Raw genomic sequence first — 65,710 nt, forward strand, 5'->3', positions numbered from 1 at the left:
AAATCCGGCAGCACCTCCCCTAAGGGTAGGACTTACCAAAAATTACCTGCACTGAAAAACACACTTCTAAAAATACATCCCCTTATTCCTCCCACAAACTACAAATTGATTCCCACAAATTTCAGCACTTCAAAATAAATACAGTAATCTAGTGCATAATAAATACATAAGTGTCCCATACAGTATACAGAGTTTTATGAAGTACTACAAAGTATAGAATACAGCAAGAGTGAAAGAAATATTACAACTGCAATAAAAGAAGAAACGGATACTGCCGAACTAAAACAGCGAGGAAGATCAAGTCCGCTCCGAATGAACACTGACAACCTGGTACCTAGAGGAACGGAAGTTAAGAGTGTGAGATGCTAATCATCTCAGTGAGTGACCCTATCTACTATACAATATAATACCACGATAATACAGTAGATAGATAATAATTAATTGGAAAATAATAATTTCTCTCAAAACCCTTACAAGTCTCTCAGTTGGAAAAGTTCCCTTTTTAAAACCTTTTCACAAAACCCTTGTTCGTAATCCCTGAAAACCAAGACATCAGATAAATACCAGAACAGTAATAATTATATTTTAAATTCCAATACAGCTTTAAAACATTTTATTTTTAAAACCCAGTTCTGAAAATCATTTTATGCACCCACTATATACTAGTGGCGCCAATAGTACCCAGCGTCCCGAGGTACCGCCAGACAGGAGGTTATAGAAAGAAACTGGCATACGGTCGCGTGGCGTCCCACTGCGCCGCTGCTAACCTGGTGTCCCGGCCATGGGGGGTGGCCTACCCTCATCCGATGGCAACCACAGGACAACCTCATAATATCAACCGCGCGCTACTCACACCCACCTGCGCGCTAATCACAACTGTGTGCACACTAACCATATCACATATAAACAGAACACCAGTACGTGCACGGTGCATCTAAAAATCATAAAACTCACAAATTTAAATTATATAACAATTTCACATTTTGCATAAACATAGTGGGCATAGTCCATCCGCTTGAACCGAGAAATTTTCCACAATTTCTTTATAATCAATACCATAAATTCCATGATTTTCAAATCCACCAACTCCCAAATCCATCAATCCAAATATCCACATTTTCCCAATAGCATAAATAATTCTCGAAATATCATAATCAAATCTCATAATATTCCGTGGGCATATTTTATAAAAATTAAAATCACCAACATAACCAAATATTTTCTTTGAAATATTTGAAAATCAAATCATGCCCAATTTAATATTAAAACCACACCAATTTCAAAATCCTCAAAACCATAAAATAATTTCATATGGCATAATTTTGTAAAATGCATATTTTCTTAAATCCAATAATTTCACAAATAATTCCACAATAAATCCAATAAATATTTGGCATAGAAATTAAATTCCAAATATTTAAATCACACATGATATATTCACCAATTAAATTCCCAAAATTAATTTGAAGGTGGGTCACTCACCTGGAGCACGCAATTAAACCATGATCCACCATGGGATTAATTCCATGACTCACCGGTGCTCCTAGAACAAATTTCACAGACAGTCAAATAAATTAATATTTTAATCGGGTAAATAATACCCGGTACCCGGGGGGTCAAACACAATCGTTAACCAAAATAGGCAAATAATATACCGAATCGAAGCTTGAGCGACGAAGATTACCAATCCGGTCTCCATCGACCCCAATTCGGCCGTAGGTGGCCGAAATTTGGCCGGAAAGTTTCGGCCGGTTTTCAATTCCTCGTATCTCGCAAACCACTTCGAATTTTTGAGATTGGAGGCCATTTTTGAACTCAGAGGACCCAAAATAGGGAGAGAGGGGTGGCAATTCGGACTGGGCTGGCCGGAATACGGCGAAATCGCCGAAAATATTTCCACCCGCCGCAGCGACTTCGCCGGCCCGATCTGGGCGCGTCCGGCGGCGGCTGACCGGGAAATTTGGTGGCTGAGGTCGCCTCCTCCTTCCGCTCGTCACTAGATGGCGCGTGAGGACTATGGGTGGCCGGAATTTAAAAACACGGGAGAGAGAGACGACGGGAGAGAAAGAAAGAAAGAAAGAAAGAAAGAAAGAAAGAAAGAAAGAAAGAAGAAGAAGAAGAAGAAGGAGAGGAACAGGATCGGGCCCCCTGGCCCTTTTTTTCCCACGTGGGGAAAGAAAAAGAAAAAGAAAAAAAAAGAAAAAATAAAATAAAATAATACAAATAATTAAATAATTAAATGATATTAATAATAATATTATTATTTAAAATAATAATAAAATAATTTGATATTTCACATGGTTGACATGTGGCTTCTCAACATGGTGACACATGGTCACCTTCAGTAAGTCACACGTGGCACATCGTTACGCGTTTAAAAAAATAATATTAAAATAATACGGTATTTGAAGAATTTTACAGGTCCATAACTTTCAAACCACATGTCCAAATCGGACGTGCCGCTAGTCTACGGACTCGTATCGATGAGCACTTCACAACCATGCATGAGTCAAAGCTCAAACTTGCATGAATAAAAAGTCAACTCCGGCACCCCTTGGACAGTTTGGACCTCAACTTGTTTTGCTCATAACTTTCAAACCGTAGCTCCGTTTTGAACATGCTACCAGTCTACAAACTCGTGCCAACGTGTACTCTGTAACGGTACCTTAGTCAACCTAGAATTCCAACCAGGTCAAAAAGTCAACTTTTGACCCATTCGGTCAACGGTCAACAGTCAACCTCGGTCAACGTGCAAAAATTTCCGACATGGTTCGGGACGGGGTGTTACATATATATATATATATTTTTCCCGTTTCTGTAATCTAAAGTCGTATGAATAATAGCAATGCATACTATTCTAGCTTTCTTTAATTATTTATTTATACAATATTTAACATCTCTTAAAATGTGTATATATATATATATGTACGTTTACAGTTTGTCTATGGTGCGGACGGTCCTCATGCGGAACACAGTATTGGTGACGGGTTTTCATAATATCGGTGACGATTTTCTAAAAAACCATCTTAATACTATGAAAAATTGTCATTAATACTGTGGTTCTCATACGGACCGTCCTCACCATAGAATTTCCGTATATGTTTATATATATATATATATATATATTGGAAAATAGACTAGGATTTTTCTGTGTTAGAACTGCGTCAGTTTAACAACACCACTATAACCTAAATTCCATAAATAAAAAAAGCATATACAAAATCTTTTGAAGCAAGACCAACAACGTTCAGGAAATTAAAAAGGAAAGAAAAGTAATGGACTTTTGTTATATATATATATATATTGATAAATTAATTGGCCTCTCTAAATAATCTCTATGTTTCTTAGATTTTTTTTGCCTTTTATATTTATATTTATATTTTTTTTCCAATTTTGTAATCGAAAGTCGTATGAATGATAGCAATCTGTACTATCTCTAGCTCTCCTTATTTATTTATAGAATATTTAATTAACATATCTTAAAATATATAAATATCTTAAAATATATATATATATATATATATGTATATATATTTAAAAAATACACTAGGGTTTTCTATGTTAGCACTCTCAGTCTCCCTGCGCCACTATAACCTAAATTCCATAAATAAAAAAGGCATATATAAAATAGGAAAGAAAATAAAATAATGGACTTTCTTGTTATACGTATATATAAACGGGATTGTTACCATGGAAGAAGTTGTCCACCACTTGATGGATACCCATAGCCGTTCGATCAAGTGTAAAAGGTGTCGTCTTCGTCCATCATAGAACTCTTATATGTATATATTGGTCAATTAATTGACCTTCCCAAATAATTTCTATGTTTTTCCTTTTATAGTTATATTTAGATTTTTTTTTTCCTTTTTTGTAATCTAAATTCGTATGTCAGCACTCTCTCAGTTTAAAATAAATAAACGCTTTACGTATTGATCTGTTTGTGTACTCTGTCAGTTTCAATGCATGCAAAGAATATTGGCTTTAATTAGCTTCCCTCGGTCTCTCTGATTTCGATTCCATTACACTCCCATGTTCTAAACTGTGTACTCGTTCAGTTTAATTACATCTCATAAGTCACAATGTCTTGGTATCATAACAGACCTAATATTAATTGGAGGAATGCAGATTGGATGACTAGAGTAAAATAATTTTGATTTTTCTGGTGTTTAATTTGCTATTCGGTAAAAATGTAAAAGCTGTAATAATTGCATGATGAGTGACAAGAAAAGGTACAGAAATATTTTAATCTTTTATTTTCTCTAAAATAAAGGTGGCCAAAGTGATTTTGACAGGAGCAATTATAAATAGATTCAAGTTATATCACATGATATCCAATAGGATAATTAATGAAATGCTGAAATGTACAAAAGTGGATAATCTACTTTTGCTGGCCACTAATATTGTTTATTATGTAATATTAATCTAAAGACATGCACTATTCCCATTCCCAGATTGCTTTTATAACTCCGTGCTACTTGAAGTTAAAACGAAAAAAAAAAAAATGTTCCAAACTTCAATAAAAGATTTTATTCCCAATTTTCATTATCTTTATTGCTTTTACTTTTTACTTCTATAAAGCTTCTTTAAACAGTTGATTCCAATTTTTACTGCTTATTGACTCATATTTCAGTGTAGTCAACTTATACCGGATAAATGTGCAGCTCAAATGGATTTCATTGTTATGTTCAGTCTAATAAATATGCTCTATAACGTGCAGCAGCTCAAATGAATTTTATTTTTATGATCATCCAATAAATATATACTCTTATTGTACAAAAACATTTAATTTCAAGAAAAGTAAGACGACAAAATAATTTACTTTTACAAGACCAATTATTTCAAAATTAAAACCCAAAAAAAAAAAAAAATCATTATGAAAAAAGCAGGTGACATGTAGGTTTGTCAAAAAAGCAAAGATAAACGAAATTATTAAAATTAAGAGGATCAAGGCAACACTAATAAGTTATTATTACATTACTGCTTTGCTTTTATTTTTTTATTTTTTAATAATTAATTTATTTTTCCATATAACATATGTATATATATTGACAATATAGACGCATGTTGGGCTGTTGCTGTTTGCGATCTTGTGGAGATGTTGCACAATAAGCAGAATCCTGATAATCCTATGCATTCCCCTTTATCGGCCCAAGAGCTGATAGACAACTATCCAGGCAGTGGTCATGTTAATGGGCATTTGATTATAAAAACAAATGGGATTGCATATGAAGATGATTATCCTTGGAGAGGAGCAACCTCTGAGAAAAAGGAGGTCTTATATAATAAATTTTTTTTATTATTATTATTTAAATGTCTCAAATGTTTACTGCTTCAATGCTAATTTATTCTAATTTATTTGGTGCAGCGGACTGAAGATCAGGAAATATATTGGGGCGTATCAGGTTTTAAAAGGGTAGATGAGCTTGAAAAAAATTGAAAATGTAGTAGAAGATCACCCTGTTGTAGGTTGTTTCTATTTGACAGATGATTTTAAGTACTGTCGAAATTCGGTAAGATTTTACTTTTATTTTAATTTAATTATTTTATTGGTGTTTTTTTATATATTTAAGTTATAATTTTATCTTATAAAATTTGATTTTCAGGACATTCAGCCTCTATTTCCCGTAGTAACATATGATGATGGTAGTACTAATCAACGTGGTCATGCAATGGTGATAGTTGGTCAAGGAAATGAGGAGTACGATCAGTACTGGCACGTCAAAAATAGTTCGGGTGAAGGTTGGGGTGATGAGGGTTACGCAAGACTGTTAAAGAGTGACACAACGCCTGAGAGTGCCTTCTTTCCCGTCTACTATCCCTTGATCCATGAAGAATACTGAAACAATACCTAACGAAGTTACTATTTTTGGATATGGCTTTTTTTTTTCTTTTTTCTTTTGTTCATTAATCCCTGGATATGTTATTACACTATTTTCTTTTCTTTTTCTTTTTTTTAAAGCTATCTACCAACTTCTTTCACAAGGGTAATATTATGAAGGTTTGTCTCTTTTTTCAAAACCATGTTTTGACCAACTTCAAATACTTGCCCCCTTTGGCAAGTGTCAAAATTTGTGGGAACGTGAAATTTTATGGATTTTTTTTTTTTTTTTTTTTTTAAGTTTGTTTGGGTGATTTTTAATGTGGAAAAATAGGGTGGGTAAATTTAATCCGAAAAACAAAAACTTGGCTTCAACTTCTTCTTGTGTGATCCTTGATGGATTTACTTTTAGATGAGCTACAACATACATGTGCATGCAGGCACATGCCCACACGGATCCGCTATGCTCCGCTCTTAGTTCCCTCCATAACAAATTAACAACTCATTAGCTACTCGTAAGGGAGTACACCTAGCCTTTGGCTGGGCTACCTTACGTAAGTGTACCAACTTCAATCAATATTACTTCGTAACACCGTCATAGTTACTTTGTCCTAAATACTGGGAAACCTAGTTCTCTCAAAATCTGTGTAGGCTTAAAAGTTTTGGTCCCTTTCTAATATATAGTTAGATATGGATAAAGATTCTCTTTTGATAGGAATGTAAACCAATATTTTTTTCTTAATAATTAGTTTTATTAAAACAAATAATCTAAATGGTTGAAACCCATTATTATCAGTTTATAAAAAAATATATATTAAAAGGAAAGGGGGGAAAGGTGGATTTGAAATTGAATTCCAAATTCAAAAATTCAATTTTATATGTTTGGGAAAAAAAAAATACTTACAAAATCTCAATGATAACTTGGTCCAGTGGTAAAACCATTGGCCAAGTTTGGGTCCAAACCTTGTTTTTGGTGAAATCCCCATTTTTAATTGTAATTTAGAAAATAAATATTAGGTAGGGTGCATAAAAAAAAAGAGATTAAGTTTTGATATTGAAATATGCCAATATAAACCTATTTGTTAAATTACGACCCAATCTATTAGCCATTAAGTTAACAAATTAAACATAATTAAAATATTAAGACATTTCCTTTCTAACTAAAATTGCTTTCCTTTTGTGTCTTTTATTCTCTGAACTGGTTCTCTTTTATGTCTTTGGCTTCAATTAGATTTTTTCTATTGCAAAATATATCGCCGGAACTACAAATGTTGATTGAATTTCAATTATATCAAATTAAATAAGACCAATTGGAATCAAAGTACAATATTTTAATCTCAAAAATCAATTTTTAAAGTGTAAATATTTTTTTGGAAAGTATGCTCGCTTTTTTTTTTTTTTTTTTTTTTTTTTTTTTTTTTTTTTAAATGTTAACTGGGACAATTTATAAGAAAACCAGGAAAAAGTAAGAAGCCACAAGCCGCTTTTATAGTATATAGATATTTAATATCTATTATATATATATATATATACACGCTAGGGTTTTATTTTTTATTATTATTATTATTTTTTATGTTAATGGGACAATTTAGTGCCTGGGCACTCAGTCAGTTTACAAAATATAAAAGGCTTTAAGTATTTCTGATTTCGATTACACTCCCATATTCTAGACCGTGCACTCCCTCTCAATCTCTCTCGGTTTACATTGCTTGTTCAGTTTACATCGAAATTTTTTAAGTACATATTGGGGGGAGGAAAGGTGGATGACTGGAATTATAGACAAAGGGGATACTGGTAAATAAAAATAATCAACCATTAAAACTAATCCATTTCATTTTATTATTTTATTTTTATTTATTTATTTTTTTCCGATTTAATGACATTTTCAAAACATATTACTATCTCTAAAAATGAAATTGAGATCCGTGTTTACTGTCTTTAAAAAGTAATTACAATAATATATAACATTAGCTTGGATTCCATTGAATAACTCTTATTATATAAACCTAGCACACCATCATTCCTCATCAAACCGAAATTTTCCTCTGGCTCTCTTCCCTCCCACTAAATCTCTCTCTCTCTCTCTCTCTCTCTCTCTCTCACACACCCATATATAAATTCTCACGATCTCTCTCTCTCTCTCTCATCTTTTATATTCTCAGTCTTTCTCTCATCGTCGATCACTCTCTCTCTCTCTCTCTCTCTCTCTTTCTTATCTTTGTCAGAGATCATCGTTGTCTATGATCATCTTCTTGATTCGGTTGAAGGCTCTCAATTCCTCTCTATTTCTCTTTAGTCCTCTACGATCTCATTGTTTTTGGTGCCTAAGTCACCAAGAATCAAATCTATTTTATCAGAAACCTTTCTCTGCTTGAAATTTGTGGAAAGACTGAGAGAGTGGTGGTTGTTGTGCTAGGCGCGTGCTTACTCCATTGAAGAGCTCAAGCTTTGCCTTGAATTTTTACAGAGTACATTTTTTTTTTATTATTATTAATATTGAACAACTAATTTTTTTTTTTTGCCTGTGAAAAAATTTAGTGCAATTTTTCAGTAGTCTTTTTTTTTTTTCCTTTCTATTTTCCTCCTGATTTTTTTCCTCTCCTATTTTCTAACTCCAAAAAAAGCTTAATTAATTTTTTTATTTTATTTTGTTCTTCTGTTCTAAGAGCAGATTTTTTAGATTTAATTAATATTTTTCTTTTGTTTGGGGATAGTTGAAGAGAAATTTGTGAAACGCTAAGTCTCAATTTGGTTTATATTTCATTAGTATTTTTGAAAAAAAAAAAATCTAATAGTGGAATATTTTGAAAAGAACTCAAGGGTTAGCCATAGTTGAACAAGAACTTAGAAGTATTTACTAACATTTTTTATTCTATTATTCTTCCTTACGTTATGCTTTCTTTTTTTTTTTTTTAAATAAAAAAAAAGTTAATAAATTATTTCTGAGAGATGTATCATGTCGATTAGGCATTAATTACGGATATAATAACATATTGGATCGCATATCAAGCTGAATAATTAAGCCTTTTTTTATTATTTAAATGTCTCAAATTATTAATACCTCAATGCTAATTTAAAGTTATTCTAATTTATCTGTACAGCGGAAGGAGACCACAAAATGCATGGCGTTTCAGGTTCTGAACATGTAAGCTTGTTTCTATTTGCCACGAACTGTACAGTTTTTAAAGAAATTGTGTTTAAAGAAATAGCATTCTATGGATAATTATCTCCCCACCAAATGGCAGGTAACTCGCAATAGCATTTTCATGTATATTATATATGCATACATATATTTGGAGACAGGCTAGGGTTTTTGATGTTAACTTCGATTGATTTATAATAGCCTGGGCACTCTATAATAGCCTAGCTTTACATTCGCATGCACTCTCTCAGTAGTGGCTTTACGTTCTCTGCCATGTTTTTTTTTCACTCTTCTGGCAATCCAGAAATTAAACTATTCGAGAAAATAAAAAAATTAAACTATTCGAGAGCACAGCTTTGATTAGCTGACTTTAAGTGAGCTAAAGCAAAAAAGCACAGCTTCGATGACAGAGTAGCTTGGCTTGTGAGAAAAAGGTTGCTTTGTTTCTAAGCTGGTTTTAGCTTGCTTTTGTTTGTTGATACAAATAGAAAAAGCCTTGTAAAGGTAATCAGTCTTCATGAATGAGAATTAAGCTTTGTAAACGTTAGCAGTATCAATCTTCATGAGTGAGAATTGAGCCTTGTAAACGTAATCAGTCTTTCATGAATGAGAATTGAGCAATCTTTCCGGTAGATTTTTTATTTTTTTTTTTCGTTCTCCTTTTTCTCCTTTCATTTAGGGTTTCAGCTTAAATTTTTCCTTCAGAAATTTTTACTTAAACAGATTGATTCAAAAATTAAAAGAACGACAAAATAATGAGAGAATGAGACAGTATGAAACAAAGAAAAGCAAACCTATATGGTAGCTAGCTAGGTAGGGTTAGGAGCTAATACATCATATATATCAAACAGCAAATATTTTTTTTTGATCAATATGAAAGAGCAAATATTAAGCTACACACATATACCAGCAGTAGCAGGCAAATTCTAACATATAGTCATACAGCTTTAGGGGCAGGACATGGCTTCTTTGACAAGCAGCCTGCAGGGCTATTAAGCTCCCAATGAATTACACGACAGAGAAAGAGAGAGTCATGCATAGATGAGGGAGGGGTTTTACAAAGCTTTAGTAGTGTAACACGCAAAATTAATTAATCTTTTTTATATTATTATTATTATTTATATGTTTAAATTGTTTACTACCTCAGTGTTGATTTATTTTCACTTATTTGTGTACAGAGCGTATCAGGTTTTGAAGAGATATTCGTGTTTAAAGAAATTGAAAAGCTCGTGCAAGAATTGGTTATGATGTCGATTAGCAAGTGCAAGATGGAGGATCTTCCGAAAGAGTTGGTGATTTCAATCCTGTTACGTCTACCAGCGGAAGATCTTCGACGATGCAAAGGCGTCTGCAAGTCATTATACTCCATTATCACCAGTCGGCCTTTCATTGAGGTACGCCGGAAGATAAGGAATTCTTATATCCTTGTCAAATACGAGGATCTTATCAGTAGCAAGCATGTCATCTCTTTAGTTTGTGATGAAACCTTAGAAGTCGTTTATACCCAAACAATATTATCCGATACTCCATTAATGGATTCAATGAGTTCGAAAGATTGTGTCGTCAAGGTGGTGGGCTGCTGTAATGGTGTGGTATGTCTTAGGCGTATAGATATGTATGTCTTGTGGAACCCTGCAACAAGAGATGCAAAAATTATTCCAGATGGATTATACAAAAGCAATCCGGATAAGAAAATGTTTCAACGTCGAGAGATGGGATTCAGTTTTGATCCCAAAAACAATGATTACAAACTTGTCTCAATCCAAAGATTGTTTGGAGACAATCGACGCCCTGTCCGTCCGTGCCAACAAGAGGTTGAAGTTTACAGCTTAAAAGCAGGTTGTTGGAAATTGCTACCAGGCATCATCCCAACTTGTGATATTATGTCGGCATATTCAATTGACGGATGCAACGGTGGCGAAATGATTTCGTGGTTGGTATGGAATGAAGAGTATGGAGAACATGTCATGTCATTCGACATCAGCAATGAGGTATTCATAACAACACCTTTGCCTCCTTGTATAATTGAAAGCAGCAGTGATGGTAACTGTCGGAATAGCCTTATGTTTCATAATGCATCCCTTGCTCTTGATCATTATGTTAAAGATAGAAAGAATCAAACAGAGACCCATAACATATGGGTGTTGGGTGAATATGGTGTCAAGGAATCATGGACTAATCTATTTACTGTTGGACCCTTCAAATTATTAGGACTGAGTATAAGTGGATTTTGGAACAACAATAAGGTTCTTCTCGAGGTACACGGAGGTGGATGTCGTCATGATCTGATTTTGGTAGACCCTTCCATCCGAAAAATTAAAGATTTAGATATTCATGGAACATCACCGCAAGTGTTTAACTACCAAGAAAATCTAGTTCAAATTAATGCAACTCCTCCTATCAACTTATTTTAATTTAGCTATTTCTGTTTTTGTTTGTTGGTCTAATTGTTTTTAATTTATCTATTTACATATGTTTTTTTGTTGGTCTGATTGTCACGGATATGATAGAGTTGATATTAATTAAGTTTTCATGGAGGCATCTACTATCTCGGACTCAAATCATTGTTTCAGACTATATATCAATAAAGCTTTTATTGTTCTTTATATCTTTTACATGTATTATTCAATTCTTTTGGTTGGCAAAAGTGTACGAAGCGTGCAAAGTCGCCTGAATGACAAAATTCTTATTTATTGGAAGTTTTCCAAATTTGAGCAGCCACCAAGATTAAGCCATCTAAGACTAGTTAACTTACAACTGTCGGTGGGAAGATCCTAAGTCTTCTGCGGTGACGCAGAAGAAAGGACTGAAGATTTTTGAAACACCCAATTCTCAAGGGTACCACTTCAATCATTGTCTTAAATTTTAACCATCTTATAGTCACTGGAAAGTTGCAAATTAAGGAGGGATGAACTGAACTACAAATTCAAACTCAAACTCAAGCTAGATGTTAATCCTATTTAGAGACTGGATAGGGTTTTGAGTGAGAGTAATCCTTTAACGCCAATACAAGGGGAAAGTATGAGAACATGTATGTCATATTTTCCAAAATCACATTTTCAAATTGAACAAAAAAGAAATTCATAATAGATTACTAACGACTAATAATGCATAATAACAGATGACATATGAAATTGCCATTTTTTTTTTTTTTGGTATTGTCCTTTTCTTCTTGCTTAGCATAAAAAGTTGAATAATTTGCTTGAAGCCTAAATAATATTAAATGTGAAATTGACAAGTTTTCTTTTTCTCTGTCAACGCGTGATTTTTTTTTTTTTTATTTTTTCAATGGTTTGGCATAAGAAGTAGAATAATTTGTATTTAATGCAAGCTAAACACAATTCCATTAACGTCCAAAACAAAATAAGAAATTAACTAAGCATAAATGGATACTATAATGATGAAGGAGTCACCTTACATTAATCTGGAAGAGATGCATCAAATTCTCTTAGGATTTGGTTGATCATCTTCTTCTTCCTCGTCAGAGCTTATAAAAATCACACCTTCACCGGCTTCAAACGCATTCCGGCTTCTCTTAGTTATATTATGTTTGACATCTGGTTCCCTATCATCTTGACTAAGGATACCAAGTCTCTCTGCATCTTGGGCATATAATAAGTTGATCCCACACTTTGTGATGGTTGAAAATTGATGCACTGGGTTGAAAATAAATGTGGCATTACAAGTAGAGGAAAAAAAGTTTGCTTGTTTCTTAATAAAATCCTCAAAGATGCTATGGTCATACCACCGGAACATGTGATCAGATTCTGCAACTCCCCAAGTCTTGCTAGCAATCATCCTATTCCAGTTCATAAACCAGTTGAACTTATGGCCTATACCATTGTTCCTCTTCAATGAGCATTTACATGATATCCACAAAGGTAAATTACGATCGCAATTCCTGAATGCAACAACAGTACAGAGAGCAATACCCAACAAGTTGGAGTGCCAATTTAGAGGAAGCTGGATATTCAGTGAAGATCCCTTTGATGGCCGCGTAAACCAATCTGGAGTTTCATCTCCCTCTGTTTGGTACGTAAACCAATCTGGAATTTCATTTCCTGGACACCAAATTCTTAACGAGGGTGATGCAAAGAATGGAAATTCCTGTCTCATGGATGGAAATGGATTAGAAAGCATTTAAACAATCATTGATCATGGACGAAAAACTTACATTCTATGTAAACAATATATATATATATATAGAGAGAGAGAGAGAGATAGAAAGAAAGAAAGAAACAAACTTACATTCTTAGCTTTTAATGTAGAAGCTGCCATACGCAAAATTCTGATATGTACATCAGCCATTATTCCCCTGCTTGCTTCATGATCCAACATCATACAATTGAAAAATTTTAAATCCAGGCTATGTTGGCATGCATCCGAATTTGCTAAAGAAGTTGATAAAGTTGGGAATTTTTCAAGTTTTGAGCAGCCAAACAAGGAAAAGTGTTCTGTATTGTTTAATTTATTGATGCTGTCTGGTAGAGCTTTAAGCTTGCAGCAGTTGTCAAGGTTCTATTCTGTAAGCCCCTTTAGATTTCCAATGGAAGAGGGTGGCTCTTTAATTCTTGTTTCATCCAAATGGAGGAAGCGTAAACTTTCCAAAAGGCTCTGAGATTTCCGGAATGTATCTCAATTTTGAGCATACAGAGAGAGAAAGAAATGTGAGAGCTTTTAGATTATAAATGCGAGTAGGGAGACTCTCAAGCCTTTTGCAACCTTTGAGATAAAACTTAACTAGACCAGACAGTTCGTCTACTGATGATGGCACTGCCTTTATCGGGGTTCCACTTATATCTAACCGACTTAGAAACCTTGGAAGACTTGGAAACATGTCAATGGATGCGCAGGCAGAGAGACTTAGAGATTTGAGTGAATCCATATTACTAGTGCTGCTCGGAAGATTCATAAGGACTTTACCGTTGTGAAGATTCAAAGACTCGAGTTTGTCTAGAGATCCAATCGATGAGGGAACTTCTTTTATTTCTGTACATCCTTCCAAAACTAACTCTTTTCAAATTCCTGGATAGCTCTGGAAGTTTCTCAAGTTTTGAGCAGCATCTCAGGTTCAAAGAACTGAGCTTGCAATGATATTGCAGAGTTGGAGGAAGTTGAAGCAAACTTATACAGTATTCAAGATTTATAGTCTCAAGGTTCGGAGCGTGAGCAGCGTCTGGGATTTTAGTCAAGTGCTTAGAGTGACTAAGATCCATCTCTATTAACTTCCCAAGATCCTGCAATTAATATTTAAGAAAAGTTATCAAGGCAAATAATAATGGTCGTGATTGCTTGGCATAGCTCTTTTGAAATTCACACAATGTGGTATTTAATATCATAATTAAATTAGAGCATACCTGAATGCCATTCCAAAGTTCCTCAAGTTGGCTGTTAGGCATTTGAAGGATAACAATGTTCTCTGGACTAAAATATGATGGCAAAGATTTAAGAGGGTATCCATCCCAATATAGATATGTAAGTGCATCAGGAAGGCAATGAAGACCTTGAGGAAATTTCAGTTTGCATTTCTCTTCCTCATCAAAATTATAAATTTTAAGCAACCTTAGATTATGCATCTGTGAGAAGATTTCAGGGCTCAGAATTATCTCTTTCATCTCAGATGTATTTAGGAATATGCCTTCAACTTTTGCAGATCCCTAGTAAATAAATGAGACATATAGTAGCATACAAAAACTTCAGTTAAACACTGGAAAACAGTATATCTGGTACCAATTTTTTGTTGCTCATAAAGAAAAGAAAGAAAAGTCCAACTTCTTTAAAAGGAAAGTCAAGCATCTAGTTCACTTACCCTGTTTCCTTTGAACACATAATGGATATTCTCAGTTTTCCATAATCTACTACGGTCTCCAGGTTGTTTAGTAGTCTTCTCGGACAATTTCTCTACCCATTTCTTGCAGCAGATCATGCATTCACAGCTTATTGTTGATGATGGTTATGAGAGTCTTATCAATCAAACTTTGTATTCCTATGATTGCAAAGAGGTCACAACCATCAAGTATTCTTTCTAAAAAATTTGCATCATATCCTTTGAAGAAACATGCAATATCAAGAAATATATCTTGTTCCTTATCATCTAACTCACCATAACTTATTTTCAGTACACTTTGAATGTCTTTGTTTGGAACTGCTTCCAGTTTATCCAGTGCACTTTCCCATTCTTCTTTGCTCCTCGAATAAAGGACAGAGCCTAAAACTTTAATAGCAAATGGATTGCCACATGCATAATCTCCACCCGTTATGAGAGTAACAAATGCTCTGTTCCCACAGTGTTTCCCTTAAAAGCAATTGAATGTAAAAGATCAAAAGCATCATAATCGTTTAACTCCTCAACTCTGTAAATGTCATCAGCTAGTTGCCTTAGTACCTGCACATTTCTAGTTGTTACAATTATTCAACTTCCATAGCCAAACTGATCATGATTCCCAACTAAAAATTCTATCTGACTTGAAATATTGACATCATCAACAACAATAATTGGCGCAATCTGTCTTTAATAGATGCTTATTCAACAAATGAGAAGCCCATATTTATTTTTTCTTCCTCTAACAGTTTAGAAAAAAGCTTTTTTCTTAAATGATTTATTCCATGTTTTTCTGATTCTTCTCCAACATTTTCAGGAAAGTAACACCTTTCAAATTGATAAGACAATTGGTTAAGTACAGCACCAGCAAGGGTGGTATTGCCTATACCACCCATGCCCCAAATACCTACAACTCGAACATCTGGGGAATCCATACGTAATAAGGACTTGATTTTCTTTATACGCTCTTCAATTCCAACCAGACCCTTTACTTCACTTATTGACAACTTGTAATTCAACTTCTTCAAAATGTCTTTAACAATTCCCTCAATCAACTTGGACTCGGGCCTACCATAAAAGTAATCAAAATACTTAGAGAACATGTTAGGAATATATACATATATCTATATGGCAGGGAAAAAATATGAATAATATAGCTTGTAGAACGATCAAAGGTTCTATGGGATAAATAGAAAAAAAACTAAGTTTTAAAGAGTTATACATACTTGGTGACCAGTGAATCCCACCCAGATAGATTGGCTGCTTCTGTCAGAGCAGCCCTCCATTGATGCACTTTGTTCATCCTGTTCTGGAAACGTTCTTCAAGTTTAGTAAATGCAACTGCATAACTGCCCTTCTATTTCCGTACATGGGATGGATCTAGGCGATAAAAAACAGGTATCATAATCTGTCCTTTTTCCCTGCATTCAAGAATTTGAACAAGCTCATCCAAGTACCAAGTGGAAGAAGAATAGTTTTCAGAGAAAATGATTACTGAAAGCATTGCTTCCTTGATTACTTTCACAAGTGCTGGTGAAATTTCATCACCTCTTTCAAGTCTGTCATCTATGAATGTATGCACCTTCTTCCTACATAAAGCTTCATAAAGATGGCTGGTAAAGTTATCACGGGTGTCCAGTCCCCTGAAACTAACAAAAACAACATACTTCTCTTGGGGACGGATATAAGAATAAGAAGAAGAAGAAGAGGAAGCCATATTCAAACACTGCTAATCCAGCCAGAACTATGACAAAAAATGCCAAACTAGTTTAATTTAAAAAGAAAAAAAAAATGAAAAAGCACCAACCAGAGGTTAAATTACTAACTACTTGGACTTTCTTAGATACTTCCTAGCCTCGTTTATTCAGAGAAAGAAATTTAGTTGAAATTACAGTGCAACTTTAATTAGAATAAAATATGATGTTGATGACTTTTTAAGTTGGGAAACTTGCTAAAAAGAAAAAAAGTAAAAAGAGAATGAAATTTATAGGACTTGAGAGCTGTTGAAATCCAAATCCCAACGAACTAATTAATCTGATATTGCTAAACAACAAATTACTAGTCTAGGTTTCAGTGACTGTGAATGCCTGTCGGCCATGTGCCAATAAATTAAACAAAGACGCTAATCGCATCATCTCTTTTGGTAGGCCGGTGGATGCATCTTTTTCTTCCTTTTTCATACACAATACGTGCCATTGCATGGTTGAAAGTGATAGGATCAATTTTCTTTTTCAATTTGTTTATGAAACTCCATTAGTGTCCCATATACCCCGGGTTTAAAAATCAAAATCCATCCCTTCTTTGATTAAAGAAACTAGAAAGGCCCATTAATTGGTTAACATTCTTAATTAATACTATTAGTGCTTAGGAGTTAGGGCTACATAGGATAATCCAGACCCTACATACTTGTCAGATATATGGTCAAAAGTGTCATCAGCTAATACCAACGACTAGGTTACACTGGTACAAATGTACGTTGGACATTGTAATATATTGTACGTGTTTTCCAAGTATTATTTTTTTTTCCTGCAATTTCAGAAGAGATAGATTAAACCCATTTTGAAATAAAATAAAATAAAAAAATAGATTATACTCTTTATTTCTTTTTAAATACAAGAAATGGAGTGTACAACTTTGTTGCAATGCACATGACAAAAGCGCAAACAGGCCTAGCCTTCAAATATATATTCATTGATATGATGACGAGCAGCTATTTTCCCTCAAAACAAAAACCATAATCATCCGGTGCCCCTGCTTAATTAGAACAGCAAATATTTGCCTTTGGCTTCCATTAACAATTCTTTGTTTCGAGTGCTACATAAAACCAGAAGGCTAATAAATATAATGAGAGAATAGTAATGCTATATTAAAGAGATTAAAAGAAGAAAAAGAAGAGGAAGGCATATTAATCTCCTTCAAATCTATATGTTAAGACATGCAAACTATGATTATAAACTTGCAATTCAAGTTAAAAGTGCTTGGCCTTGCTTGGGTAACTTCATTGTTCCTTCAAGGAAGAAGCAGAGTACCTTTTAGAATGCTTACCACATACGAAATAATTAAAATTGCGAGTATAAATTCTATTGCGTAATTACCAAAAATAAAAATGTAAAGGGAACATAGTTCTGTGGACTTGAAAGTTCTTGAAATCTAAATGCCAGTAAACCAAAAATAATCTCTTTCAAAACAATTAGTGGAATATGTTTGACTCCCCCTGTTAAACATGATATTGTCAATGTAGGCCATAAGGCAATAAAGATGCTTTTTGATGCTTTATTTTTAGGCCCGTGAAATTTTATTCTTTTTTTTTTTTTTACAAATATATGAAAGTTTCTGATCATACTCCATTTTCTATATAAGTATATGTGCCTCTTACTGAGATTAAAGTTTTGGGATCTTATCCTTTTTCATTTATTCATCAATGATAGTTTTCCACAGCATTATTATCACCTTCTTTTATTAGTGCTGTTGGACTCCATAGGATATCTAGACCATACATACTGTCTAAAAATATGCTTCAAGGACCAATGTAGATCTTTCATATGAAGGAGTATTTTATAGAGTCTACCCTGACTTATCCTATTCCTATAGTTTTAATCTTTCTAGTTCGTTGTTAACTGTTTTAAGTTCATCAAGATTAGTTGGACTGGAATTTGAAGGAAAATATTTCGAAGGGTATCGTTAGTCATTACTAATGGAGATATCTAAGTCATTACTAAGTGTATCAGGGAGGGACTTGAGAAGATGTACTATGCACTACTTGATATAACCTTTGAGAAATCTCAGATTATACAAATTGAGAAGACTACTAAGACTCGTCAAATACACATGGAATAAGCCTTTGACTAGTACACTTCTCTGAAATCTAAATGATCAAGAACAAAATGCATATGAGATGTAGAAAAACCAGTGAAGGAATGGTGTTCTCTTTAGAAATTGAATTAGTCTTTTATTAATAGCACACCTCAATCTATTTACAATTCTATTGCAAATATTAGAACCATCCAAAGAATAAATTACCTGCTGTTTATTGAAGGAAATTGACTTTTCCTTCATTCTTTTTCAGCTTTGCATGAAAACCAAAAATAGCAGCATAAGATCAACATCATAATTATTATTTCTTCCCTAATTATTTTAGGATGTGTTTTCTCTTTTTCTTCCTTTTCCTCGTCCAAGTAATAGTCATCAAATTCTCTTAGGATTTGGTTTGCTATTTCTTTGTCCTCATCGGAGCTTATAAAACGCATAGTCCTACTTACACTGCCACTTCCTCTGCCACTGGCTTCAACTCATCCGGAGTCTCTTAGCTATAATGACATCAAAACTCTCCGCATCCTAGGCATATATAGCATATACAGATAAACTATGTTATTTTGTTGAAGTGCCTCGATTTTTGACATTATGAATGCTAAGGGGGCAGAGGCTATGGCCTCTTTGTAATTTCCTGTGGGATTCTTTTGGCCTTAATGCAATTTTGTTTTTTTGGGTAAGAGGCTTTAATACATTGGTATTTACCCAAAACATATATGTATGTCTCCGTGTGTGTGTGTGTGTGTGTGTGTGTGCGTGCGCGCATATATACGGGCATTGTAGAACTCTGTATAACTATGTATACACACTATTTCTCATTGTAGAACTCTGTATAAATATATATACACACACTATTTCTCTCTCTCTCTCTCTCTCTCTCTCTCTTCTAAAACTTGATCATGGCAGTGAACCCTTTACACGTTTTCAATTCTAATTCTCTGCATAACATCATATTGTCAGATTGAACACTATTTTGTATTTACATGATATTCTAAAGTCATAGTTCGTACGCAAGCCATGAGGAAAACCGAGGTCAATACTCAAAGCAAAATAGATGAAAATACAACTTTAGCGATAAATGCAACTTAAGTCTTTATTTTGGAAACCTCGCAAGCAAAAAGTATCTTCAACTTCCACTATTAAGAAATCCTAACTTGATCAGAATTACATCAATATACATGTATAAGGGAGTGTTCATGAACCAACATATTTCATAAAAAAAAAATCTTTGACAAATAATCTTAGTCTGAGCAAATATATACAATTAGAGCATCTCAAATTTATCACAAACTAAATTATATATATGTGAGCGAGGTTAGGATCCAAAAATAGGACTAACTTGACTGACACTTTAGGATGAGGCTCATCGGATTATTTACAAGTGGTATTCTAGACATGACTAGGCTTGAACCACCAATTGACCATGACTCACTAAAGAAAGTAAAGGTGTCTTATAGGACACAGTTCAAATGAACATGATGGATTGTAGAGTCTCATTTCGATCATGGATTGCTTTAACAATGATAAGAGTAAAAAATAAATAGTTAAAATAGAAGGACCGTAATAATATGCATACTAGATGGCATAAGCAATTGACAAACTTTCCTTTCCTTTGCTTTACTCTGGTGTTTTTATTCTCCCTTAGCACAACAAAGTAGAACTTTTTTCATTTAATGTAAGCCAAACACAATTTAAGTTGGTTTTAGAGTCCAAAAGAAACATAAGAATCTAATTAAAGCTTAAATCGACACTAGAATGATGAATACGAATCACCTACGTTGGTATACAGAACACAAGATGATTTTTTCTATTTTCAAATTCTCTTAGGATCTGGTACATCATCTTCTTTTTCATAAAAGTTGACAATAAACACATTTCCACTGGCCTCAAATGTGAAGTCCAGCCGCACCACACTGCACCGACAGTGTGAAACCAGCAGTTCACCATTTTTGACAATAGCCATTGCTGCATTTAACACCGAACTCCAACTTGCTCAACAATTGTGGGCAATGGCAGAGGTCGGTGCTGAATGTCAGAACCGATTGAAAATGGTGAACATGCAGCCAAATTTGTGAGCCTATAAATAGGCTCCATCTCGTGGTTTTCATTCAAGCGGTGCAACCTCAATATCACCCAAGTGAGGAGTGTTGAGAGTAGTGTTTAAGTTTCAGAGAGAGCTTGAGAGAAGAGTGAGCAATTCCAGAGAAAATTTGATAGTGTGGAGAGAGGTTCCACGTGAGAATTCTCCAAGAGAGATGTTTTTATTTTTGTAATTTTATTTCCAAATGAGTAATAGAATTAATTTTTATTTTTCTTCTCACATTTCTTCTCTAAAGTGGTCAGAAAACCACAACATCAAACTCATTCTGGTTGTGTCTTTTAGCTTTAACTGCTTCTACCGTTGGTTTCCTAACATGATAAATGATAGCAAATCACTCTGCATATATTGGGCATATAATAAGCCGATCCCACTCTTTTTTACAATTGAACTATTTCCTGACCTATTAGATGCGTTGAATTTAAATGAGGCATTCCAAACAGAGAACCAATAATCAGCTTTTTTCTCATTAAAATCCTGAGAGATACAGGAATATGTGATCAGAATTAGCAATTCCTCTTGTGTCATTATTTTTATCCCATCCATTTACACTCAAACAAAAATGGAGGTATTGACCATCATTTATCTCCAATAAGAGATGGTATGAAATCCACAGACTCCAATAAATAAGGCAATCCTAGAATGCAACAACAGCGCATAGAGCAAGACCCAAGAAGTTGGTGGCCAATGAAGAGGAAGCTTGATATTCATTGAAGACCACTAAGTTTGGAACGTAAACCAATCAAGAATTTCATTTCCTGGACAAGAAACTCTAATTGAAGGCTGTGAAATCCTTGCATCATGGATGAAAATAAATTAGAAAGCATATATATGGATGTGTTTGTATGGTGTATGTGTGTATGTATATATATACATATAGAGAGAGAGAGAGAAACATACACTTTCAACTTTTAATAAAAAAGTTGCTATACGCAAGACGTTCTTTCTGTACATCAGCCATTATCCGCCTACATGCTTCCTGTTCCAATTCCAGGCAATTTAAAATAAAACTTTTTTAAATAAAAGCAACCTTACCTTCTTCAAAAGGAGCTGGAATCATGGCAAGCAAGAACTCTACAGTGCCTCTTGGATGCAAACAATCGACTTTTTCATTACAATGAAAATGCTACTTTCATTAAACTTGTATGACATATATACATGTATACACTTGTACGTGTGATTGATTCATCATAAAGCTGGACTTCCAGCAAAGGAGTAAGGTTCTGAACTCCAAACTTGAATTCAATAAGTTAAAGATATATAATAGATATAATCACAAAGTGAACAAAAGATGTTAATCCTATTAGGAAACAGCATAGGATTTGAGTGAGTCTGCTAAGTGCTAACAGCTATGTGAGCAGCAAGTGTGAGATAATAAGCCCTAAGAAGTTAACAATAATTCTTCTCCTCTGTGTCTGGTCCTCTTTCTGGCTAAGCATAAAAAGTAGAAAAATTTGCATTTAATGCATACTAAATACGATTTGGAAAGCTATTAATGAGCAACAAAGGAAATTAAAAAAAAAAGAAAAACAAAAAAAAAAAGAAAAACTAAGCTCAAATGGATACCAGAATGGAAGAGAATATGACTTACCTTTTAGCATTCAGGTCATCTTCTTCTTCTTTTATGTTGTAGAAAACCATTTTGTTTGAACGCATTCTGACGTCTCTTAGTACCTTCCACTATTAGTTCCCTGCCATCTTGATCAATGATACCAAATCTCTCTGCATCTTGGGCATATGGTAGGCTAAACCGACACTTTTTGATGGTTGAACGATCAATATGTATGAAAAAGTAAAATGAGGAATAGTGGCTTTCAGGTTGCTTACGAATCTTGTCAAACATGCCATGGTCATATCACATGAACAAATTATATGAATTCACAACTCCTCTTATGTCCTCATCCATCTTCAAGCCCTTCACAAACCAACAGAATATGTTTGATCCATATCCATCATTTTTTTCCCTAAACGAGAAGTAAAATAAGATAGTTAGATCCCCACCATCACTGGTAAAGTTCTGAAATCCTACAACAGCACATAGAGCAATACCTAAAAAGTTGGCATCATTCCGATTTAGAGGAAGCTGGATATTCATCATTGAAGGTCCATTACATTGGTAGGTGAACCACTCAGGAATTTCGTTTCCTGGACAAAAAATTCTTATTGAAGGTTCTATATTAAAATGAAATCCCCATTCTGGTGGGAATAGTGTTTCAATTTTTAGTGATAAACTTGCCATACGCAAAATCCTCATATGTGAATCAGCCAGTATCCTCCTACGTGTTTCTTGATCCAATTTTAGATAGTTAAAAAATGAAAGCTACGTGCTTCTTGATCCAATTTTAGATAGTTAAAAAATGAAAGGTCTTTCTTGTTGTTTAATTTGGATGGAATACCGCTGTCTTCACATTCACTAGGTATTCTAGGCATTTGGTCGTCGTAAGAGGAAATATGTGAAATAGCACTTAATATTTTAGTAATGCTGTAAGGGAGAACCTCAAGGTTCTTGCAATCTTCCAGCTCTTCACAAACCAACAGAATATGTTTGATCCATATCCATCATTTTTTTCCCTAAACGAGAAGTAGAATAAGATAGTTAGATCCCCACCATCACTGGTAAAGTTCTGAAATCCTACAACAGCACATAGAGCAATACCTAAAAAGTTGGCATCATTCCGATTTAGAGGAAGCTGGATATTCATCATTGAAGGTCCATTACATTGGTAGGTGAACCACTCAGGAATTTCGTTTCCTGGACAAAAAATTCTTATTGAAGGTTCTATATTAAAACGAAATCCCCATTCTGGTGGGAATAGTGTTTCAATTTTTAGTGATAAACTTGCCATACGCAAAATCCTCATCTGTGAATTAGCCAGTATCCTCCTATGTGCTTCTTGATCCAATTTTAGACAGTTAAAAAATGAAAGGTCTTTCTTGTTGATTAATTTGGATGGAATACCGCTGTCTTCACATTCACTATGTATTCCAGGCATTTGGTCGTCGTAAGAGGAAATATGTGAAATAGCACTTAATATTTTAGTAATGCTGTAACGGAGAACCTCAAGGTTCTTGCACATAACCAAGTTCAATTCTCCCAGCTAGCTTAGATTTTCAATCGAAATAGGTAGCTGTTTTATTCCTGTTCCATCTAGATGGAGACAGTGTAAACATTCCATTGGCTCCCAGATTTGTGGTAAGTATTCCAATTTTGAGCAACCAGATAGAGAAAGAAAGCTGAGAGATTTTAGATTACAAATCCTAGCAGAGAGACTCTCAAGCCATTTGCAATCTTTTAAGATTGCATTTAACAAGACCAGCGAGCTGATCAATGGATAAAGGCACTGCTTTTATGTTTGTCCCACTTAAATCTAACTCACTTAGAAATCTTGGAAGATTTGGAAATATGCCAATGGATGTGCAGCCAGATAGACTGAGAAATTTGACGGACTTCATATTACATATGCTCCTTGGAAGACTCATAAGGTCTCTACAGTTCTGAAGATCCAAGGACTTAAGTTTGTCCAGAGATTTAATTGATGAAGGCAGTTCTCTTATTGCTGCACATCCCTTCAAAACTAAGTCTTTGATATTCCTAGATACCTCTGGAAGTTTTTCAAGTTTTGAAAAGCATCTCAGATTTAGAGAACTAAGCTTGTCATTGTATTGGAAAGACGAAGGAAGTTTAAGCAGGCTTCTACAGTATTTAAGAGTTAAAGTCTCCAAGTTTGAAGCGTGAGAGAGATCTGGGATTTGAATCAAGTGCATAGAGTGACTAAGATGTCAGGACCCGTTCAAGATCACTCACCGGAACCCCAGATAAATCCTGATCCCAGGGAAACCCTATCGGACCCTCCAATGGAAAATCTGGCAGAACTTCCCCTAAGGGTTGGACTTACCACAATTTCCCTGCACTAAAAATATACTTCTATATATACCACCTTATTCCTCCCATCTTACTACAATTTAATTCCACATATTTGCAGCACTTCAAATGAATAACAGGGAATCAGTGCATAATCAATTAAATAATACATCCAACATAGTATACAGAGTGTTAATAAAGGTCTAAGTGTAATAATTAATACAACAGAGTATAAAAAAAAATTACATAATAAGAAATGAGAAAAAAAATACTTCTCGGAGTTCCAAGAACGATCAAACTGTCGAGCTCGTCCTGATCGAACAATGTCTACCACCTAAGCCTAAGGGAACAAAATTTGAGAATATGATATGCTAATTATCTCAGTGAGCGAAGCAGTCTACTAACTACTAATAATTAAGTAATTTTAGTAATAAATAAATAAATACATGAATGGTTTAGTAATAATGGTTGAAAATAATTTTTCTCTCAAAACCCTCACGGTCACTCAGTTGGAAATGTTCCCTTTTTAAAACGTCTTCACAAAATCTGATGTTTTATGCCCCAAGATTCAGAAAATAATTAATCAATTAATTTACAAATAAAACACAACAAATTAAGAATCTAAAATTAGAATGAGAATAATAATAGAAATGAAAATAAACTTTTATAACAATTACTATAAGATTAATAACATATCATCAACAAATAATACAAAGATATCAACGAAACTCATATTAAAACAATTCAGGAAATAATCAAATAATTAGAATAACTCAATTAATTGAACAATTAAGTAAAGGAATAATTTAATCAAAACAAAACACCCATTTAAAATAAATGGTATGAATAAAATAAAATGAAAGGAAATATAATATATTAGAATTGATTTTAAAATACCAAAACAATTTGAATAATAAATTCGTAAAATCATTTTTATAAAAATTGAGTAACTTTTAAATTTAAATAATTAATAAAACACTGTTAAATACATTTTTATTAAAATAGATTTTTAAAATATTTCATATTTGAAAATCATGTCGTGAAAACCATTTGATGCACACACTATATACCAGTGGCGCCAACGATACCCAGCGTCCCGAGCACCGCCAGATAGGAGGTTAAAGAGAGAAACTGGCATATGGTCGCATGGCATCCCACCGCACCGCTGCAAACAGGCGTCCTGGCCATGGCAGGGGGTGGCCACGGCCGATATCAACTTGTCGATCCTCGGTCCAATGGCAACCACAAGACAACCCATAAATCACCTGCGCGCTACTCACACCCACCTGCGTGCTAATCATATCCATATGCGCACTAGTTGTATCCACATATACAGAACACCAATACGTGTGTGGTGTATCTAAAAACTCGTAAATCATAAAATCAATATTTGTATAAAATACCACCGAATTTATTTTATCCATTTAAACCTATAAATATTTTACATTTCTTTTTAAAATCATCATCATAAATCCATTGCATAAATTCATAAATTTCAAATCCATCAACTCTCAATTCCATCAATTCAAATATACGAATTTTCCCAATAGCATAAAGTCAAATCTTTAATATTCCAATGTATATATATTTTTAAACATAATAATTCAAACCCATATCTTTCTCAAATTCTCAAAAATTAATTTAAATCAACATATCCTTTAAACCCACATATAATTCATAAATAATTAAATTCCACAATTCCTCAATATATAATAAATTTAAAATAAATAATTTCCTTCAAATCCATACCAAAGTAATATTAAATCACATAAATTCATATAGTATTAAAATCATACAATTATGCACAATAAATCTAATAATAAACATAACAATAAATTAAAACAATTAAAACCACAATTCCTTTAAATTCACAAATATATTTTTGGCACCAAAACACACATTAAAATTATCATAAATTAACAATATAAAATTAAAGAGTAATTTTATTAAATCATCAACACATAAAACATATTTTCCAAATAATCAATTAACACAAAATATATAATTAATCACCCAAAATAATTTTGAAGGTTGGTCAGTCACCTCGAGCAAGTGTATCAATCAAGATCCTCCACAAGATCAAATCCACTACCCACATGTGCACCTAAAATATCAATGTTACATAAAATAAAATATAATAATATTTTAATCGAATAATTCACAAATGGGTACCCAGGATAATGAACACAAATGATAACCAAAATTTACGAATGATATACCGAAGCTTGCGAAGCGAGGATTACGAATCTGGTCTTACTTTCCGGAGATCGGACCCATGGTGGTCGGAATCTCGCCGGAAATCTCTCAGATTTTAGACCCTCGATTCTCACAATCTATTAAGAATTGGAGAAAGTGGACACCGAATTTGGGTTCAGGGGGCTGGAAACTTGCCGGAAAATCGATTTCTCGACGAGCAACCGTGGTCATCGGAACCACTCACCGCCAGCGGCGCGTCTGGTGGCCACTGGTCATGATTTTTAAAGGAAAAGTAGATCAGGGAATGGGTAAATGGATGGGACCGAAGGTGAGGCAAGTGGAGGTCGGATCGGGGAGAAATCTAGGTTTGAAGCAATCGGCGCCGTCGCCGGAAAAAGTCTCGATCCGGGCGTGTCGGTGATTGGGTGGCTGCGAGATTTGGCTGGCCTGCTAGTTTTTAAGTGGACTTCAAGGTGGGATGGCACATGTATGGAAAGGGTGGCCAGAAAATGGCAAATCGGCGATGGCTAGTGGTGGTCTCTCCTCCCCTCTCTCTCTCTTCCTCCCCCCCCCCCCCCCCCCCCCGGCCCACATGTGTTTTGGCCAAAATAAAAGCCACCCGTGGGTGAAACTATTCACTCATGGGATTGGTTGAAAACACAACACATGGCACACACTGTTCACTCAAGTTAAAATATATTAAAATATCACGGTATTTGGAAAACTTTATATGTCCATAACTTTCAAGCCACGTGTCCAAATCGGGCGTGCCGCTAGTCTATGAACTCGTATCGATGAGTACTTCACAACCATGCATGAGTTAAAACTCAACTTTGCATGAACAAAAAGTTTGGACCTCAACTTGTCTTGCTCGTAACTTTCAAATGGTAACTCCATTTTTTATGTGCTATTAGTCTACGAACTTAGGACGATACGTACTTTGAAATGGTGCCTCGGTCATTGCAAAATTCCATCCATAAAAGAAAGTCAAAATTTTGACCCTCTCGGTCAGTGGTCAACTTCGGTCAACGTGTAAAAATTTCGACGTACTTTGGGACGGAGTGTTACAAAGATCCATCTTCCTTAACTTCCTAAGATGTTGGAATGATTAAAGAATTAAGAGAAATGGTTATGGTTGGTTTATTACTTGGCATAATTTACTTGATAATGTACAGCATTTACTAAAATGATGCTACTTTGTTTAATTTTTCGAATCATTAATAAAGTGTTATGTTTTCATTCAAAAAAAAAAAAAAAAAAAAAAGAAAAACAAAACGAACCAAAAATAAATGAATAAATAAACAAAATGAAACTAAACCATACCTGGACACCATCCCAAAGTTGTTCTAGTTGGCTGTAATGCATTTCAAGTATAACAAGATTCTCTGCAGTAAAATTTAACGGCAAAGATTTTAAAGAGCATCCATTCCAATAGATGCAAGGGCATCAGGAAGATATTGAACATCTTGAGGAAACTTGAGATTGCATTTATTTTTCTTGTCAAATCCATAAATTTTAAGCAACCTCAGACTACGCATCTCTGAGAAGACTTCAGGGCTCAAGTTTACTTTTATAGTCCCACAATTATGTAAGAATATGCCTTCAACTGTTGCAGTTCCCTGGTAATTAAGGAGCATGTGAATAGGCATAAATTAGAATATTGGAAAAAATATTTATAGCCAATGTCTTCTTTGTTAAGGAAAAAAAATGCAAATTTTATTTAAGTTACGAAGTTACATACTGAATTTCTTTTCAACACATGATAGACATCCTTGATATTCCATAACCTACTGTGCTTTTCAGGCTTTTTAATTGACTATTCTCGAACAACTTGCCTACCCATTTCTCTTAATAGATGATGCATCCATAGATTGTACCCGCTCATGCATATAAGAGACTTATCATGTAGAATCCATAGTCCTATTCTTGTAAAGAAACCACAAGCATCAAGTATACTTTCTACAAAAGCTGGGGATTGATGTCCAGTAAAGAAACATGCAATATCAAGAAACATATCCTTTTCGTTGTCATCCAATCCATTATAGCTTATTCTCAACACATTTTGAATGTCCATACTGGGAGTTACTTTCAGTTTTTCCAATGTACTTTCCCATTCTTCTTTACTCATGGAATAAAGGAAGGAACCCAAAACTGTAAGAGCTAATGGAACGCCTTGTGCATAACATATCACCCTTTTTGACAGTGTAGAGTAATCATCTGATATGGAAGATTTTTCTTTAAAAGCCTTTGAACAGAAAAGTTTATAAGCCTCATCGTAATTTAACCCCTGAATGTTGTAAATTTTGTCAATCACTCTACTTAGCACCTGCTTATCTCTAGTTGTTACAATGATTCTACCTCCATCACCAAGCTAATCAACATCCCCAACTAAAGTATCTAACTTCTTAAAATGATTCACATCATCAAGAACAATAAAGACCTTTGTTTGATGCAATCTAGATCTAACAGAACTTAATTCAACACATGAGGTGATGTGATTCCGCCCGAGCCCGCTCCACCGATAACCCGCTGGGGTGCTGACTCGACACGGATGAAGACTAGGCCAATCACAAGAGCTCAAATTAAGAGATTTAAGGACAACCTAGGAGTATTTATACAGGGGGTAATCAATCTCAACAGAGCTTTTCCATACTTGAAGATACAAAGCATATTCTAAGCATCCAAGTGGTGGAAGCCGATACGGACCCTGGTGACGGTTTTGGTACATTTTTGGAGTCCGGGAAGCATGAAATGGTTCCAATGATTTATGGGTTCAATACATATGCCTAAGAGGTCATGGAATCAAGTTAAAGCAGCCTCAAATGCAATCAAAAAGGGCTTGTACGGACAACATCAACAATTTGGCCGAATTTGCTGTATTGCTTGCTGGCTTTACTGTATTTTACTGTATTAGCCTTTTCTTATTTTTCCAAGCATGGGCAACGTGTGGGACTTCATAGTCAGCTTATTTGGCATCCTAGAAAGCATATAGAAGCTGATTTGAAGCCCAAAGAGGTCAAAGATTGGTCAAAGTCAATTTAGTCAAAAAGCTAGTATTTTAGTTTCCTAATTTTATTCTACTTTTTGTTTTAGGAAACTACCATTATTTTTTTAGTTTCTATTTATTTATTTTCTGGACAAATAAGATTAGGAAAGTTGTTATTTTATTATTTTCATTGTAAATTAATTAATTCCTAATTCAAAATAAAGGAATTAATTAATCCAAATTAGATTAGGAAAAGGAAAGTTTCAGCCAAGGTAGACTTCTTCATTGTGTGGCCAGTTTTTCCTAGGGTTTTTAGGGTTTATTTTGTTTCTTTCAAAGCCTATTTAAGGGCTTATTTTTTCATTAATAAGACAACTTTAAACTTTGATTTGATTAAGAAAATATTTGTGAGATTAATTATCTCTTTGTTCTTTAAGAACCCCTAAAACACCATTAGAGAATTGGTTGTTTTAGCTTGACTTATCAATAGGTTTTCCATCCCCTATTGTGGCGTCTACATTATAACAAGGTTTCTAACCACAGGTTGGTTAGGGGTTGAGGTCCTTTCCATTAGAACTTGAACTTAATTAAAGATCCGGGCTAATATAATACGGGTTTAGGAGCAGGTCGTCCTAGGTTCGTATCATTTGGTATCAGAGCTAAATTTTGTTCAGGTTTGATCTATCTTTATTTGCTTTATTTGTTTTATGTTATTCTGCAATTTTAGCATTAGGTTAAGGTTGCTTCTATCACCATACACGTTCTGCATCTTAAAAAAAAAAAAAAAATTCATTCCTAGTTGAATTAGGATTTCCTAGTTTTATCGTATTTTTTGTTTCCTAGTTTGTTGGTTGTTTTTCATCATTGTTCTTGTTAATTTTGGGTTTTGTTGATTTTCCTTTTCTGTTTTAGTCTTAGAAATTTGCATTCATATATTCAAAAAAAAAAAAAAAAAAAAAGAAGTTTACGGCAACATTTAAAAAAAAAAAAAAACTGCACATTTTGTTTATTTGGAGGTCACGGGTTTGGTATTTGTTTTGGAGTTGGAATTGCAATTTTGGTAATTATTCTTGCTACTGCAGTTGTTTATGTTCTGTGAGTGAAAAAAAAAAAAAAAAAAAAAGAAGAGGTAAAGCCGAATATAAAAAAATATATATATATATATATATATTTCGGTTTGTTGGAGTTTGATTTGTTTGCTGGAAATTTGTTGGAGCTGCTGGTTTTTTGATTATTTATTCAATATCTGAGTTGCTGGGAAATTATTTTTGCTGCTGGATATTTGGATTTTGGGTGCTTAAATTATTTGGATTAAAATTAGTTAAAGGAATTGATACAAAACTTGAATTACAAGAACAACAACCAACACTTTTCTATATTTTTGTTCTCTTTGATTCTTGTTCGTATTTGAATTTCTTTTTATGGAATTTTATTCTTGAACTCATAATCTATTACCATCTGGTCCAGTTCTTCAAAATTCCAAAGTTTTCTCATTAATTTGCTTTATTTTGTCTAGAAAAAGACCGAAAATAGGTATTTCCATTCTGTTCGGTATTTGTTTATTTTTGCTTACTGCTTTGTTGATAAGTTTAATTAAAACATACTAGTGATCTAATTGCTGTTTTGTGGGTGTTTTAATTAGAACTTTGAGATAATTCATTGAGTGGAAAAAGGCAAGAGTGTGTGAGCTTAAAAGAGGGTAAAAGCCGAAACTAGTGTGCAAACACGAGTGTCGAGACCTTGTTTGAATGAAACACGTGAGGGAGTGAATATTGTGAGGGTTTATTTTATTTTTGGCAGTATTTTACTAACATGGTAGATTCTAGAATAAGAAGAGGGGATCCACCCTTGAGGATCAATGAGGAAGAGTCTGTAGCATTCCATGGCGATGACCGAGCTACCGGGAGTGGAGACCAAGTGGATATGAGAGCTGTCTTGGAATCAATACAGCGGGCTAGTGCTCAAGTTGAGCATGTGAATCAAAGAGTGGGAAGACTAGAAGCCTCACAAGGAAGGCCGAATACAAGAAATAGGCAAGAATTCCATGGAGGACGAGGCCGAGGACGAGGAGGTCGCGAGAGACCAAGAGAGGAATTTGATGAGGAGCCATTCGACGGCGACTTTGAGGAAGGTATGGACGAAACCTTTGCTGTCCAAGATAGAGCTGGCCATGGGAGATATAGGAGGGAAGATACAGATGATGATTTGGGAAATATCAAGGTTAATATCCCACCTTTTATGGGTAAAAGTGATCCCGAAGCTTATTTGGAGTGGGAAGAAAAAATGGAGATGATATTTGACCGCCATAATTATTCAGAGGCTAAGAAGGTGAAATTGGCAGCAATGGAGTTTGGCCATTATGCACTCCAATGGTGGACCAATGAGCAAAACACCCGAAGGAGAGTTGGTGATGACTTGATTACTACATGGCGACAAATGAAAGGAGCCATGCGGAAGCGATTCGTACCATCACACTATCATAGGTTGCTGCATCAAAGACTTCAATCTTTATCTCAAGGACATGGATCTGTGGAGGATTATTACAAGGAGATGGAGATGCTTATGATGAGATTGAACTTGAATGAAGATAGGGAAGAAACCATGGAAAGGTTTCTTGGTGGTTTGAATCGTGAAATAGCCAATCAACTAGAATTGCAACAATATGTGGAATTGGAGGAGATGTTGCATGTGGCTATTAAATTAGAGCATCAATTCAAGAGGAGGGGTGTAAGATCATGGTTTGGAGGTGTTTCCAACAGTGGAAGGTCCAATTCTAGTGGCTAGAGGAACAATCCCATCTATGAAAGCAAGCCAAAGCCAAAAGTCAAAGAAGAAAGTTCAAATTGGCCAAGGAAGGAGACTAGAACCGAATCTGTCCAAGCACCAAAGAATGAGGTAAAATTAGATCCTAAACCTTCTAGAACTCATGATGTTATGTGTTTTAAGTGCCAGGGAGGAGCACACATCGCTAGCCAATGCCCAAATAGAAGAATCATGGTGTTAAAGGGCAATGACAAGCTAGAATCGAAAAGTGAAGAAAGTGAGGATGAAGCCAAGCAAGAGGAGGAGGACTTGGAGGATGAACCCGAAACCTTGCAAGCATCCAATGCTGAATTAAACTTGCTTTCTAGGAGAGTACTTGCTGCATACAAAGATGAGGATGAAATTCAAAGAGAGAACATCTTCCACACCCGATGTGAAATTCAAGGTAAGATTTGTAGTATGATTATTGATAGTGGAAGTTGTACAAATGTAATTAGTAACATTGTAGTTGATAAATTAGGCTTAATAACTATTAAACATCCAGAACCTTATAGATTAAAATGGCTTAATGATAGTGGTGAAATAAAAGTGAATAAACAAGCCAAAGTAAAATTTAATATAGGTAGATATGAGGATGTAGTTTTATGTGATATTGTACCCATGATTGCTGGACATATACTATTAGGTAGACCATGGAAATTTGATAAAGATGCTACTCAATTTGGTCGAGAAAATAGTATTGTTTTCAGGTTTAAAGGGAAGAAGGTCAAGCTGGAACCATTATCTCCTAAAGAGGTTTACAAAGACCAATTACAAATGCAACAAAGGAGAGAAGCTGAAAAGCTCAAGGAAAAAGCAAGTATGGCACCAACGGCTTCACCATCCTTTCAAGAAGGTAAGAATGAGGTTGTTGATCAAGGTAAGGTTTCTAAGACTCATATTGAGTGGAAAGATCAAGGAAAAATCAAAAGAGAGGGGAAAGAGAGTGGCAAACCTGAGAGCTTGGAGAAGGAAGGGAAATCCGAAGGTTTTCGCCAATGCAAGGGGGAAAAAGAAAAAGAAAGAAAAGAAAGGTCAAGTAGCAACTTTTATTTGAGTTTAGGGGATATTAATAAGGTTATTGAGTGTAAGAAACCTTTCCTGGTCATGATTTATAAAGAAAATTATTTTAATGATCAAACTAACTTTGAAGAACTTGAATTACCAAGTTCAATGATTTCTCTTTTGAAGGAATTTGGAGATGTCTTCCCAAATGAAATTCCAAGTGGACTACCATCCAATCAAGAGGGAAAAGGTGAGCTTGCTATCCAAGGTAAGTCTTCTAATACTCAGGTTGTGTGGAAAGATTTTAATAAAACCAAGAGTGAAAAATTTGGTGCAAAAGCCGAGAGTGAGGAAGGTGAGATGGCATTGAGTGAGAAAGGAAAAGGAAGACAAGAAAGGAAGAATATAAATTTTTATCTTAGCTTTGGTGATGTTAATAAAGTAATTATGAATAAGAAATCATTGCTGACCATGAATTTTAAAGATACTTATTTAAAGATGTCTTTATTGCATAGAACTTTATCTGCATTGTTGAGAGCTTTACTTAGTGGCAATTTGAAAATTTGGGAAATATTGTTTGCTAATTTTAAAAAGTGTAATTTTTACCATAATGAGCATGTATTTCTAGATTTTTTTGTAATAGTGTTTGACCTAGGAGAATTGGCTTGGTTGCACTTACGAAAGGAAAGGTTTCCTAAACAAAGAAAGTCAAAGCTCATACTGCCTATGGATGGACTTTTTCAAGTTTTGGAGCCGAATAACAAGAATGCCTACAAGCTTGCTTTACCGGGTGAGTATAACATGAGTGCTGCATTTCATGTTGCTGATTTAACTCCTTTTTCTGCAGGTGATGATCTTGATTTGAGGACAAATCCTTTTCAAGAGGAGGGGAATGATGTGATTCCGCCCGAGCCCGCTCCACCGATAACCCGCTGGGGTGCTGACTCGACACGGATGAAGACTAGGCCAATCACAAGAGCTCAAATTAAGAGATTTAAGGACAACCTAGGAGTATTTATACAGGGGGTAATCAATCTCAACAGAGCTTTTCCATACTTGAAGATACAAAGCATATTCTAAGCATCCAAGTGGTGGAAGCCGATACGGACCCGGGTGACGGTTTTGGTACATTTTTGGAGTCCGAGAAGCATGAAATGGTTCCAATGATTTATGGGTTCAATACATATGCCTAAGAGGTCATGGAATCAAGTTAAATAAGCCTCAAATGCAATCAAAAAGGGCTTGTACGGACAGCATCAACAATTTGGCCGAATTTGCTGTATTGCTTGCTGGCTTTACTGTATTTTACTGTATTAGCCTTTTCTTATTTTTCCAAGCATGGGCAACGTGTGGGACTTCATAGTCAGCTTATTTGGCATCCTAGAAAGCATCTAGAAGCTGATTTGAAGCCCAAAGAGGTCAAAGATTGGTCAAAGTCAATTTAGTCAAAAAGCTAGTATTTTAGTTTCCTAATTTTATTCTACTTTTTGTTTTAGGAAACTACCATTATTTTTTTAGTTTCTATTTATTTATTTTCTGGACAAATAAGATTAGGAAAGTTGTTATTTTATTATTTTCATTGTAAATTAATTAATTCCTAATTCAAAATAAAGGAATTAATTAATCCAAATTAGATTAGGAAAAGGAAAGTTTCGGCCAAGGTAGACTTCTTCATTGTGTGGCCGGTTTTTTCTAGGGTTTTTAGGGTTTATTTTGTTTCTTTCAAAGCCTATTTAAGGGCTTATTTTTTCATTAATAAGACAACTTTAAACTTTGATTTGATTAAGAAAATATTTGTGAGATTAATTATCTCTTTGTTCTTTGAGAACCCCTAAAACACCATTAGAGAATTAGTTGTTTTAGCTTGACTTATCAATAGGTTTTCCATCCCCTATTGTGGCATCTACATTATACCAAGGTTTCTAACCACAGGTTGGTTAGGGGTTGAGGTCCGTTCCATTAGAACTTGAACTTAATTAAAGATCCGGGCTAATATAATACGGGTTTAGGAGCAGTTCGTCTTAGGTTCGTATCATGAGGAGCCCATATTTGTTTCATCTTCATTTAGCAGTTCAGAAATAAGTTTATCTCACAAATAATTGAGTCCGTATTTTTAAGATTCTTCCCTAAAATTGGCAAGAAAGTAAAAACTTTCAAATTGAGAATAGAACTATCTAAATATAGCACAAGCGAGAGTGGTCTTACCGATACCACCCATGCCCCAAATGCCTATAACTCCAATACGAGGCGAATCAATACATAGTAAGGACTCAATTCCCTTAATATGCTTTTCAAGTCCAACTAGACCCTTTACATTGCTTATTGAAAACTTGAAATTCAATTTCTTCACAATGTCATGAACAATCACCCCAACCAACTTGGACTCAGTCCTAGCAAATATATATACAAGAAGTATTTCAAATACTTGGAGAACAGACTAAGATTACATATATGTATATATGAAAAACAAACTGAAAAAAAGAAAAAAAGAAAAAAAAATCCATTATTAGCTAGATAAGACTAATTGGGATCGTTTTCTTGCAGGGGGTGATCAAGGTTAGGTCAGTGTAAAAGGCCAAAATATTAATAATAATAATAAGTATGAAGAGTTATACATATGTGTTGATCAATGAATTCCAGCCAGACATATTGGCTACTTGTTCCAAAGCAGCTTTCCATTGATGCACCTTGTCCATCCTATTCTCAAAACCGAAATGTTTTTCATGCTTGGCAAATGCAGCTGCATACTTACCCTCCTGTTTCCTTACATCGGATGGATCTACGCGATAAAAAATAGGTATCACAATTTGTCCATGTTTTTTCTTGCACTCAAGTATGTGAACAAGTTCATCCAAGCACCAAGTGGAAGACGCATAGTTTTCGGAAAAACTTATTACTGAAATCTTTGAATCCTTGATTGCTTTCCGAAAATTTGGCGAAATTTCATCACCTCTCTCAAGCCTATCATCAATGAATGTATGAATCTTTCTCTGACTCAATGCATCGTAAAGATGGCTGGTCAAGCTATCACGTGTATCCTCTCCCCTGAAACTAATAAAAACATCATATTTGCTTGAGGAAGCCATGTTCAACCCACTACAGATCTAAGATCGAACTAGAACTATAAGAAAAGATCCCACTTGACCTTCAGTCTTCATCAGGTTCTCAGGTTCCGAGAAAGTGCCTAAATAATTCCATCAAAAACTTTTTTGTTCATTATCATATTTTTCATCAAAAACTTTTTTCCACTTTTTTTTGTCCAATTTTAAACACAACCCCCCCCCCCTTTTTTTTTTGTTCATTATCATATTTTCATCAAAGAAATTTAAAAAAATAATAATAATAATAAATTTAAAAATTTGGAGGACCAAAGCCAGGGCTTTTAGGATGTAAAATCATTGGCTTTGGTTCCCCAATTTTGTTTTTGTTATTTTTAATTTGTAATTTTGAATTGGTCCTCAATTTTTTTTTTTAAGTTTGAATTTTATTATTTTGAATTATGCTTGTAAAAATATAAAAAAAATTGCAAAGGAATTAAAAGAAATAAAATAATAAAAAATTTTAAAAAACTGGGGGACCAAAGCCAATGGTACTGGGATGTAATAGTGTTGGCTTTGGTCTCCTAATTTTTTTTTTTATTGTCTTTTCAATTTTGTAATTATCAATTGATTCTCCATTTTTTTTTAAGTTTGAATATTATTAGTTTGAATGATACTTGAAAAAATATAAAAAAAATTACAAAGGAATTAAAAAAAGAAAATAATAAAGAATTTTAAAATTTGGGAAACCAAAGCCAATGTTGTTGGGATGTAATAGTGTTGGCTTTGGTCCCCCAATTTTTTTTTTATTATCTTTTCAATTTTGTAATTATCAATTGGTCCTCAATTTGTTTTGTTAAGTTTGATTTTTATTATTTTAAATGATACTTGTAAAAATATAAAAAAAATTATAAAGGAATTAAAAAAACAAGAAAAAATTTTAAAAAATTGGGGAATCGAAGCCAATGCTTTTAATTTTTCTCCCAATATTTTTTTGTTATCTTTTCAATTTTGTAATTTTCAATTGGTGCTCAATTTTTTTTGTAAAGTTTAAATTTTATTATTTTGAATGATATTTGCAAAAATATAAAAAAATAATAAAGGAATTAAAAAAAAGAAATTAAAAAAGAAAATAATAAAAAATTTTAAAAAATTGGGAGACCAAAACCAACGCTGTTGGAATGTAATAGTGTTGGCTTTGGTCCCCCAATTTTTTTTTAATTATCTTTTCAATTTTGTAATTATCAATTGGTCCTCAATTTTTTTTGTTATGTTTGAATTTTATTATTTTTAATGATACTTGTAAAATTATATAAAAAAAAAATTACAAAAGAAATTAAAAAAATAAAATAATAAAAAATTTTAAAAAATTGGGGGATCAAAGCCGACGCTGCTGGGATGTAATAGCGTTGGTTTTGGTCCCCTAATTTTTTTTTATTATCTTTTCAATTTTGTAAGTTTCAATTGGTTCTCATTTTTTTTTTTGTTAATTTTGAATTTTATTATTTTGAATGATACTTGCAAAAATATAAAAAAAAAATTACAATGGAATAAAAAAAAGAAAATAATAAAAAATTTTAAGAAATTGGGGGACCAAAGCCAATGCTGCTGGGATGTAATAGCGTTGGCATTGGTCCCCCAAATTTTTTTTTTTATTATCTTTTCAATTGGTCTTCAATTTTTTTATTAACTTTGAATTTTATTATTTTGAATGATACTTGTAAAAATATAAAAAAAAATTACAAAGGAATTAAAAAAATAATAAAAAATTTTAAAAAATTGGGGGACCAATGCCAATACTGCTGGGATATAATAGCGTTGGCTTTGGTCCCCCAATTTTTTTTTTTATTATCTTTTCAATTTTGTAATTTTCAATTGGTCCTCAATTTTTTGGTTAAGTTTGAATTTTATTATTTTGAATGATACTTGCAAAAATATAAAAAAATTATAAAAGAATTAAAAAAAGAAAATAATAAAATAATAAAAAAATTTTAAAAATTGAGAGACCAAAGCCAACGCCGCTGGGATGTAATAGCGTTGGCTTTGGTCCCCCAATTTTTATTTTTGTAATTTTCAATTGGTTCTCAAAGTTTTTTGTTAAGTTTGAATTTTATTATTTTGAATGATACTTGCAAAAATATAAAAAAGTTATAAAGGAATTAAAAAAAGAAAATTTCTAGAATTCTACATCCTTAAACCTCCTTCTTTCCAATATTCAATTCAACCCACAACACCACCATTTCAATTCTTGTTCTCTAAAACCCGACCATTCTAACTCCCTCTATGATCGCCTGCTCATCCCTTAGAGTTTAATCAAAACTCTCCAAGCAGAAACTCCTCAACCTTATATTCGATTAAGATCGGGGCCTTAAGACTCAAAAGAACCTCGCCAAACGAAACTTGATTATCAAGCCCATAGACGCCCTTTCTACTCGGGACAGCGATGCAGTCACCACCGGGACTTCGCTTTCGGCCACGTCGAGACTACTCTGGATGACCGAGAAGGAGCAGCTTTTAATCTGAAGGAAAATGCCCACTTGTTTGGTACATAAGTCTGTGGCATTTTGCAGGTTATTGATGTCATTTTATTTTATTTTTTGGTTTTTTATTCACACTTATTTAAAAAAAAAAAACACCAAATGCTCTCCAAAAAAAAAAAGAAAAAAAGAAAAAAAAGCCAATGGCTCAAAAATACTAACTTTTAACCCAAGCTCTAAATGGATTTTGGATTGTCGAGGAGAAGAACCGGACGGTGGAAGCAATAGAAGGATATCTGTGGTTGGAACGGTGGAGATGGTGGATTTTATTTGGGAATTTTGAAATGGTAAAGTTTGTGTGAAATACTGGTGTGAGCGGGAAAGGAAATGATATTTTGAAGCGCGAAGGTTGAAGGAAATTTTTTTTAAGTTGCAATTTTCTCACGTGTAACAAGAAAATATCTGAGCCGTTTATTGAATAAGTTAAAATCTAGTAGCTAGTCATTTTTTCACGTTTTTGGGCCACACCATTTTTTGTCAGATCGGACCTGACCATAGAATCTCTATCTATATATATAATAAAGATGCCCTCTTAATAACTTCGTAGAAAGTGCTGAGATAAGTTTATTTTCCTTTGCTCATTATCTAGTAATTTTATGACTTTGGTTCATATTATTCATATATATATATATATATAAATGCATATAAATGTACATTGCTCATTGTAATTAATTAGTTGCTGTTCGAGGATAAGAGCAAGGAGGACCAAAAAGAATGAACTATACAAGCCCTTAAAGATTTTCTTCTACCTTGTTTGGAGTATGAATAAATTAACCATTTAAGGTGTGTTTGTATACACTGTTTACATCTCTTTCATTATCTTTTTCAATTCCCCATATATATATATATATATATATATATTTATATAAAAATTTTATGTTACAAACATCTGCATTATTTTAGATCTTCGTAAAAGATGATGATTTTTGCGGAAAAAAAAATAATAAAACATTATCTTTGTGTAATAATATTAACGATGGTTCTTAAAAAATTATCATCTTTTTAAACATCTATATGATATAAAAATACGGACATCTACATCATAGAACAACCCATATAAATATATATATACATTATATTATTTTTTTTAAGGATAGAACAAACAAGTTTGATGCAATTTTTATACAACATAAAGATAATAAAAGAATTGTTTTGATGCAACAACCATGTTCCAATGCACATAGAATCCTAGCCTTCAAAATATATCACTGGCAGCTTGTAACAGCCCAGACCACCCGCATCAGGATATTGTCCTCTTTGGCCCAGGGTTCACACCCTCTCTCCCCCCTGGCCTCAAGGTTTTTCTCACAAAACGCGTCCTGAAGGGAGAGGTATCCACAGCCTTATAAAGACTGCTTCATGCCCCTCTCCAACCGATGTGGGATGTTACACAGCTAGCAGTTTTTTACACTCAAAACCAATAATTATCCTGTGCCCTAGTTTAGAACAGAAAATTCTTACCTTTGGCTTGCATTTAACCCTATGTTTTGAAAATGAAATGAGAAGGAAACGAAGTGCAGATAGAATATTAATAATAATTTGGTACGTACATTAACCACTAGATCAATCGATGAAACCATGTTGAGGAGATTACATGGAGCTGACCCCATCGTTTCTCAACTTCATCAACATTAATTCTTCGGATTAAACTTAGGTGGCAAAAATTTCAAAGGGTATGACTACCAGTGGAAATGTTTAAGCATATCAGGAAAGGGACTTGAGGAAGATGTACTTTACACTTCTTGACATAGTCAGTCATCGAATCATAGTACCCGCCCGCAATCATCATTACTTTTACGAACAGTAAACCCTATTCAATCTATTTACAAAATAGGCCATATTATTGAGATCCATCAAAAGAATCCATTATATCAGCCGATGTCTATGACTTTTCCTTCATTCTTTTTTCAGCTTCGCATCAATAATCAAAAAGAGCAGCCATAGGATTAACATCATGATTATGATTTCTTCTCTAATTCTCTTAGTATGTGCTTCCTCTTCTTACTTCCCCTGATTTTGAACTCCTGGAGTTCAAGTTTTGGCTAATGCACAACATCTTCATCCAACACAATATCATCTCCAACTTGGGCATCTAGCAGCCGGATCCCAAACTTCTTCACATCCAAATAGTCAACAGGTTCATCATTCTCTGTTGGATATAACTTAAATTCAACCTCAGTTACCTGATTGTACAAAGAAGTGGACCAATTTCCTTCAATTTTTTCTTTTACAACATCAAGATCCAAGCCACAATCATACCACAAAAATATGTGATCTGAATTGTCCAATTTGAGTTCATCCCTAAAATCTCTCCAATTCTGTTTATTCAAAGTGCATGTCCGATTATGGCTTTCACCATAGTTGGTTTTGAAGTTAGACTCACATAGAAATTCAAACCTCTGTCCATAATAGTCCTCCTCCACTCCAACACCTACAACAGCACACAGAGCAAAACCCAAAAAGTTGACATTATACCAACCTGTAGGAAGCTTTATATTTATTGAAGGTCCCATACTTCCGTAGCTAAACCACTCCGGAATTTGGTTTCCTGGATAACAGATACTAATTGACCCATCTACATAATTATTATAGTTAAATAACTGCACCAAAAATCATTATTTGTTAGATAGAAGAGAAACCTAATCATTTACTTTAACAAGTGAGAAAACAACAGAAAGGAACATACATACCCTGCCATGAATTGATGTTGATATAGTTTCCATATGAAGAATTCTAAACCATGCATCGGCCATTATACTGGCTCTTACATTCTAATCCAGTCTTGGGCAACTACAGTATCTAAAGTCCACCTCACGAAGATGATATTGATATAAACCTTGTATGGGTTCAGTCCTTGAAATTGTCAGTCTCCAGTGATGCGCAATCATCTACTTGTAGAAGTTCTAAAAATGGAGGAAGCTCTGGCAAAGATTTTAAATTCTTACATTTCCTCAAGTCAAGGTGAGCCAGTGTAGAAAGATACTTCATGCTTGTAGGTAAGCTCTTAATTTTGCTTCTACTTAGATTCAAAATTTGTAATGAGGATAAGCTGCTAACGCCAATAGGAACTTGTAATCTATTGAAGTGACTTAAATCTAGTTCTCCCAAATAGCATGTTCCAGAAAGGGGAGGAAACTTATCAAAACTTGAACAGCCAGAAAGGCCAGAAAGGCTAAGTTTAAGACCTTGTATATTGTAAATGTTGTTTGGAAGAACCTCAAGGCATTCGCACCCATCCAACATTAATATCCCAAGTCTAGATAGATTTTCAATGGAGGATGGTATGTCTTCAATAGCTGTTTCATCTAGAAAAAGATAAAATAACTGCTCCATAGGCTCCAAAATTTTTGTGAAGTTTTTTGAATTTTGAGCAAAGAGAGAGGCATAGACGCTCAATGGATTTCAACTTACAAAAAGTGGTTGGGAGACACTCAAGCATTTCGCAAAATGTCATGTCCAGTGTAAAAAGATGAGAGAGACACCCAATTGATGAGGGAACCATTTCTATTGCTATCCCAGCCAAAGTTAACCATGTTATATTTCTTGGAAGGTCTTGGAACTTTAGAAGAGATGTGCAATAATATAAAGAAAACCTTTTCAGGGACTTCAGATTACAAGCGCTGCTTGGGAGATCAGTAAGAGATTTGCAGTTCTCAAACATCAATGTCTCAAGTTGGTTGAGAGACCACATTGATGAGGGAAATTGTTTTACTGTGGTTTTACAGAAATCAATGTACTTTATACTTCCTGGTAACTCTGGAAGAGTTTTAAGATTTTGACAACTTCTCATACACTAGAAAACCAGTTTGTCAAGATTTTGAAAACAAGAAGGAACTTGGACCAAACTTTTACAGTGTCCTAGATCTATACTCTCAGGAGTTGGAGCCCGAAAGAGATCTGGGATTTGAGTCAGGTGCTTGAAGTAACTAAGATCAATCTTTTTCAAGCTATCAAGATTCTGTTACAAAATATGAAAGACAAAATATCTTAGCATGTAGTTTAATTGCATTATACCTAAGACAATAAATTAAAATTAAAGCTTACCACGAGTCCGCTTCAAATTTTTTTAGCCTGACTGTTGTGCATACGAAGTTCAATAAGATTCATTGCAATAAAACTTAATGGCAATGCTTTCAAGGGATATCCATCCCAATGAAGATATCTTAGTGCACCAGGAAGAAACTGAAATCCTTGAGGAAAGTGTATTTTACGTTTGTCCATCGAGAAGGAACTATAAATTTTGAGTAATCTTAAACTTTTCATCTTTAAGAAGGCAGCAGGACTCGAGTATACATCTTTGTCAAGCTTAGACATGTCTAGGGATATGCCTTCAGCTGTTGTAGTTCCCTGACAATGAAGAAAGAAATATAAAAAGTTGATAATATACAATATTTAGTAAAAACTATATATATACATATATACATGGTTGGAAAGCTTTTATAAAACATTAATGCAAATTCTAAAATAGGTCAATGCATTTGGCTCTTACTTTATTGTTTTCCAATAAGTGACAGACATCATCATTCCACAACGTGATTTCCAGGCTCTTTTATGGATTGTTGATAGATGATCTCCTTACCCATCTCTTGTAACAAGCCATGCATCCATAGTTTATTATCCATGATGGTTATAAGAGATTTATCAATCAGAACTCTTATTCCAATATCTGCAAAGAAACCACAAGCATTTAGTATGCTTTGCACATCATCTCTATCATCCCCATTGAAGAAACATGCAATATCAAGAAATATCTCCTTCTCTCTATCATCTAGTCCCTCATAGCTAAGTCTCAATACATTTTGAATTTCCATCTTGGGAACTACTATCAGTTTAAATAATGCACTTTCCCATTCTTCTTTGCTCTTGGAACAAAGGAACGAACCCAAAACTTTAAGAGCTAATGGGATACCATTTGCATAAGCTACTGCTTGATCTAACATATCAGCATAATCAGTTTCCAGAGAGTTGTTTCTCAGAGCATTTAAATGGAAGAGCTCGAGGGGTTCGTCACAATCTAACTTCTCAACCTCATAAATTTCAACCTCATTAATACCTTGAGCATTCTTGCCAAGAACTTGTTTATCTCTAGTTGTTATGATGATTCTACTTCCATGGCCAAACCAAACATGCTCTCCAGCTAAATATTCTAATTGTTTTGAATTATTTACATCATCAAGAACAACCAAGACGCTTTTACGGGGGAGTTGTTTCTCAACAAAATTTGACCCCACAAATGGAGTGCCCATATCTAGATATGCTTACTTTAATGATTTAATCCATGTCTTTCCGATTCTTCCTGTATGTGTGCAAGACAGTAACCACCTTCAAATTGAGAATAGAGGCTGTTATACACAGTAGTGGCAAGGGTGGTCTTACCAATACCACCCATGCCCCAAACACATACCATGCGAACATCTGGTGAGCCAATACATAATAATGATTTGATTTTCTCAATCTTTTTTTGAATTCCAACTAGACCATTCAAATCATTCGATGATATATGATTCAATTTCCACAAAATGTCTTCCACAATTTTGTCAATTAACTTGGATTCAGACCTAGAATATACAGGTAGGTAAAACAGTAGTAAGAAGAACAACTCCTGTGTGACTTATTGTAATGATAAACCAAAAATAAAGCAAAAATTAAAGTTTCAAGCTATTCTTTCATAATCCAATCAACTAAGCCAGTTAACCAATCAAATAAATAAATATATGTATATAATGTATTAGAGTTACCTAATAACCTGTGAATCCCAACCAGAAAGGTTAGCTGCTTCAGTCAAAGCAGTCCTCCACCTCTGAATCTTGTCTCTGAAATGTTTCTCAAGTTCATTAAGTGCAGTTGCATTATTCCCTTTTTGCTTCCATACGTGTGATGGGTCCATTTTGTAGAAAACTGGTATAACAATCTGCCCATTGCTTCTTTTGCATTCGAGCATCTGAACAAGCTCATCCAAGCACCATGTGGAAGAAGCATAGTTTGCGAGAAAATGACTACTGAAATCATTGATTCTTGGATCGCTTTGCAAAAGGCAAGGGAAATTTCCTCTCCTCTGTCAAGTCTATTATCCATGTAGGTTTGTATTTGGTTTCGAAGTAAAGCAGCATGAAGATGGCTAACGAAATTCCAGCAGGTGTCGCAACCTCTGAAACTAAGAAACACATCATGCTTGACATGAGAGAGCCATAGCAGAAGACGAAAGAGAAGCCATTTTGATCAGAGCCTTCAAATCCCAATCCCACTATCAAAGTCAAAACATATAAAAGATGGGCTTCTTAGTTTCTTATGTGTTTAGAATATAAAAGATAGGGGGACTACTAAGAAACTTGAACCAAAAGTCAAGTTCCAAGAAGAGCACCTTCTAAAGTCAAAACTCAAAAAGTAAATTTTGTAAGGGCAACTTCTAGGAAGGAAGAAAAGGTCAATTCTCCCAGGTTGTCCATCCCTTAAAAAATAATAATAATAAGAGAGAGAGAGTATATAGAAGGACTCAAAAGATAAATAAAATTCTTATTGAGAAGTTAGCCCCTAATCAACCCTTCAAACGGCTAGTGCTTGCACGTGAGGTAAAAGATAAGCCATTTAAGAAAATTAGATTGAAAGCAGATAACATAATAGAAGTCATTTAGTCAGGATTTGCCATCAGGTTATTTGGAAGTAGTTGTAAGCAATGAAAAAAAGTGTGAAGATTAAATTACTAACCTTTCTAAAGATCAACCTTAACTTCTCCCAACATTTTACCCAAATCTTTTAAAAGAATGTTATGGCATTTTGTGTTCTGCAATGATACATAATGCCTGCACTGAACGCTAACAAATATTGATTAAGAACACCAAATGGAGCCGGCAGCTAATCCTATACATGACATAGCACAGTTTCAAGGGTTCTCTGTAAAGAAGTAACTTCCATCAATGATCTTCATATATAGAGCATAAATTCAGTCCAAAGATCACTTTTTTCAAGAAATTTGACATCTAATTTATAGACCTAAAAACAAAAGGCTAAAATCAAAAGAAACTTATAGGAAATTTTTCACGGTGCTAGTATATAAAACTTAACTATAAAACAAAAAAGCTAACAACTTTACCACACAAATCCGAATATGGTTATTCGGGTTCCTCGAATTTAGAGTATTTTCAACTTTCCAATCAAAATTTTTCACAATAGTTGCCATAAGTATACTTCCTACAGATTCTACACCATATCCATTGAAGAAACATGCAATATCAAGAAATACATCCTTTTATCATCCTTTTCAGTTTATCGAAAGCACTTTGCCATTCTTCTGCACTCTTGGAATGAAGGAAGGAACCCAAAACTTTTTAAGAGCTAACTGCACACCGTGCACATAACCTAGCACCCTTTCTGACTGTGTAAGGTAATCATCTGATATGGAAGAATTTTCCTTAAAAGCATTCAGACAGAAAAGATTATAAGCTTCATAAGAACTTAACCTCTCAACCTTATAAATTTCACCATCTACTTTTCGTAGCACTTGCACATCTGTAGTTGTTATAACGATTCTACTTACATGGCCAAATTGATCGAGATCACCAACTAAAAATTCTAACTTAAACTATTAAAATCATCAAGAACAATAAAATATCTTTTTTGGCACAATCGATATTCAGCAAATGGGGAGTCCACATTTATTTACTCTTCCCCTAACAGTTCAAAAATAAATTTATCCCTCAAATGATGTACTCATGTTTTTCTGATTCTTCCCTAACAATTGCAAGAAAGTAATAGCTTTCAAATTGATAAGAGAACCTATTAAATACAACACCTGCAATTTTATCAACATGTTCTTCAATTCCAACCAAGCCCTTTACATCAGTTATTCTCAATAATGTATAAGTCAGTTTCTTCAAAATGTCTTCAACAATTGCCTCAACTAACTAGGACTATAGGTCTAGAATAAAAGAACCTTATACTTTAGGTACTTAGAGAACATGTCAGGTTATACATGTAAGAGAGTAATATATAGTTCCGTACTGCACATCACATATGGCAGTAAATAGGAGAAAACTAACAGACCATAAGCTTCTAGCTAGTTAGTTATCATGTTTTTATTGCAAGAACTAGTCAAAGGTTAGATAAATAGAAAATATAAGTTGGATTTATACATACCCAGTGAATTCTACTCAGATAGATTGGGCGTTTCTGTCAAAGCAGCTCTTCATTAATGCACCTTATCCATCCTGTTCTCGAAACATTCTTTGAGCTTAGTAAATGCAGCTGCTTAATTTCCCTTCTATTTCTATACATGTGAGGGATCTACTTTGTAAATAACGGGAATCACAATCTGTCCAAGTTTTTACTTGCATTCGAGTATGTGAGCAAATTCTTCCAAGCACCAAGTGGAAGAAGCATAATTTTTTGAAAAAATGATTACTTTAAGCTTTAATTCCTTGATTGCTTTCCGAAGAGCCGTGAAATTTCTGTTGGATATTATATGAAAAAGTGTTTAAAATGAAGGCTTAAATTAGAGGAGATTGAAAAAAACTTGTTTGGTAAAAGAAAAAAAGGGTGGCCGAGACTAATTAAAATTGAAGGAAGAGAAGAGCTAAAAAATACAGAAGGAATGCACGTTATAATTTCTTTATTTCTCCAAAATGAATACAAAGCAAGAGTACAACCCTATATATAAGCTAAAAGAGGTGGTTCCAAAGCAACTGACACCATATGCATGCTTTGCTGTTTTCTTTTCTATACAAACAAAAATACAACTCATGAGGACACATGTCAATCTATCAATTATCTAATCAATACATATAAAGCTAGCTTACATGTGGCAACTTGCTATGGCTCTAGTAAACAATTTTGACTGCCTTTCATTAATTGCTATCATCAATTGCAACATTAATTGCAACATAAGTGTAATTTCTTGAATCTTCACCACTCAACCAACTTTGCCAAATTACAAATTATTATTATTATTTTTTTTTTTAACACCCCTTCTTAATTTGTAATTTTGGCAAACCTCTTAAAGTCTTCTAGCTTTTCTGTTGTTGTTGGTTTGTAAAATTATCTGCCAGTTGCTCAAATGTGTTGATAAATTCAAGTTTAATTTCATCTTCTTCAACCAAATATCTGATGAAGTGATGTCAAATTTCTATGTGCTTTGACCTGCTGTGAAACACTGGATTTTTTGTTATTGCTATTGCTGAAATATTATCGCATCTGATGACTGTTGGAGCAGTTTGCTTATGTTGCATATATGATAAAAGTCTTCCAAGCCATACTGCTTCACTTACTGCATCTGTAGCGGATATATATTCTGCTTCTACCGAAGATAATGCAACGGTCCTTTGCTTCTTTGATGACCAAGAAATTGGTTTTGTACCTAAGCAAAATAAATATCCTGAGGTGCTTTTGTGGTCATCTATGGAGCCTATCCAATCATTGTCTGTATATCCGATGAGTTTGTTATCTGCTTGTTTGGCATACTTAATTCCAAGCTTTCTGGTACCCCGTAGATAACGAAGGATTCTCATTACTTGGCTCGTGCATAAATCTAGAAACATAACTAACAGCAAAGACAATATTTGGCCTGGTATTTGTTAGATAAATAAGGCATCCAACTAAGCTTCTGTAATTTGTTGCATCAGTTTTTTCTGGACCATCATCCTTATGTAACTTCTCATTTAACGCCACTGGTGTAGACACCGGCTTGCAATTGTCCATGTGAAACCGTTTGAGAAGATCATTTAAATATTTTTCTTAAGAAATAAATATTTCTCCTTTTGCTTGTTGAACTTGGATGCCAAGAAAATATTTCATTAGGCCAAGATCTGTCATCTCATATTCTTTCATCATTGCTCTTTTGAATTCTTCTACCATTTTTGGATTAGTACCAGTATAAATCAAATCATCAACATATAAGTAGACAATGAGAGTATCTTGCATACCTTCTTTTTTGACATATAAAGAGGGCTCACTTAGACTCCGTTGAAATCCATTTTGTCTGAAGTATGAATCAATTTTGCTATTCCAAGCTCGTAGTGCTTTCTTTAATCCATATAATGCCTTCTTTAATTGTAAGACTTTGTTTTCTTTTCCTTTGATGGTGTAACCCAAAGATTATTCCACATATACTTCTTCCTTGAGTTCTCCATTAAGGAAGGCAGATTTGACATCTAGTTGATAAATGGGTACCTCCATTTGGGCAGCTATTGCAAGAACTGTTCTAATAGTTTCCATTCGAGCAACTGGTGCAAATGTCTCATTGACGTCGATTCCTGGTTGTTGCGAATAGCCTTTAGCGACTAGTCGTGCTTTGTGCTTCTGAATTATTCCATCTTCTTTGTACTTGGTTTTGTAAACCCATTTGAGTCCAATAACATCTTTGCCTTTACGTAGATCCACAAGTTTCCACGTATCATTCTTTTCAATTGTTACAATTTCTTCATCCATTGCTTTAATCCAAATATCTTCTTTTACTGCTTCTTCAAAATTTTGAGGTTCGCATGCAAAAAACGAAATATTAGTAGATTCATAGATATCTACGAGTGAGCGTACCTTTCTTGGTGGTGATTCATCATCTAAAGATATATCCATTCTTTGGATTGGGCCTGAAGATATTTGTCAACTTGTGCTTGGACCAGGGTCTTGAATTGGTTGAGAATCTGACTTATCCTGAATAGGAATTTCTTCAAATATTTTTGCTCCTGTTTTAGGAGTGCTTTCCCAATTTCATGCTGCTAATTCGTCAAAGATAACATCTCTAGAAATTATCAATTTAGTTGTTTTTGGATTGTATAGCCGGTAACCTTTTGACTCACTACTATATCCAAGGAATATATATTTCTCTCATTTTTCATCAAATTTTTCTCTGTATTGTGAGGGGACATATGCATAAGCTATGAATCCAAATATTTTAAAAAGTTGTACCTGGGGCTTTGTTTGTGCCATGCTTCATATGGAGTTTTGTTCAATACAGCTTTTCTTGGAGACCTATTCAAAATGTAGACGATAGTGTTGACAGCTTCTGCCCATTAATCATTTGGAAGGCCTTTCTCCTTCAGCATACTTCTGGCCATTTCTACAATTGTTCTATTTTTTCGCTCAACTACACCATTTTGCTGCAGGTATGCCAAACTGTGAGCTATCTTTGAACTCCATTTTTCTTGCAGTACTCTATAAATGGTTTAGACATAAATTCTCCACCAAGATCTATTTGAATTGTCTTCAGCAGCTTTCCGACTTGCTTTTCTACAAGCGCCTTGAATTCTTGGAATATTGAAAAAGCTTCTGACTTTTCTTTTAGAAAATATACCCACATCATTCGGGTATAATCATCAACAAACAGAAGGAAGTGCCTTCTCCCATTTAGAGATGGAGTTCGAGTTGGTCCAAAAATATCATAATGTACCAATTCTGATGGTGCCTTTGCTCTCCAGGTATTTTTGGAAAATGGCAATCTATGCATTCTTCCATATATGCATCCTTCACAGACTCTTATGTGGGCAATAGGAGGCAGGCCTAAAACCATATTTTTGTCTTTTAATAATTTTAGGCCATTATAATTTAAATGCCCATATCTTAAATGCCATAAGTATGACTCATCCAATTTTTTACTTTAAAAAGCTAATTTTTCATCACGTGGCATAATAAGAGGAAAAACATTATTTTGATTCATTTTTATTTTTGCCACCATGATGTTTTTATTTTTATCGATAATTGTGCTTTCTTCTCCATCAAAAATTACAGAATAATTTTTCGAAGTAACTGGCCAACACTTAAGAGATTTGATGTTAAGCCAGAAACATAAAGCACATCATTGATGAATTTAGAGTTACCTCCTTTAAAGTTCACTGCTATTACTCCTTTTCCTTTAACTTCATGTGACTTTCCTTTACTTCAGATAAAAAGTTTTTATCCATCTTCACAAAGAGTTGTGGATCACCTGTCATATGACTACTGCATCCACTATCCAAAAACCATGTATATTTTTATTCTTGTTTAATAAACATACATGAATAAAATACTTGACTATCTTCAACCTTTTCAGAATAATTAACTTCATTCCTTTCTTGCATGTCTTTATACCAACAATCTCTTTGTGAATGATTAGAAATTTTGCACTTTGTGCCTTTAAAATGACAATCTTTTGACTGATGCCCAGGTTTTTTGCAAATAATGCAATAAGGTTTAGAATTACGCAGGAAATTTCTTTGCTCATAATTGTTTCTCCTCTGCCTCGGCCTTGATTACCATGTCCTCTTCTAAAGGAACCTCCTCTTCTTGTTGAGTTGCTTGTTGAGGTTGCCGAATTCCTTTCTGCAATGTTGCAATTTGATTTGAATGCTTGCTCCATGGGTTGGTTAGAAAACCTGAGAGCCAAATAGTTGATCCAAAGAGTATGTTTTTAAATCTTTGGATTCTTCTATAGCTGCAACAATATGCTCGAATTTTGTTGGCAAACATCTTAATATTTTTTCTACAATTTTTTTATCAACAATAGCATCTCCATAACTTCTAATTTGGTTAATAATTCCAGGAGCTCTAGAAGAAAAGTCTTGGATATTTTCATTTTCTTTCATTGCTAAATTATCGAATTCTCTCCAAAGAGTTTGAAGTTTAATGGAGATTACCTTAAAATGGCCTCCAAATTGTTGTTTTAGAATTTCCCATGCAGCTCTAGATTTTGTTGCATTTGATATTCTAGGGAAGATGCTTTTACTTACCCCTTGTTAAATGAAAAGTAATGCTCGTGCATCTCTTTGGATGTTTTGCTTGTACTCCTTGAAAAGTAATGCTCGTGCATTTGTTGGATATTATATGAAAAAGTGTTTAACATGAAGGCTTAAATTAGAGAAGATTGAAAAAATACTTGTTTGGTAAAAGAAAAAGAGGGCGGCCAAGACTAATTAAAATTGAAGGAAGAGAAGAGCTAAAAAATACAGAAGGAATGCACATTATAATTTCTTTATTTCTCCACAATTAATATAAAACAAGAGTACAACCCTATATATAAGCTAAAAGAGGCGGTTCCAAAGTAACTACCGCCATATGCATTTTTTGTTGTTTTCTTTTCTATACAAGTAAAAATACAACTCATGAGGACACATGTCAATCTATCAATTATCTAGTCAATACATATAAAGCTAGCTTACATGTGGCAACTTGCTATGGCTCTAGTAAACAATTTTGACTCCCTTTCATTAATTGCTATCATCAATTGCAACATTAATTGCAACATAAGTGTAATTTCTTGAATCTTCACCACTCAACCGACTTTGCCAAATTACAAATTATTATTATTATTATTATTATTTTAACAATTTCATCACCTCTTGCGAGTCTATCATCTATGAAAGTATGGATATTCTTCAGACTTAAAGCATCATATAGGTGGCTGGTAAAGTTATCACGGGTGTCCACTACCTTGAAACTAACAAAAACACAGTTCTTCTCTTGAGGATGGATCATAGCAGCATAAGAAGAAGAAGAAGAAGAGGAAGCCATATTCATCCTCTCAAAAACTATATGCTATTAAGACATGTCAACTGTGATAATGTACATTGAGAATGAGAGAGAATGAGAGACACTCCTTTCTTAGAACCTTGCAGTTCAAGTTAAAATAAAAAGTGCACTGCCTTGCTTAGCTACTCCAATGTTCCTTCAAGGGTAGAGGTAGAGTACCCTTTTAGCATGCTTACCACAGAAAGAAATATATAAAATTGAAAGTATACATTCAATTGAGGAATTTTATAAAAAAAAAATGTTAAAGGAATACGATTATGTGGTCTAGAATGTTCTTAAAATCCAAATCCCAGTAAACAAAAAAATAATCTCTTGCTAAACAATTGATATTGTCAATGTGGGCCATATAGCAATACAGATGCTTTCATTGCTTTATTTTTAGGCCTATGCCTCATTCTTTCTCTAAAGTGAAGCTTTTCTATCTTGTGTTTTATAAATATATGAAAGTTCTAATCATTCTCTTTTTCTATGTAAATATATGTGCCTCTTACTTAGTTGAAAGTTTTGGGATCATTTTCTTTTTCATTTATTTATCAGTGATAGTTTCCCACGGCAATCTAATTGTATTCTTTTATTAGTTCTATGGGACTCCATTGGATAAGCCAGACCGTATGTACTGTCTAATATACGCTTTAGTGACTACTTCAGACCTCACAAACAAAGGACTATTTCATATAGCTTATCTGGAGTTATACCTTTTAGTTTCTTGACTTTGCTACTGGCCATTTTAAAGTTCATCAAGACTCTTTAGATTAGAATTTGATGGAAAATATTTTGAAGGGTATTGTCAGTTATTACTAATGGAGATATTTATGTAATAACTAAGTGTATCGTGAAGAGACTTGAAGAAGATGTACCATGCACTTCTTGATGTGGTCATAATCATTGTCTTAGATTATTCATATATACATATTTGGGAAGGCTGCTACGACTCATCAATTGTTATCAAGGAATAAGCGTTCGACCAGTGCAATTCTTTGAATGGCTACAAGCAAAATGCAGATGAGATGTAGAAAAAACAATGAAGGAATGGTGTTTTTATTTTAAAATACATGCAATCTTTTTATTAATAGCACACCTCCTCAATCTATTTACAGTAGGGCATTCAATCTTATTGTAAACATTGAGATCCATCCAGAGAATCCATTACCTTGTGTTGTCTATGACTTTTCCTTACAAATGTTTTCAGCTTCGCATGCAAATAAAAAAGAGCAGCTGCAGAACTAACATCCTAATTATAATTTCTTCTTTAATTCTCTTAGGATGTGTTTCCTCTGCTTTTTCTTCCTTGTCAAAGCTAACCATTTCTGTACTTTCCCTGGGTTCGAACTCCTACTGGTGTCCATCTTTTGGTTGGGAAGCATCTACATTCATCACAATATTCGCTGCAATCAAAAGGCTATCAAATTTATAGCCTAGAAACAAACAAGTTAATCATCAGTCGAGACGTTGAGTTTGATGAAGATGCACCCTACAACTGGGAAACCAAAGAAGTTGAAAGGAAGACAATTTATGTACCAGCAATAGAAAAACAAAGCGAGGACGAGCCAGACGAAACTCAAGGACCTCAGGAGACAAATCAAGAATCTCCAACTCATCAAATGCAGCAACAAATTGAGCTGGAGGATTCATCACCAGAATCAACTCCTCGAAGAACTCGATTATTAATAGAGATTTATGAATCATGCAACTTGGCCATAGTAGAGCCTGGGAGTTTTGAAGAAGCTTTAAGACATGAAGTCTGGGTCAAAGCAATGGAAGAAGAGATAAGAATGATAAAAAAGAATAAAACATGGGAGTTGGTGGATCTTCCTTCGAACAAAGATGTCATTGGAGTTAAGTGGATATATAAGACAAAGCTTAACTCTAATGGATCGATACAAAAACATAAGGCTCGACTAGTAGCAAAAGGATATTCACAGCAATTTGGAATTGACTACAATGAAACATTTGCTCCTGTTGCTCGTCTTGACATTATAAAGGAGCTCCTAGCATTAGCTGCTCAAAAGAGGTGGAAAATATATCAATTAGATGTGAAGTCTGCATTCCTTAATAGTTATTTGGAAGAAGAAATTTAAATTGAGCAGCCACATGGGTTCGTGGTACAAGGACAAGAAAATAAAGTGCTAAATTAAAGAAGGCCTTATACGGACTAAAATAAGCTCCGCGAGCCTGGTATTGCCGAATTGACACCTATTTCATCAAGCAAGCATTCAGAAGGAGCTATAGTGAGCCTACACTATACATCAAGACCCAAGGTACAGACAACACTCTTATTGTTTCTTTATATGTTGATGGTCTTATATATACAGGAAACAGTGAGAAAATAATTGAGGAATTTAAAAAAGAGATGATAAAGACATTTGAAATGACTAACTTGGGCTTGATGCACTACTTTCTCGAAATTGAGACATACCAATGTGATGAAGGAATATTTATTTCTCAACAGAAATATACTGAAGATATTATTAAAAAAATTCAAGATGAGTGGTTGCAAAACTGTAGCAACACCACTTGACAATTGTTAGACAATGAAGAAAGAAGATGGATCACCACCAGCTAATACCTTGACATTCCGAAGTCTCATCAGAAGTCTCTTATATTTAACAACTACTAGACCAGACATCATGTATGCAACAAGCTTGCTATCAAAGTTCATGTAGAATCCAACTCAAGTGTATTATGGAGTTGTAAAAAGAATACTCAGATATCTACAAGGAACTAAAGATTATGGTATATGGTATAGACCACTTCTAATTCACAATTGCTTGGATTCACAAATAATGACTGGTCAGGATCAGTAGATGACATGAGAAGCACTTCAGGCTATGAGTTCACTCTTAGCTCAGGCATTTTCTCTTGGGCATCAAAGAAGCAAGCAACAGTTGCACAATCATCTGCAGAGGTAGAATATATTGCAGTTGCATATGCCATGAGTCAAGCATTATGGCTCAAATATATATGTGAAGATTTTGGAGAACTATAAAATTAACCAACAACAATATACTGTGATAGCAAGTCAGCAATAGCAATGGTGAAGAACCCAATGTTCCATAACAGGACTAAACACATAAAAAGAAAATATCACTTTGTCCGTTAAGCTGAGGCGAATAAAGAAATTGCAATTAAATACTGCAAGACTAAAGAGCAATTAGCGGACATCTTCACCAAGGCACTACCTCGAAACAAATTCAAATTACTAAGAAGCAAGATCGGAGTAACAGAAATGTGCATCAAGGAGAAGTGTTGCAATTAATGCTGCACATTTCTAAAGAGAATTCTAGAAATACTTAGGTGGCAAGTAAGAGTTTAAGTTTGACTTGACTTCCTCATGTGTAAGTGTTCAAGTTGAACTTGACTTCCTAGGATATTTATGTGTGTAAGAGTTTAAGTTTGATTTGACTTCCTCATGTGTATAAGTGTTCAAGTTAAACTTTGCTTCCTAGAACCTAGAACATTCATGAATTGTTTAGTTGGCTAAGGAACCCACCTTGTACTTGTATAAATAGGAAGCTATTTGTCAGGACCCGTCCGGAATTCCTTCTCCCGGAACCCTAGACAAGCCCTGATCCCAGGGAAACCCTACCGAACCCTCCAACGGAAAATCCGGCAGAGCCTCCCCTAAGGGATTTACTTACCACAAATTACCTGCACTGAAAACACACTTCTATAAACATCCCCTTATTCCTCCCACAAACTACAAATTGTTCCACAACTTTCAGCACTTCTCAAAAGCAACAACCATCCAGTGCATAAATAAAACAGAAGTATCCCAATAGTATACAGAGGTTTAAGAAGTGCTAAACAACAGAAATACAACAAGGCTGAAAGAAATAATACACTGAAATGAAAGAGTACAGAAGTACTTCTCGAAACACAACAGCAGCGGAAAACTTGGTTCGCTCCGGAAGAACGTCTACCACCACTTGCACCTAATGGAACGGAATTTAAGAGTGTGAGATGCTAATCATCTCAGTGAGTGACCCTAACTACTGAACACTTTTAATAATAAAATAATATAAAAATAAAGGAGTTTAATTAACTAGTACCGAACAATTAAATAAATAAACAATTGAAGTAATACTTTCTCTCAAAACCCTCACTATTCACTCCGTTGGAAATGTTCCCCTTTTAAAAACATTTTCACAAAACCCGATGTACGTACTCCCCGGAAACCAAGGAACCAAATAAATTAATAAACAACAAATAAACAATACCCCAAATATAAATATAAATAAACTATAATAAATGATAGTAAATAATTTCTGAACACCTTTGGGGTTTAAAACATTATTTGCAATTTACACCGACGCACCACACCATATACCGGTGATGCCCTCCGATACCCAGCATCCCGAGCACCGAATGGCGGGGGATTAAAGAGAGAAACCTGCAACGGTCACTTCGGCGTCCCGACAGTACCGCTGCTAAAACCATCAACCCGGCCAAGGAGGGGGGCGGCTGTGCGCAACAATAACCTTGCCTGCCCACGGTCTAATGGCAACTCACGGGTGAAGTAATAACCGCACGCTAAACCACATAATAACTGCATGCTACCACGTGTCCATACACCATACACCAGAACACCAATACTGTATGAGTGCGTCTAAAAATAAACATTAATAACCAACCGTACTGTTTTTCCAAAAACCACCGTGGGAAGTATACCAAATTTTCACAAAACACCATCCCACATATTTTTATTCAACAACCCGGTACGAAACAACGATAATCAACAAACCACAATTTTCTCAAAGTACGAGATGCAACCATAAAAATACAGCGGGCATAATTTATAAAATTCAAACCAATATTTTCGTAAAATATTTAACCCAATTATGCCCGGAAAATCAAATTTAAAACCACGTACAAATACTACCAAAATACACCTTGCTCATGCATAATAAATTAAACCACAATATAATTCATAAATAAATCACACCACATGAGCATAATTTAAATGCCAAATTAAATATCAATTAAATATAATTAATTGCCCAAAATAATTTTTGAAGGTGGGTCACTCACCTGGAGCACGCAAATCAACTAAGATCCTCCTCGGGATCAACTCCACTACTCGCGCGTGCACCTAAACAACCACAGTGCACCAACCAAAAATATTAATATTTTATTCGGGTAATTTCCAAATGGGTATCCGGGGAGCAAACACCAAACGACATCTAAGGGTTACGAGTTATATACCGAATCGAAGCTCGCGTGATGAGGATCACGGATTCAATCTTACTTTCTGGTGATCGGACTCGACAGGGTCGGAAACGGAAGCCGGATTCAGGTTCAAGAGGTCGAACACAGTGGACTGGAGCTGGCCAGAAAACTGGGTACTCGCCGGAACAGTACTTTCCGGCGAGCCGCCGCGATCACCGGCAACCGTCTCCGGCGGCGGCGCGTACGGTGGCCGTTGGCCGTCAAATTTTGCAGATTAGTAGATCGTGAGGAGACCAATCCAACGGGACCGGCGGTGAGCAAAACGGAGGCCGGACGGCGGAGAAATCACCATTTGAAGTTTTCCGGCCCCTGGTCCGGAAAACGCTCCGATCCCGGCGCTTCGGTGGTCCGATGGCCGTGATTTTTGGTGAGTCGGCCGAATTTGAGGAGAGTATCAAGGGTGTATGGCGCGTGTGGCCGGAAAATGGCCGGAAGTGGGTCGATTTGCAGTGGCAGCCGATCTTCGAACGTCCGATCCGGGCGCTTCCGGCGGCCGTTCACCGTGAAATTTGGAGGTTTTGCCGGAAATGGGGAGGGGAAACTTTCTGGCCGGCGCATGCACAGTAACTCGGCTGGAACAGTGGAAAAAGTCCGGCGGCCGGCGGTCTCTCTCTCTCTATCTCTCTCCTCTCTCTCTTTCTCTCTCTTCCCCGAGAATTTTATCAAATAAAAACCCTTGTGTGACACTGTTCATGCCACGTGGACCAATCAGAAGCTGACATGTCGTGTTTCACAGTTCACCGACCCAAAAACATTAAAATATTACGGTATCCGGTAAACTTTAAACGTCCATAACTTTTTAACTGGATGTCCGTTTTAAGCATGCCGCTAGTCTGTGAACTCGTATCGACGAGCACTTCACAACCATGTATGAGTCAAAGCTCATTTCCCCATAAATAAAAAGTCAACTCCCGCACCCCCTGGTCAGTTTGGACCGCAACTTGTTTCGTCCATAACTTTCAAACCGTAGCTCCGTTTTCAACGTGCTACCAGTCTACGAACTCGGGGCATCGTGCACTTCGCCACGGTACCCTGGTCAACTCGAAATTCCAACTGGAGCAAAAAGTCAACTTTTAACCCCTTCGGTCAACGGTCAACGGTCAACCTCGGTCAACGTGCACGGATTCCGGTGCGATTTGGGACGGGGTGTTACATATTACTTCCACAACATATGTAACAATTACATTAAAAAAAAAAGTTTCTATATTTTTCCTTTCTCCTTTCCTTTCTCCACTAAGAATATCCCACAATATCTTTCAATAAATTCTGTCGAAAAGCTACACCAAAAATCATTATTTGTTAGATGGTAGAGACACCAAATCATTTGGTTTAACAAGCAAGAAAACAAGAGATAAGAACATATATACCCTACCAAGAATTGATGATGATATAGTTGCCATTCGCAAAATTCTAAGCTGTGCATCAACCATTATGTTGGTTCTTGAGTTCTGATTCAACTTTGGACAATTATAGTACTTAAGTTCCATGATATGAAGATAGTATTGATGTAAACCATGTTACACCAAAAATCATTATTTGTTAGATGGTAGAGACACCAAATCATTTGGTTTAACAAGCAAGAAAACAAGAGATAAGAACATATATACCCTACCAAGAATTGATGATGATATAGTTGCCATACGCAGAATTCTAAGCTGTGCATCAACCATTATGTTGGTTCTTGAGTTCTGATTCAACTTTGGACAATTACAGTACTTAAGTTCCATGATATGAAGATAGTATTGATGTAAACCATGTTACGAGTTAAGTTCTTGAAATTGATATAGTCTCTAATAATGCGCAGTCATGTGCTTCTCGTAGTTGTACTAATGGTGGAAGCTCTGCAAAGATTTTAGGTTCTCACATTTGCTCAAGTCAAGGTGAGACAGTTGAGAAAGATTCTTGATGCTTGTAGGCAAGCTCTCAATTTCACTTACACTAAGATTTAAAATTCATAATGAGGATAAGCAGCCAAGGCCATCAGGAACTTGTAATCTATTGCAGCCACTAAAATCTAGTTCATCCACAGAACATGCTCTAGAAAGGGGAGGAAACTTATTAAATTTTGAATAGCGAGAAAGTCCAAGTTGAGGATCTTGTATATTGTAGATGTTGTTTGGAACAACCTCAAGGTTTAGACACATATCCAACCTTAATTCCTAAGTCTAATTAGATTTTCAATGGAGGAGGTTATGTCTTCAATAGCTGTTCTACTTAAATCAAGATACCATAACTGCTCCATAGGCTCCAAAATTTCTGGGAAGTTTTTGAATTTTGAGCAACAAGAGAGGTATAGACGCTCAAGAGATTTCAACTTATAAAGAGTGGTTGGGAAACCCTCAATCCTTTTGGAACATGTCATGTCTAGCATAAGAAGATGAGAGAAACACCCAATTGATGAGGGAACCATTTCTATTGTTGTCCCACTCAAATCTAACCATGTTATATTTCTTGGAAGGTCTTGGAACTTTTGAAGAGATGCACAACAACCTAGAGAAAGCCTTTTCAGGGACTTTAGTTTACAAGTGTTGGTTGGGAGATAATTAAGATATTTGCAGTAGTCAAGCATTAATGTCTCAAGTTGGTTGAGAGACCAAATTGATGAGGGAAATTTTTTTTGCTATTGTTTTACAGAAATCAATGTACTTCATATTCCCTAGTACCTATGGAAGAGTTTTAAGATTTTGACAACTTCTCATGCGCAGGAAAACCAGTTTGTCAAGATTTTGAAAATAAGAAAGAACTCGGACCAAACTTTTACAGTCATCTAGATCTATACTCTCAAGATTTGGAGCTCGAGAGAGATCTGGGATTTCAGTAAGATGCTTGGAGTAACTAAGATCAATCATTTTCAAGTTATCAAGATTCTATTACAAAATGAAATGATAAAACATCTTAGCATTTACTTTACCTACATTGTACTAAAAACCAAATTTAAATTAAATTAAAGCATACCAGGACTCTGCTCTAAAGTTTTTTAGCTCGACATTTGTGCATACGAAGTTCAATAAGATTCATTGTAATAAAATTTGATGGAAAAGCTTTCAAGGGATATCCATCCTAATGGAGATATCTGAGTGCATCAGGAAGAAATTGAAGTCCTTAAGGAAAGTGTATTTTGTGTTTGTCCATCAAGAAGGAATTATAAACTTTAAGCAATCTTAATTTTTTTATCTTTAAGAAGGCAGCAGGACTCAAGTATACATATTTGTCAAGCTTAGACATGTCTAGAGATATGGCTTCAACTATTACAGTTCCCTGACAACGAAGAACGAAATATAAAAAATTCATGATATACAATATTTAGTAAAAACCATATATGTATTACATAGTTGAAGAATTTTTATAAAAAGTAGTTGTAGAGTTTTTATAAAAAGTTCATGCAATTTAAAAAAAAAAAAAGTCAATCCATTTGGCTCTTACTGTATTATTTTCCAATAAGTGATAGACATCATCATTCCACAAGCTACTGCGATTTCTAGGCTTTTTTATTAATTGTTGACGGATAATCTGCTTACCCATCTATTGCAATAGGCCATGTATCCATAGTTTATTATCCATGATAGTTATAAGAGATTTATCAATGAGAACTCTTATTCCAATATCTGCAAAGAAACCGTAAGCATTTAATATGCTTTGCACATCATCTCTATCATCCCCTTTAAAGAAACAAACAACATCAAAAAATATCTCCTTCTCTCTATCATCCAGTCCCTCATAGCTAAGCTTCAAAACATTCTGATTTTCCATGTTAGGAAGTACTTTCAGTTTACGTAATTCGCTTGCCCATTCTTCTTTGCTCTTGGAACAAAAGAAAGAACCCAAACTTTAAGAGCCAATGGATACCATTTGCATAAGCTACCACCTAATTTGACATCTCTATATAATTAGTTGGCAAAGAGTCGTTTCCCTGGGCCTTAAAATAGAAGAGCTTAAGAGCTTCATCACAATCTAACTTCTCAACATCATAAATTGCTTGAGCTCTAGTGCTAAGCACTTGTTTATCTCTAGTTGTTACGATGATTCTGCTTCTATGACCAAATCTATCATGGTCTCCAGCTAAATATTCTAATTAACTTGAATTATTCACATCGTCAAGAACAACTAGGACCCTTTTACAGCAGATTTGATTCTTAACAAAATTTGAAACCACAAATGGAGTGCCCATATCAAGATAGGCTTCCTCTAATAATCCAGAAAGAAGTTTATTCCCTAAATGATTAATCCATGTCTTTCAGATTCTTCCCTTATATTTTCAAGAAAATAACCACCTAGGTGCTTTCCCTATTGATGCTTTTTAGGGAAAACCATTTCAATTCCTGTCAATGTGACAAAATCTCTAGTTCAGTACAAAATCCCTTGAATTGGAGGTGGGAATTTAAAGTATCCAATTTCTTTTCTTTATGTGTAGCATTGCTATATCAAGTTGCCCCTGTAAAACGTTAAATAATTGCCTCAAATCTTTACATGATCTTGTCAAATTCATCAGAATCTGAATCAGATAGCTTTTCTAGTGTTAACATGACAAGGTTGATTGTTCCTCTATTTATCAGCTTTATCCATTTTCGTTCTTTGATTTGTTGTGAATAATAACGTAACGACAAGGAAATTAATTCCTCCCCAAAACATTGTATTGATTTTTCTTGCAGGTGGACAGCAATAAAGATGGGCATCTGACACTGACAGAGATGATTGATAACCCATATGTTTTCTACAATGCTATTTTCAGTGAACCAAAAAAAAAAAAAAAAAAAAGAACAGATGATGCATAAAAAAGATTGTGCATCGTCTGTTACCTATATTTAAAAAAAAAAAAACCAGCTCAGTTATCTTACTTAAATATTTTCACTGGTTATTTAAAGTTGAAATAAAATTAAATTGATTAAAAAAATAAAAAACAAAAAAAACAAAAAAGAGAATAGGCCATGCATAATGATGCCTATGTGTCTCTTGTTACCAATATCTTAAAAAAAAAAATAGCTTAGTTATGTTGCTCTAATATTTTTCCTAGTTATTTGTAGTTGATATAAAATTAGATTGATTAAAAGAACAAAAGAAAGAAAGAAAGAAAGAAACAACCAACATATAATGAAGCCTCTGCGTCACCTGTTACCAATATCCTAAATATTGGTTAAAAAAAAAAAAAAAAAAACTAGCTCAGTTATGTTGCTTAAATATTTTTACTGGTTATTTGAAGTTGAAATAAAATTAGATTGATTAAAAAAAAAAATAACAGGCGAAGTGTAGTGATATCTATGCATCGCCTATTACCGATATCTTTAACCAAAAAAAAAAAAAAAAAACACAGCTTTGTTATGTTGCTTAAATATTTTCACTATTTACTTAAAGTTGAAAGAAAATCAGATTGATTTAAAAAAAAAAATGTATGAGAACAGGTGATGTGTAATGAAGGGTCTGCGTCGCTTGTTCATTTTTTCTTTAAAAAAAAAAAAACAAAAACAGCTCAAGTATATTGCATACATATTATCACTGGTTATTTGAAATTGAAAAAAATTAGATTGATTTTAAAAATAAAAAGTAAAAGGCAACAGGCGATGTGTAACGAAGTGTCTGCGTCGCCTGTTCATATGATAAAAAAAATAAAAAAAATAAAAGAAAAAATATCAACTTAGTTATGTTGCTTAAATATTTTCACTGGTTATTTGAAGTTGTAAAAAAATCACATTGATTAAAAAAATAATAATAAGGTACAGGCGACTCGGAATGAAACTAATGCATCGCCTGTTCCTTTTAGAATGGGTCGCCTTAAATTATCTGGTGACCCATGTATCATTTAATGCATCGCTTGTTACTTCAAAATAAAACAAAAAAATATTAATCTATTATAAATTTTAAATTCAAATAAACTATCACTGATACCCAAAAACCTGAAGTTCATCTTGTTGAGCATACTTACTTCGAGCAATTGGACTATAAGTCCTTGTTGCATTAGATCAATTTATAATTGGTATACCCTATCTCAAATCAGGTCATGAGAGATGTGTTTTTGTGTTTCGTGTATACACATATATGTGAATAATTGAAAAGAACATTGATAAAACTGTTTTATGTTTTTAGATCAATGGAATTGATGTTCATTAGAATGCTACGTGAAAATATTTGTAGATGAAATTTCAAAAAACTAATTAAAGTTTAAAAATAAATTTTAAATACTATGGTATAAGGCAACTCTTTTAAATGCAACTGCGTCGCTTGTTCTTAAAATTTTGGAGACATAACAGGAACATTTATGAGATTTGCATATTTTAAAAGCAAATGCAAATTTTAAACTCAAATAAAGCACAAAATCCTATTTAAGGGGTGAAAAAACATAAATCGTTTCCTCTAGTTTGTTAAAAAAAATTCAATTTAAGAGACTTGCAAGTTTAAACAGAAAATAAACCGTACTTCAAAAAATTTTTTTTTAAAGAATTAAAAAAAAAATAGGCGTCTCTAAAAATTGTTATTGCATCGTCTGGTCGATTGTCACGTCTAACCTCTAGCGACACAGTTTATTTAAATGGGTCGCCTATTTTGGCATTTTCTGAAAATTTTTGGGCGTATTAAAATTTTAGCAGGCCTTTGAATATCATTTCTTTTCACAAAATAGATGTTGGTACATTACCTAATAGATGTTAGAATTGAAAGCAATCTCAGAGAGACTTGAAGAGTGGGATATTTCGGGTTTAAGTTTCCATTTGCCTGCGTTGCTGTATGGAAGCTAGATTTCTCTGTGTCGCCCTTGTGGTTAGCTTGGCTTCTACTTTCTTCGTCTCCATGGTTTTGGTAAGTTTCTTTTTTCATTATGATTGGCTATGACATATGGTTGGTTGGGTTATTTTTTATTTATTTATTTTTCATTATAATCGAAGGTTAGGTTCCCTGGGTTTTCTTAATCTTGCTTTTGTCGAGGTTCGCTGGGTTTTCTTAATCTTGCTTTTGTCGATAATTTGTTTTTAATATTGTTTGACATTGTTTTGCTTAAATTGGTAGGGAAATGGATAAATCGTGGATAACAAAAGATAGAACCTAAAGCAATTTTGCTAAGGGGGTGAATGAATTTTTGAAATTTAGCATGGAGAATGCCAATGATTGTAATGCCATACGGTGTCCTTGCATGCAATGTGGGAATATGAAAATCCATATTATTAAGGATATTAAAGGCCATATATATTGGAATGGGTTTGATGTCAACTATTAGTGATGGATTTGGCATGGTGAGTCATGTGCTGACAGTATGTTGATGAGATAGGGTTTACATGTGTTAACTTTAATAAAATTGGATATAAATCTGACCCATTCATCATGGCTTCACAAGCTCAACAAATATTTTATGTTGAAGATCAACTTGATTCAAGATGGTCTGTTGTTTAAACTCCACCACGACATTCTACTTTTGTTGAAGAAGAATTGGTTGAAAAAGATATTCTTGGCCATACTACGATAGCTCACAATCCATTTGCCATACAATTGCCAAGTGTTGATGAAAATGATAATAAGGATAAATGTGAGAGTGGCTATATTCATAATGACTATGAGGAGATTTGGATAAACAATATCTTCTAAATAAATTGGTACGTATATTTATTAACTTATGTTTTAAGTAATATTTATGATTATTCATTAAATTATTTTTTTGATCCGCTTCATTATGTGTTTTCCATTTTTAATTAGGAGAAATGTGTCTCACCAAATCTTAAGAAGGTAAAAACTCAAAAATAGGCAACTCTTATGGTACATCACTAAAAATCTATCTGAGTCGCTAAAAATTCAAAAATATATGACTCTTATGATGAGTCACTAAAACTTAATCTGAGTTGCTAAAAGCTCAAAGATATGTGACTCTTATAATGCGTTGCTTATTGTTTTATGACTTTA

General features: G+C 34.3%; 5 protein-coding genes and 2 pseudogenes across 8 annotated transcripts; 2 read left to right on the plus strand and 5 right to left on the minus strand.

The window, feature by feature from the left end:
- Positions 1-5,095: 5,095 nt before the first annotated feature.
- Positions 5,096-5,840, plus strand: LOC107412408 (probable cysteine protease RDL6). The gene is made up of 2 exons (XM_060812174.1): positions 5,096-5,272; positions 5,604-5,840. Exons 1-2 carry the CDS (start codon positions 5,096-5,098, stop codon positions 5,838-5,840), a joined length of 414 nt encoding a protein of 137 aa, XP_060668157.1.
- Positions 5,841-8,004: 2,164 nt separating this feature from the next.
- On the plus strand, positions 8,005-11,568 carry LOC132799654 (putative F-box protein At5g52610). Of its 2 annotated transcripts, none has more exons than XM_060812079.1 (3): positions 8,005-8,286; positions 8,920-9,063; positions 10,139-11,568. In XM_060812079.1, the coding sequence occupies exons 2-3, from the start codon at positions 9,034-9,036 to the stop codon at positions 11,372-11,374; spliced, it is 1,266 nt and encodes a 421-aa protein (XP_060668062.1). In that variant the 5' UTR covers positions 8,005-8,286; positions 8,920-9,033; the 3' UTR covers positions 11,375-11,568. The 2 variants fall into 2 exon arrangements, with proteins under 2 accessions (XP_060668062.1, XP_060668063.1); XM_060812080.1 differs by having other exon boundaries at positions 8,920-8,963.
- LOC125421075 (disease resistance-like protein CSA1) lies at positions 10,457-13,563 on the minus strand. 3 transcript variants are annotated; one of them, XR_009634493.1, is made up of 4 exons: positions 13,209-13,563; positions 12,706-13,067; positions 12,374-12,616; positions 10,472-10,592 (listed from the first exon to the last, which is right to left on the minus strand). XR_009634493.1 is itself a non-coding variant. In XM_060812082.1 (3 exons), the coding sequence occupies exons 1-2, from the start codon at positions 13,299-13,301 to the stop codon at positions 12,399-12,401; spliced, it is 762 nt and encodes a 253-aa protein (XP_060668065.1). In that variant the 5' UTR covers positions 13,302-13,563; the 3' UTR covers positions 10,457-10,592; positions 12,379-12,398. The 3 variants fall into 3 exon arrangements, 2 of the variants coding, with proteins under 2 accessions (XP_060668065.1, XP_060668064.1); XM_060812082.1 differs by having other exon boundaries at positions 10,457-10,592; positions 12,379-13,067; XM_060812081.1 differs by having other exon boundaries at positions 12,374-13,067.
- Positions 13,564-13,864: 301 nt separating this feature from the next.
- LOC125421074 (disease resistance protein RPP2A-like) lies at positions 13,865-15,016 on the minus strand. The gene is made up of 3 exons (XM_060812083.1): positions 14,770-15,016; positions 14,318-14,617; positions 13,865-14,197 (listed from the first exon to the last, which is right to left on the minus strand). Exons 1-3 carry the CDS (start codon positions 14,884-14,886, stop codon positions 13,880-13,882), a joined length of 735 nt encoding a protein of 244 aa, XP_060668066.1. The 5' UTR covers positions 14,887-15,016; the 3' UTR covers positions 13,865-13,879.
- Positions 15,017-15,228: 212 nt separating this feature from the next.
- On the minus strand, positions 15,229-16,633 carry LOC132799655 (disease resistance protein Roq1-like; annotated as a pseudogene).
- An 11,526-nt stretch (positions 16,634-28,159) lies between these two features.
- LOC112490676 (disease resistance protein RPV1-like) lies at positions 28,160-36,626 on the minus strand. Its single transcript, XM_060812175.1, has 4 exons — positions 36,164-36,626; positions 35,746-35,934; positions 28,579-29,105; positions 28,160-28,366 (listed from the first exon to the last, which is right to left on the minus strand). Exons 1-4 carry the CDS (start codon positions 36,624-36,626, stop codon positions 28,160-28,162), a joined length of 1,386 nt encoding a protein of 461 aa, XP_060668158.1.
- A 5,336-nt stretch (positions 36,627-41,962) lies between these two features.
- LOC125420574 (disease resistance protein RPV1-like) lies at positions 41,963-49,678 on the minus strand (annotated as a pseudogene).
- Between the last annotated feature and the right edge of the window lie 16,032 nt (positions 49,679-65,710).

Source organism: Ziziphus jujuba, chromosome 10 (assembly GCF_031755915.1).
Source record: "Ziziphus jujuba cultivar Dongzao chromosome 10, ASM3175591v1".
Lineage (NCBI taxonomy): Eukaryota > Viridiplantae > Streptophyta > Magnoliopsida > Rosales > Rhamnaceae > Ziziphus > Ziziphus jujuba.

Coding starts and splice junctions, on each gene's coding strand:
- LOC112490676 (XM_060812175.1), bottom strand. CDS start 36,626: ATGGCTTCCTCAAGCAAATATGATGTTTTTATTAGTTTCAGGGGAGAG. Junction 35,935..36,163: donor TGGCTGGAATTCATTGATCA/ACACATATGTAT, acceptor TATATATATTTG/CTAGGACTGAGTCCAAGTTG. Junction 29,106..35,745: donor TTGGGGCATGGGTGGTATCG/GTAAGACCACTC, acceptor TTGGTGATGGAG/GTAGAATCATTGTAACAACT.
- LOC132799654 (XM_060812079.1), top strand. CDS start 9,034: ATGGATAATTATCTCCCCACCAAATGGCAG. Junction 9,064..10,138: donor ATCTCCCCACCAAATGGCAG/GTAACTCGCAAT, acceptor ATTTGTGTACAG/AGCGTATCAGGTTTTGAAGA.
- LOC125421074 (XM_060812083.1), bottom strand. CDS start 14,886: ATGATCTGCTGCAAGAAATGGGTAGAGAAATTGTCCGAGAAGACTACT. Junction 14,618..14,769: donor ATGTGTTCAAAGGAAACAGG/GTAAGTGAACTA, acceptor TTTATTTACTAG/GGATCTGCAAAAGTTGAAGG. Junction 14,198..14,317: donor AACTTTGGAATGGCATTCAG/GTATGCTCTAAT, acceptor TATTAATTGCAG/GATCTTGGGAAGTTAATAGA.
- LOC125421075 (XM_060812082.1), bottom strand. CDS start 13,301: ATGATGTTGGATCATGAAGCAAGCAGGGGAATAATGGCTGATGTACAT. Junction 13,068..13,208: donor CTACATTAAAAGCTAAGAAT/GTAAGTTTGTTT, acceptor TCCATGAGACAG/GAATTTCCATTCTTTGCATC.
- LOC107412408 (XM_060812174.1), top strand. CDS start 5,096: ATGTTGCACAATAAGCAGAATCCTGATAATCCTATGCATTCCCCTTTA. Junction 5,273..5,603: donor CAACCTCTGAGAAAAAGGAG/GTCTTATATAAT, acceptor TTTGATTTTCAG/GACATTCAGCCTCTATTTCC.